This window comes from Micropterus salmoides, unplaced genomic scaffold, assembly GCF_014851395.1.
Source record: "Micropterus salmoides isolate LMB-PRFRI ecotype aquatic unplaced genomic scaffold, ASM1485139v1 Ms_hic_scaffold_12, whole genome shotgun sequence".
NCBI lineage: Eukaryota > Metazoa > Chordata > Actinopteri > Centrarchiformes > Centrarchidae > Micropterus > Micropterus salmoides.
Window position 1 is genome coordinate 15,688,148 of NW_024040263.1, and position 70,803 is coordinate 15,758,950.

Here is a 70,803-nt window from a genome sequence, read left to right on the forward strand (position 1 = left end):
CAGAGCAGTAGCAGATAATGCTGTTCTGTGGTGCCCCCAGGTACAAGCACTGGGGGAAGCCCTGTACCATCATTTTTGAGAACTAAAGGTAGGTTTATGATATTTAACAGAAAAGTAAAAGGAGGTGGAGACCAGTTTTCGTTTCTCGTGTGTAACAAAAAGTTAACAATGATTGTTTTTAATTAAGTTTCGCAAGTACTGTTACTTAACCTACGTAAGTAAAGTCACATAAGTAAGTTATTTTAACCAGTGGTGTAGTCTACGTGATACGCAGGTATAGGCCGTATAACCACTAGGAACGGTCAAAGATTTCCGTATACCCACTTAAAATAGCGAGATGATACGTAACAACATTTTGTGACAGAATATTCACACGTTCATTCATAAATTCACCCTGTTTGTGTTACGAAGCTCTGAACTGGCGTTTGCTGCTTCCGTGGCCTGTGACCGGGATCTGACCTCACCTAATAACAACACAGCTGCGTGGCGGTCACTCGGCGCACGTTTGAAATTAACTAATGTGAATCACTAAAGGAGATGTGAAACGCGAGCAAACTCAAACTACACTCTTTTAGTGTTTTCGTAAGCCTGCAGCTAAAGCGGCTGCCGCTCCGGGTGACACTGCAGCTGCAGCAGTTGACACGAACGTTAAAGTTACTGAAACACAGAAAACGAGCCAGATGAGGCTGATGCTATCGTAACGTTACCTGGTGAGTGAAAATAGAATATAGGCCTGTGTTATCATTAACGGAACTGTAACAGCATTGTTGGTCTATTGAATTGAATCTACAACTAGTTAACTAACCTTAATGTGGTGGCTCAATGAATGCGGGATACTGTGTGTGTGTGTACATACAGTAGTAGCAGTTCCTGGATGCTTGCTCATGCTTTTAAGCTGATAACATAACCTAAGTTTGACAATGGTTTTGGAAGATAAGTGTGCTTGAGATGATGTGGACCACTTTTTGTGTCCGCGCTGTTAATAATATTCTGTAATGAATGAGTTTTGGTGATAGAATTGCACATAAGCCTATGTTCATTGTTATTACTGCTACTGAAAAGCCCCAGCTTTCCATTATCGTTAATAATAGTTGCAACTTGCACTCTGAAATGTGCATTGAAAATTGCCAGATGATAAAACCAGGTTCATAATATCTAAGGCTAAATGTAGCTCTTAACTGGCTGAGTTAGATTGTGATTAACACTAAACATTAGACATTTCGACCATAAATTGGTGCAGAAAATGTCTCCAGAATGCAGGAAATTAAATGTTTAATGCTCAAAATCTTCTAGGGGAGGACCCCCAGACCCCCCAATTGTGTATTCATCAATGAATATTTCTTTACATAGTATTAAAATATCTTCTAGTCTGGATCTTGTGACCCCAATATTGTGGATTGTCACGTCTCCTATGCTAAGTGTTTTGTCACAACTCTAATCTGAACCCTAAAATGTCCCCACCACTTTTCAACACAAAGTGACGCCCTTTCCCACCTGTAACTGTCATTGGCTGTTAAAGTCTTTGCGTTGTAACCTAAGCAGTCCTTCAGAATGCGCTCTATTACATGTACATGCATCATTTATGTATTAGTGAGTGTAGTGGTGAGTATGAGGCTGGGAGGGAAAAATCACAGTATACTCACTAGAAAAAAATAGACTACACCACCGGACACACAAATTAAATGGGCCTTTGCAAGTAGACTGGTACTCTGAAGGCTGTGAATGTCAGCATGCAACTCAGCACATGAACTTGCGCTTGTGCTAACTCCTTGTTTCATGCACATATACTTTTTTACTAATACCACAATGATTCTTTATTGATTAGTGTCACATTTCAGTCTTTATTTCCTTTATTTATTCAGAAGTGTTTTAGTGGATTATACTATTGTTTTAATATTGATTATGTGTAGATATGAAGAAGGTGGAACCAACATACACAGGAGGACAAGTGAGACAGAATAAATCAATCAATGAAATACGGAGTAAGTATTTGCTCCCTGGGACCAACACATGTATTTGTATTTGCACTTTTTTGAAATTATCACTAAACTTGAGTTGATTAGAACTTACTGGAGTCAATGTCTCACTGAAGATTAACATTACATCAATTCATCTAAGTTTGAGTTACAAGTTACATCCAAGAAGACAAAGTTTGAAAGTGAGGGCCCATTAGGCCTCTGGACCAGTCGGAGGGTTTTTCTTTGCACACAACGTTTCACAATGTTAACTATTTGCTGTTTTACAATGTTAACCACTAGTTTTATTTTGAAAGTCTATAGGATGTTGCATATTTATTTATTAGTCGCACACATGGTGTTAAAAAGCGACATCAAGTGTCCATATGTGATGTGTTGGGAGAAATTTAAAGGGCCCAAAATGGAGCCTTGTGGCACACCACAAGGCAGTCAAATAGTTGGAGGCACACAGGTAATAACAGATACAAGTAAAACACTGCACCATAGTGCACAACTGCAAAACTGCACATTGGCTCGGACTCTTTTTGGCGGCATTTTTAATCATTCTAACATTAGATTTAGGGATTAGGGTTAACCAGATTCCGACAAGCAGCTATTTTTATTTTATTCGCAATGACTAGTAGGCATAAGTGGGCCACAAAACATTTTGGAATCCAAGCAGTAGATGGCTGCAGTTAGTTGATTGTGGGGTCATAGAGTTATAACAAAGTTGATTTAAGATGGTTACTAAGACTGGTATTAGTCCCATGGTGTGATTATTGCCAAAGAATGTTAGCTGATGTTGTTTGCTAGATGTTGTTGTTGTTGCTAGTTCGCAATAGTCCAGGAATGCAAAGAAGTTGCAGGAAGGGACATTCAGTTGCAAACTGTGTGGTTTCCAGCATGAACCAAGGCAATGGCCAGCATTTGGTAAAATGTGCACAAAATGTAATGGTAAGAATCACTATGCCAAGCAGTGTTTTTCAAAAGGCAAAACATGTAAAGGACAAACTGTGCATGTTGTTGAGGACACTGATTTAAGTGACATTTTTTGTAGGAATTGCCACAGAAAATGTGCAGCCCACCGTAAAGAACGATGCTGACTTTATGCTTTAAAGTGAATGCAGTACAAGAGAATAAATGGATTGTGTCTCTGCAAATAAATGGAGCATTAGTTACACTGAAACTTGACACTGGGGCAAAAGCAAACTTGATAAGTATAAGTGACATTAAAGCCATGAAAGAAAAGCCCATAATGCAGAAAAAGACAATATCATTGAGGAACTACAATGTACAGGATGTAGACTGTTTAGGTGTGTGCAGACTAAAAGTAACGTACAAGGACAAATTGCACAATCTACTGTTTTTTGTAGTTGCTGAAGCACATGACCTGACTCCTGGTACCATGTAATGTCCTTTTCAATGAAGACATTTCAATGAACAGCTAGCTTGTGCAAGTCATTTATTTTCCACCTCATATTCCGGTGATAACATGAAGTAAGAGTTCCTCTCTCTAAGTTAAGTAAATTATCACACCGCCGCCTTGTGGCTAGATGGATATATTACATGTGATTGAAAATCATTACATTAGTCTGTGTGTATTGCCCACTTGCCAGCTAACGAGCTAACTGGTGTACTTTCTTATTTTAGTTAAGGAAGTCACAGTATTTGTTATTGTGATAGAATTGGTATATTTACAGTACATTTATGGAGCATGAATGCTTCAGCATTGGAGCCTCGCACATCTTTCTCTGTTTTGTTCTGCACAAGATGCAGCATGAATTTGCCAAGGCAGCCAAGATGTTGGCTATGCTAAAGCCTTTTTTCAATTTTACACCCTATGGAAATTTCAGTGGAGTACAGTGCGGCACGGCAGTCGTCCTGGCCTTTCTTTGTGGAGTTTCATGTTCTCCCCATCTCTGCGTGGGTTTCCTCTGGGTGCTCCGGTTTCCCCCACCATCAAGAACATGTTAGGTCAGTGCCATTGACCAGACACTGACATAGATCTGGAGTTGGTCCCCGGGCGCTGCACAGAAGCTGCCCACTGCTCACTTGAGGGATGGGTTGAACGCAGAGAATGAATTTCGCAATGTGTATGTGACAATAAAGTACAAAAATGAAAATTAACAAGGATGGGGCTTCTTGCATACAGGCAGTTGTGAGTTGCATAGACACTAGTGGTCAAGAACTGAATTTTTTTTTTTTTTTTAAATAAACTCACTCAAGCAGTTTGATTGGTACTGAAATTCTTTTTCTGTACCACACATGCCCTTTTCTTGACTGGCATTCCCACGGAGCGCTACAGTTTGCCTTGTAGGTGGTGAGCCTCCAACTGTGAAGAGTTGTGGTTATGTCCATATTTGAAACAGTGAGAGCATAGTTTACCTCATTGAGTTTGCAACACGGTCTGCGTGTATACACGGCCTGATATACTAAAACAGCAGCTCATTATGCTGTCTGCTCCTGGGACTGCCCTACACTGCACAAAAGGTAGGGCTCAGCAGAAGCAGTTGAAATGTGTATTGAGATCACTACAGCCTGTAGTGATTTTACAGTTCACTGATTAAAAATTAAAAAATTAAATTAAATTTTTGAATCAACACAAACCAAAACTATACATCCACTATTTGTTTTAACTACAGTAATATGGCTGTAATTAATAATAATAAGCATAATTGATATTTTTTAAGCTTTGGTTTTGGTTTAATTATATCCCACCTATATTTAATTCAAGCTTATTTCCTCTCTTGTGATTTAAGTTCAATATGAGTTGTCCAACAATACTACTACCATTACTACTAAAACTACTACTACTACAATAATAAAAATATATTAATATGAGCATTTTGTGGGTATCTTATATACATATATGTAATATAAATCATGTATTATTTAGACATTCATGAAAAAAACGCTCTTTCAAAAAACATGGGAATGTGCTTTTATTAAATAAAGAATACATTATAATAAGACATTAATGTATAAATAACTCAATATAACACTGAAAATTATATCTCAACTTTGAAAAAAGTGGTTATTAAATAAATGTACATTGTGAAGTTCTACTGATTCAACAGGATGAGTGATATGTAGATGGTAGGCTGTCAGTTTGGGTATAGGAGTTAAGACAGCAGCGCTGTACCTCATGATTTAGATTTAATGTACACGTCACACATTCAGAAATAGTTGATGAGTTGATGTTAAGTTGCAATGATGCGTGAACTAATCAACTGTAAGCAAACAGGCAATATGGACACAAGCATGCAGATTAACACTTTCAAATTTCTGCTTGAAACCTTTGACTGCACTAAAATCACAGACAACTATTATCAGTTTGTTGCAGACATCACATTTCATATAAAAATCACACAAACAGGTATGATTGTATAAAATGATGATTCAACTTTGATTGATAGATATTGAAAGATTTAATTACTTGTACTTGTACATATTCATGCTGTCCTGCAGACAGTATAAATGTTGAGTTCCTAAAGAAAACTTGGTAAACATGTTTACAACCTAATAAATTAATTGATTTGGAATAATTACACCAACACTTTGAGTGCATACCATTGGGTATTTTCTTGTAAACCTGATCTGGAGAGATGTGTTAGTTTTCACTGACGGCAGTGGTGGACCCAAAAATCTGTAAACTCTCAGGAAATAAGCCTGGACTGTGTAAAAATCTCAGCAGTCGATATGAGGACACAAAGGTCGTCAGAGTGTCTGTTTCTTGTTCTGTTGAGTCACTCCTTATTCATGGCAGAGTGCTGCCCCCAAGTGGTGAGCATGACAAATTTAATTTCAAAATGGAATTAACACAAACACTTGGTCACCACCAGAGATAACAAATACTTTGCATGGCACAAGACATTAAACAGAAAAATAAATAATTTTCAGTTTTCTGTTCACCTATCACCAGGTACACTGATGTGGTCGGATTTCTTTTTGATCAGTGGGTCCGGTGAGGACAAAAAGGCCTAACAAATAAAAAAAACTTAAGCAAAGTGCTAGTGGTTTCCCAACAGCTGATTTACACTATATATGGATTACTCCAGTTGAGTAAACTTGTAAAGAAATGTGATTGTTTTATGTCATTATTGGCAATGCCACTTCATTTCTATAAAGTAATACGGATTAAATTACATGCTGCAGGTGTTTAGATTGACATTCTAATTGGGCGCGTGTTGACCATTTAGCTGTCAAAATAGTTCACAAAGTCAATCTGAATCCCGAATAAAAACTTTTTTTTTTATAAAACTACTGTCCTCTGTACCCACTGTGATTTAACTCAGCATGCTGAGCTGTATCATCTCAAAGTGTTTATTACGGTGAATCATGGAATCACAGAATCTGCAGTATGCAGTCATGCACCTCGTGGACTCATTAATTACACACACATGCACACACGCACGCACGCACGCACACACACACACAGCTGCATTTCATATGTGACTGATGTTGCAGCTGTCTCCCATCTTAGTATGCAGGTCTGTGTGCACAGACTATTTTGAAATGGAAAATCAAACATAAACAGGGCGAGGGAATATTGGAGACATTTCATTCCAATTTGTTTTCTCCGTGATGGTGGGTATGAAAGAAGACAGCGCAGCTTGTAATGTTTGTTAAGCCCTCCTGGCAGTAAAGCCACAGGGATTCTTTCTCCAAATGAACCATTGCTGCTGTGAATTTAAAAAAAGCAATTTGTACAGAGTCATCTGCAGAGTTGCCTCATGCATCGCTACTACACAGGAATTATGATTTTAATATCTAGAGCAAATAATTTCATTTGTCTGAATCAAGTTGCTACACAACACTAAAACCTAAGAATTAGCCTCTTTCACACATAGTAACTATCCGGACAATGATAAGTGACAAGGCATTGGCAGTAGATAAAATGTTTTATGATGGCACTAAGTCTCTGGGTGTCCTGTCATGTAAATATTCATAAGAAAGACTTGAATGTGACTAGAGGGGTTTGATATGTGTATGGGGTAAGGAAGTGTAGAAGACGATGGTGGAGTTTGGAATCAGAAAAAAAATTATTAAATGACATCAATTTAAATGTTTACAAGTATGCAGCGATGCTGTGGTGGATTATAATATTCAGTAGCTTCATCTATCAGCTTCATTGCACGTTTTTTTTCTCCCTCTGCCTGAACAATTCCCGATTGACTGACTGACTGACTACAGGTTGCTTTCTTGGGTGTCATTGGATGATATGGGGTGCAGACCTCCATTCTCGTTCAGTCTCTTGGCACGATAGGTTTCATAGTGAATGTTATGAGTGACCTCCTTCAAATCCTGGAGGTGAGACCTGAGAAAGAGACACATTTCTAGTTATGTATATATCTATTTAAAACAGGGAGGTATCAACGCTATTGTGCTTTTTAAATGCATTTTTAGTGATCCTTGTGTTTAGATTTAATACAGTGCAAAAGCATGACTGGACCTTGAAAGCATTTGGATCCAATTAGCCACAGAGTAAAATAAAAATATTATACCCTTACATGCAAAGAATTACACATCCTTATTTTCAAAAGGCTTATTATGTACTTATCGTTATTTTCACATTATGTTTACTTTTTAATTTATTGGTCAACTATTGAATCACTAGTTGATCATGAGAAAATTCATCGGCAACTATTTTGGTAAACGGTTAATCATTTGAGCCATTTCTTTAAGTAAAAAAAGTTGTGGTTAAATCGTCTCAAATGTGAATATTTGCTGGTTTGCGTAGCCTTATTTGATAGTAAATTTAATATCTTCCATTTTAAGATTTAATCACTGTGGGACATTTTTTGTTATTGTTAAAGTACTATTATAAGCAAAAGTTTCTCAATATGGCAAATCCCATTATTTCTAATTGTCCTTATATGCAGTTTATTGCATTGAATTGAGGTTTTAATTATCTATTTAAAAGACTACTTTACCTGATCAGGAAATCTCTCAGCTGAGCAAACTCACAATGGTTGGGATTTTCAACTGCAAAGAAAAAAAACAAAAAGCTCACGTCCTTTACCTGAGATCATTTATATTATTTCTTTGGCAAAGGGACTATAAATTTTACTTATTAAGAAAGGCCACATCACTCACCTTCTACAATTCCCCACGCTGTCTTCCTACCCAGAACTCGTTTGCCATTCACTTGATATTCTTTGTCGCTGCCCACCACAGCAAAGGGCATCGCCTCCTATGGACAGAGAGATTTCGCCACGGTTCAGTGTACTGAAGACAGCAGCACATGGTTTATGAGATGAAACAAATACATGGCCCAGTGTCCTGACATTCTGTTTGGGGGAAGCGGTGCGTGAGTGTGAGACAGATTGAATCAAGCTGGGTGGAAGGGAGGGGAGGGAAAAACTCATGCTCTTGAAGAGGAGGAAAATAATGTGATGTGTGTGAACGAAAGAACAGAACCACTCACTCTGATCTTGTCATTGTCGCTCTTGTCCTCCATGTCCTCATCAAACTCCTTCTGTGGGTAAAACTCGATCCCGCTCATCTCCAGCTCCTTTCTTACCTACAGCACAAAACAAAGCCAGGAAACAACGCACATCTTCATCTGAGAACCGTCTTCAAACCACTCATGTGGGACCTATAGCCTGTCCAGTATTTAACTTTGAAAGATATGCAAATATATCAGGTAGTGTACAGTGGGTTTTTAGAGCTGCAACAACACTATGAGAGCAGGGAGACTGAACCAAAAGGTTGCGGGATATAAAACCAAAACAATGAGATAAAAGAACTGAGTGAAACTGTCGGTTGATGATTCTCTGTGGGTTTGTCATTTGATCCATTGTTAATCTAAAGATATTTATTAGAGCAGCTTTAAACACCAAAATATGTACTGACCAGGACAAGTTGATAAATTAACTCAATCAATGCTCTGTGGAGGACAAACGATGTAATGGAGACACTGTTTCTAAAATACAAACCTATCTTTGGCATTTCTTGATAACTATAGGCTCTGGCATTAAGCTTATATTAGCTGATATATAGGGCAATTTATCAGTCTAGCTTTATGTGGGATCATTGGTGAAACTCACCCGCTGTTTGAACTCCTGTCTCTCCTCAATGGTCATCGTGTCTGCCTTCGCGATGACAGGAATAATGTTGACTGAGTGACTTAAGTGCTTCATGAACTCGAGGTCTAGCTGCCGGAGACTGAGACAGACAGACCGAGCAAAAAAGAAAGAGAATGAAAAAGAGACAAGTAGATCGATTTAGGAGCTGGATTTGATTCTTCCACAAGGCTCGTGTGTGACAGTGGAAAGATGGTGAGGATAACAAATAGCAGAAGGAGGTACAGGGTTTTTATTTATCATAATTTCATACGTCTCATTAGCTTTGCCTGGTCCTGTAGCAATTACAAGAGACTTACAGCGTGAATGCTATTGAAAAGTGGGCTTATCATTGGACAAAGGTTGCATCCCCGCTCTTGTTTGCCTACACACAAAACATCCTGTCAGTCTCAATTATGCCTGCTACGAAGGATGGGATACACTGGTTGTACTACACAAAAGACTGTATCCGTCTATCCATTAAAGAGCAATTTCACAGTTGTCAGCAGGAGCTAATTATGAGGTTCAGAAGAGAGAGAGAGAGAGAGAGAGAGAGAGAGAGAGAGAGGTGTGTTGTCTGCAATATAAAGTAGCACACACAGGGCTTTGTTAATCTCAGATGAAATGTTTTTGGATAAAGGGACATGAACACTGTGTGCTGTATTTGTGCACAGACAGATGTCCCTTTTTAGATCAGATACTTAAAGATGGTTTGAGTGGAGACTTTACTAATCTCTGGTTCTGATAAAGTTTAACTCACGAGTGTCCAGTCGGGGTGATGAAATAGAGACAACAGTGCACCCTGGTGTCAGGGATTCGCTTCTTTCTGGTGATGTTGACCTCCTCCTTTAGGAACTTCTCATACTGCTCATTGATGTACTTGGAAATGGGCTCCCAGCTGTGGATACAGAAGAGGTCAGCTTGAGAGAAAAAGACTACTTCAGCGAGAAAACATAAGAAGACTAGTTGAGTAGGACCATTTTCAGTATCGTTTTAGGGAACTAAATGCATTGCTGCAAGTGAAAAAATAGTTCTTGGTTAGATGAGGCAGTGATTATGACATTTATGAAGCTTTAATGATCCAGGAGTTGGAAAACCCACCAGTTGTCATTATTGATTTGGTCTCCAAAGCCTGGGGTGTCAACGACTGTCAACTTCATCTTCACGCCACCTTCCTCAAGGACTGTAAATAAACACACACAAAGAAAATAACTAAATAAATCATTGCTGTCGCTTTGTATGAACAGCATTCAAGCTGGAAACAAAGCAAACACAGAATAAAATGATCTGACTGAGATATTTTTGCTGGATAATGTCAGGTCCCTGTCAACCACAGGGCTGGCGATGTGTTCATGTAAACCGAAGATACCGAACACTGAGCTCTGTCCAAGGGTTTGACATTTTACCACCGTTTCCCTGGTGCTGTTAAATCAAGGATGAATACAAGTTCCTTTTCCACACCCATAATAAGCACAGTACAGAGCTGTCTGCCACAGTAACTGATCTGATGCTAACACTGGGGGAGGGGCGCCGAAGTCAGATATTTTCAGATACAAGACACAGTGGCTTTAATCAGGAGTAATTTGCAGGTCATTCTTGGGTACAGTCCACACTGGAACATAAAAGCAATCTTGCTTTTCCACATTTTATATCAATAACAACAAAATTCCAACGTGAAAGAACATATGGTTACAGTTGTATGGAGGATCTCATACATCAGTGGGCAAAGTAATTAAAGAGCAGTACTCATGCTAGAAAACGAGAGCAAACCAAGAGAGTGAAAAAGCAAAGAAAAGGTTTAAAACAAATAAACACATATACAGCTACCATTGTTACAGGGTTAATATTGTCAGTTGTTCATCCCACGCCATGACCCTCCCTCAGAACCCTTAAGTGTCTCAACACTGGTCCCCATGTCTTGTCAAACACTCTTACTTCTTGCATTCTTGAATTTAAGTTTCTCCAGATAGAGGATCTCACCCAGCTCCCTCAACCACATCTCGAATGAAGGCACAGCATCAGACTAAAAACTAAGGGTTTTAGCCATTAGGGTATTAGGGCCATTACAGTATTTGCTCTGTGTTCTAGCTGATTTAGGACTCTCAAACCAAAATCATGTCTGCATGTCTGAGTCCTGTTTATTCCAGCTGAATGCTTGTGTCTTGTGGAATAATATCTCAATTACGCAAAAGTTTTATGAGGTAGACTCAGTGGTGAATGAAACAATTCTGGTTCCTCGCGTCACAACAGTGTTAGCAAACTACAAATTGAGTAATGTTTACCTCTACATGTCAGATGTCAGCAGGGGTCATTCATCGTTACCACAGAAACACATCTCTCAGTTGTGAGACTGTCCGGCTTTATGGCAGCAAACATTTTAGTCTTCAAAAGGGTCTCAAATCATGTCTCATCTTTTGTAAAACTACCGCTGATATTAGTGAAATGGAGTTAAGTTAACTGCAAAATTTGTGTGTCTCGCTTGAGATGTCTATAATAAACAGATTGACAAAAGTAGACCGGCTGGATGGATAAAGTCTGCATTCGGAGAAGGCTGAAAAATTCATTGGGTAATGACCAGCAAGATGATAGAGGTAGTGAGGTCAGTCTGTCAAATCAAAACGAAAAGAAGTTCTGATGCACCCACAGCATGTGTGTGAACAAATATTGTCTGGGCTGAAGATCAACAAGTCCGTCCACAGACCCTGTGTGGAAGGTAAAACACTGTCTCTCTCACAGTTATGGACAGTTCTCCCAGGACTGATGAATTTGTGTGAAGTAAAAGCTGTCAGCAAACCAGTGGGAATCTGAGGGCCCAAGAACAATCTGTACCGGCCGAATGACTAAAAACCATTTGTCATGATGTTGTCAGAGTTTTATTCATAGAGGAGATGTAGAAATACATATTCATTACTGAACTCCAAAGTAGATAATTGTGTTCACTGAAATGCTACACATGACCAGCATAGTGGCTGTTAATGATTTCACATTTCAAAAACACTTGATAAACACTTGGCAAGCCTGCAGCCTTCTTAACAAACTTTACATTCACCTGTGGTTATTATTCATAGCTTGTATCATGTTCACTTTTTTGTCAAGTCTGTCTTAACACAACAATCAGAGTCCCCATATGTACACTGAAACAGGTTTTGCTTCCTGTTCATGCTGGACATTAAGATGTCCCAATGTAAGTGATAGGGGACAAAAGTCATTCCGTCATTTGTGCAAATATATATGTATATAAAGTACTGTGCAAAACATTTAAATAATAGGAAAAAATAGACATGTTAATAGATTAAAGTGAGTGAACAGAAAAAAATATAAACCAAATCAATATTTGGTGCGACCACCATTTGCCTTCAACAGCATAAATTCTTCTAGGTACGCTTGCACAAAGTCAGGGAATTTGTAGGCATATCGTCAGGTGTATGGTTAAACAATTATACCAAACAGGTGCTAATGATCACCCTCCAATTTTCAGGTTGAAACACAATCATTAACTGAAACAGAAACAGCTGCGTAGGAGGAATATAACGGGGCGAGAAACAGCCAGACTCAGATGATTTACTAAGAATTATTAGACGACAACAGGAGCAAACGCAATAGAGGTGGCAGTATTTAAATGAGGGTTTTGCATTTTTTAATGGTTTCTGCCTCTAAGAGTCCGGAGGGAAAGCCACTGCGTAAAAACCTTGGTTTGTTTCGTTCAGTGTGTGTTAAAATCGTGTGGCCCATCCTGCCTGAGATTGCACTAAGTACTTGGGACAGCAAACCTGAAAAACTGCTTTGGGAAACCCCAGCAGAAACAGCTACAGTATGCAGCAATGACCCAGACGTGAGGAAATGCCAGCAGATCGTGCCTCATCCAGCCAGAGGGAACAATCACTGACCGTCCACACTCGGTCGCTCCGGGATCTCCTGTCCCTGGCCCTGTACACCCCATTCCTCTCCAATACCTATAATGGTTTGTGTCGCTATTACGACCAGCGCGCTGTGAACAGTTGGTGATCGTTCCCTCTGGCGGGATGAATTTCATGGGTGATCCATGCACTACTGCAGCTGGGGGCTCTCCGCAGCTCCACGCAACTTTCTAAACTCTTCCATCTCACGGAGAAAAGAAGTCAGGTCGGTTGGCATGAATGTTAATACAACAGTACTGCCAAAGCTAAAGGAAAATAACAAAAAAACAAACAAATAAAAAAAATCAATTCAATTCATATACTTATATAAACAACATAATGAACTCATTTAAATAACTACCGTATATTAGACCTATTGTAGAAGAACATTGAGTAGGCTAACAATTAAAGTTAAAAGCTAATTTTGCATATTAATGTGTTGTTCAAGTTACGCTACTGGAAATAGCGCTCATCCCGTCTCCTCTCCCTGTACCCCCGCCTTGCTAAACTACTGTAAAATCAAATAGCCGACTACATTGTTTACTGGCCTGGTGTGGGTACACATTGGAGACAGATAAGCGCAGGTCTCGATTAGATGCCGGGTCTGGTTTTTATAGAAGTTCTTTGGATGTATAAAACCTCTTAAACCCCCCGGGTCTCCAGCTTTGGCTAGTTCTAAGCTGCTTCGAACACACATATAAATATAAATGTTTAAACTTTTTCAGTATGGACATGATACACATCGTTAGATCGGTTAGATTCTCCACCATTCAACTGTTCAGTTCATTTTGCAAAAACAACGAGCCCCAAAGTCTAATTCACTCAGATTTACTGTCATGGTAAACAAGAGAGATGTATATTCCTTTTGTCTGTAAGGGTCAAAAGAATCAAAACAGATTTTCATACAAACTTGACTTCTGCCACACTTTTCTCTGCATCCTGCACCGTTTGGTTGAGTATGCTCGTTTTCGTTACTTTGACACCTACAAAATAAAAGCGCCTAAGCTGTCAGTCAGAGCTAGATCAAAGGAATGATTTGTAATTGATATGTTATTTGATATAATATTCATATAAATATAAAATTCATACTGGTTTGATAGTGGCCTGTTACATCCTTGCTGAACAAGAGTTTAGTGCAAAAGGAATTAAAGGCCTGTCCCATATGAAGGAATGTCCCAAATATAGGCAGGGTCAATTCATTAATATTAGCAAATTAAAGCCTGGGCTATTAATATAAGTTTTACGGTTTTCCCGGATTCTGCTCTGGACCTGCATAGCTCAGCAACTCATACTCTGGACTCTCACACTCTGGACTCTCAGGTATGTTTTCCCCCCTGTTCTACACAGCAACCACCAACCCGGTTCTGCAGCATTTAATCTCCCACTCTGCCTTGCTCAAAATCCAATCCCTTAACAATAAATATTCCTCTTTTATCTAACTCCTCCCTGTCTTAGTCCTGCACTCTACTGGCCAAACCTTAACAAAATTAAAAACAAAATTTTGGTAATAATAACTTGCTCTTTTGGGTAGCCTCTGAAAATAAAGTAACAGAGCGCTCTCTCTCTTTCTCTCTCACACACGCACACAGACTTACGCACTCATGCCTGCAGTTATCTCTCCCCCATCCAATTCTCCTTCACTCGTGTCATTGCCAAAACACCTTGGGCATTCATCCTTCTTCTGCTGTTCTGCTTCTATCGATCAAATAGACTATATAGCCGTAGCTCATGAAATGACAGCATGCTCATCAACAGACCTCTAAACAATCGGTGGAACAGCAGTGGCATCAGCTCAGAGCTGGCAGAAAACAATGGGACTCTGGTACATCCATCTACAATCCAGAGAAGTCTGATCAGAGGTAGGCCTTAATGGAAGACTTGCGGCCAAAAAGTCATACCTCCGACATGGAAACAAGGCAACTATGCATGTAAACAGGAACTGGGGTGCAGTAAAACAGGTGCTCTGAACTGAGTCAAAATTTTAAATATTTACAAATATTTGGCCGGTTCCTTGCTAGTTTGTGGCTGCATTTCTGCAAATAGAGTTGGGGATTTGGTCAGAATGAATGGTCTCAATACTCAAAGAAGTAGAGGCAGATACTTATTCATTCTGTAATACCATCAGGGAGGCATCTGATTGGCTCCAAATATATTCTGCCGCATGACAACGACCCCAAACATTCAGTGACAGTTATTAAGCGAACAAGAAGTTCTGCAGCCTGTTGCACCAGCGATACAGAAGTTCTACCATAAGTTATGGTGCAAAGTCCACACTAAACAATACATTGAAACTAGTTAGTTTGAGACTTAAGCTGTGTCGATGTTTGGTTGCACCACCCAGAAGTAATGTTCATCTTAGCTACTCTGGCCAAACTCCATACTAATCAAAATATTGTCGCAGAAAATGATGTTTACACATCCATCCCTCTCTTTCTCTCTCTCTCACATGCACACAGACTTACGCACTCATGCCTGCAGTTATCTCTCCCCCATCTGATTCTCCTTCAGAAGAGGAGAGACAGAGAGTTTATTACGGTTTTGTTGTGTGTTTGTCTCTCTCTCTCTCTCAACGTTTTGCAATACTGAAGAGGCTAAAAATAGCAACAAAACACCAACAAAAAGGGTAAACAAGGACAAAGAATTATGATTAGCTGATAACTATGAAACCTTAATCTACAGCTAGTCCAACAGTGACATCAAGTGTTAAAACCGTTAACTACAACATAGGCGTAATTTATGGTACCCGTAAGGAACGGTACCGTATAACTGGCAGATGAAATTGTAACATTACATAAGCGTAAGACATGTCTCAGAAAATGAATGTTTTGTCCCCCCCCCCACTTTTCACCGGCAATTTTGGAGTTGGCTAGCCGAGAAGGTTAACTGTGAGTGACTAGTCAATCAATCAATCACACACTCTGCATCAGACATAATTAAACGGTAGAAATGCAGACAAAAATCATGTAGCCTAGGCCTATAGAAAACATCCGACACAATGCAAAGGTGGTGCTGAAAAGTTAAGGGAGAAAAAATAAGAGTTTGCTGGAGGCAGGTGCAGCAAAGTGCCTCAATATTGCAAACCTTTTTGTGCTGCTGTTACTTACAGCCTACCTGAAGACAGCAGTGAGGTGCGCCTGCAGCAGGGAGGGTAGTAACTTGTTACAAGTACCGCAAATGAGCTAAATAAATAAAATAAAATAAGTAATTGCCTTTTCACATTCCTTTATTATTTATATTTTTACTCTTTACTCCAGTATTTTCTTTGGGCCAGTATTCTACTTTAAATTTCGCTACATTTTCAATTCATACCTTCATAACTTAACCAGTCTGTGATCTGCATTTTGCTTCATTAACCGAAATGAGCTGTCATCCAGGCTGTGTGCGCTCGGTTACGCAGAAGAGCCCGGTATAATTTGCTCCTCCTGATCCCAGTTAACCCACATTTCAGAACAATGCGCCATGTCAACCACTCGACTATTTTATGGAGGATTTTACACCTATTAAGGACTAGGTGTAAGATTTAAGTTGTAACTTTTGTCTACGTTGGACGTATTTCAGCTGGTGCAACCCTTAAAACGTTAGTAGCACGTAAACTCCGACTTAAGTTGGAAATTACGTTCAAACTAGGCTAAGTATGAACTTACTTTGTACACATAGTTGGTGCAACCCAGTGCTGGAAGTGATGGTGTGGCCCCCAGAGCCCTGATCTCAACATTATCGAGTCTGTCTGGGATTACATGAAGAGAGAGAAGCAACTGAGGCTGCCTGAATCCACAGAAGAACTGTGGGTTGTTCTCCAAGATGCTTGGACCAACCTACTTTCTGAGTTCCTTCAAAAACTTTGTGCAAGTGTACCTAGAATTGATGCTGTTTTGAAGGCAAATGGTGCTCACACCAAATATTGATTTAATTTAGATTTTTCTTCTGGTCACTCTCTTTGTATTTTGTTAAATGATAAATATAATCTATTAACATGTCTATCGATGCATCATCAGGAAAGCGACATCTCGTCCTCTTAATGTGGCCATCTCTTTAGTGGCCCAAGTATTCCTGTCACCTGCTCCTTTCAGCTTGTTGTGGCCTGCAGTAAACTTTACCTGGAAATCCAACATGACTGAATTTACACTAGCACATATAACACAAAGCAGAAGTCCAGATTATCAACAAAATCTAGATATCTGATTCTTGACCAATCTGTCGTCTGTCAGTGATCTGTCCACCAAAACAGGCAGGTTTCCACACAGATTGTTTATATGATATGTGGTATAATTATTCCAGAGAAATGTGTATAGTTGGAAAAATTATTCACATTAATTTTGAGCAAACTATCAGCTATGATGAAATGGACAGCACATAAATATGATCACAGCCTCTCACACAAAGTACCTGCAGAACTTGGCCCGTGCATTTTTAGCTCAACTAAAATAGATCGCAAGCTCACTTGGCATCTACCAGGCTGCACTGATATACTGTAAGTAGGCTATATGAGACTTTTAAGAACATGGTCAATGATCGTTAATTTTCCTTGTCAAATTAAATGCTGCTATAAATGTTTGGCTCTAAAGAAAGAACGGAAGCTCTCTCCCTCTACTCACCATGAGACACTGCTTTGATCTCTACAGTTTTAGGGATCTTCTCATCACGGCCCCACCCTGCGCTCTTCCTGCTCACCTGGGACTTGAATAGAGTGTTCACCAGAGTGGACTTTCCGAGACCGCTGTGACCTGAGACGAGAGGGAAAGAGGGGGAAATGTAATGAACAAGGCCCAAGAGGACATAAAATGATGAATGAAAAAGAGAGGCAGAAAGTGTTCAGCTATGAGGGAAGAATTTAGATTAGCTTTAATTTTTACCAAGAACAAAAATCAGAGATAAAAAAAACTAATTCAGAATCTCTGAAGATATTTTCCAGGTGCTGTTGTCTGTATAACAATCCACTTTAGAGGTTTACACTTACACAGGCTTCTGTGACTTACCGACAGCCATGATATTAAAGTCAAAGCCTGTCTTCATGGTCTTCTTCCTCATCTGCTCAATGATAGTGTCAATACCAATGTATCCTAGCAAAGTGGATCCACCGCTGGAGCTGAGGGAGCCGCCGTGACCATGACCTCCATTGTGTGCTGCAGTGTGACCCCCACCATGGCCTGCAACGTGGCCCACACCATGACCCACACTATGACTGCCAATGTACCCCGGGCCATGATTACCGATGGGGACTGGTATGGCACTTGGAGGAAGAGCAGAAACGCCGCCTCCTCCTCCGATGCCCGGACCCTGGGGCGGGAAGGGGCTGGAGGGGGAAGGAGCCCCCACATTTGGGGGCTTGGCAGGGACGGCCGGTTTGGGTCTCACTTCTGGAGGAACGACGTCTGACATGTCTACAGAGGAAAAATACAAATTTTTATTAACAGAGAATACTGCCACATCATTAAGAAGTAGGCCAGTAGAGCTGGCTGAGGTTTCTCCTTGCTTTTAGCAGGCTAGTCTTAAAGGGTTGGTTCACCCAAATGACTAAAATATATCTAGCCATGCAGGGAGTTTTGGTTTTAAGATATTTGTCTCCAGAATAACAGTGACATTGTGAAAAGAGACTGGTTGAATAGAAATGTTACTGGTGCATATATTAATCTTATTATGCAAATTGGGTATCGCCCAGATCTCAGAGATTAACATTAAATACATTTTTTATCATAAATGCCATTATAAAATCCAATATTTCCACTATCAGTGTCACATTTTGCCTGTCAGCCATGTCTAGTTTGCACTCTGAGATTTGGTCAGTTTATCTGTTATTTTGGTCTGTTGTATTTTGGGGTGCTGTCTTGCCTGTTTTGTCTAGTTTACTGTGTTTTGGTTTCATGTCTTAGTGTTACTTGTGTGTAGGTTGTTGTTTTACCCATGTCTGTTTTCCTTGTTTGTGTTAGTTTATTTGATCTGTTTGCTTGTTTCTGTTCCCCCAGTAATTCCTCTGCTTGCTCCAGTTCCAGTTAATGTATGGTGTTGTGTTTTGCATCTTTAAGTGTCTCTCTGTTTTCCATGCTGTTTCTCTGCCTGCCTCATTAGCCCTGATCCCGGTCACCTGTGTTGCTCCCGCCCTGCTCGTTAGTCCCTGTGTGTAAATGTTTGGTGTTTCTGTTCATTCCCTGTCCGGTCATTGTAGTGTGTTACACTCAGTCATGTTCGTCTGGTAGAGTCTTCCTGTGTGGTTCTTCCAGTCAACTGCCTGTTTACCTGTTGACATTTGGATTAAAAAACCCTGAACTAAGTCTCTGCTCCAGTGTCTTGCGTTTGGGCTCACCTCCTCTGCGCTCACTCACGAAACCCTGACAATCAGTTACATTCATTTAGGTGTGGCGGGCCACCAACTCAATTTTAAGGCCACAGCAATCGCTAGTATACAGTGGGTACGGAAAGTATTCAGACCCCTTTAAATTTTTCACTCTTTGTTTCATTCAAAAATCAAAAAAGTTCATTTTATTTCTCAGTAATGTACACTCAGCACCCCATCTTGACAGAAAAAAACAGAAATGTAGAAATTTTTGCAAATTTATTAAAAAAGAAAAACTGAAATATCACATGGTCATAAGTATTCAGACCCTTTGCCGTGACACTCATATTTAACTCAGGTGCTGTCTATTTCTTCTGATCATCCTTGAGATGGTTCTACACCTTCATTTGAGTCCAGCTGTGTTTGATTATACTGATTGGACTTGATTAGGAAAGCCACACACCTGTCTATATAAGACCTTACAGCTCACAGTGCATGTCAGAGCAAATGAGAATCATGAGGTCAAAGGAACTGCCTGAAGAGCTCAGAGACAGAATTGTGGCAAGGCACAGATCTGGCCAAGGTTACAAAAAAATTTCTGCTGCACTTAAGGTTCCTAAGAGCACAGTGGCCTCCATAATCCTCAAATGGAAGACGTTTGGGACGACCAGAACCCTTCCTAGAGCTGGCCGTCCGGCCAAACTGAGCTATCGGGGGAGAAGAGCCTTGGTGAGAGAGGTAAAGAAGAACCCAAAGGTCACTGTGGCTCAGCTCCAGAGATGCAGTCGGGAGATGGGAGAAAGTTGTAGTAAGTCAACCATCACTGCAGCAATCCACCAGTCGGGGCTTTATGGCAGAGTGGCCCGACGGAAGCCTCTCCTCAGTGCAAGACACATGAAAGCCCGCATGGAGTTTGCTAAAAAAACACCTGAAGGACTCCAAGATGGTGATAAATAAGATCCTCTGGTCTGATGAGACCAAGATAGAACTTTTTGGCCTTAATTCTAAGCGGTATGTGTGGAGAAAACCAGGCACTGCTCATCACCTGTCCAATACAGTCTCAACAGTGAAGCATGGTGGTGGCAGCATCATGCTGTGGGAGTGTTTTTCAGCTGCAGGGACAGGACGACTGGTTGCAATCGAGGGAAAGATGAATGCGTACAAGTACAGGGATATCCTGGACGAAAACCTTTTCTAGAGTGCTCTGGACCTCAAACTGGGCCGAAGGTTTACCTTCCAACAAGACAATGACCCTAAGCAGACCGCTAAAATAACGAAGGAGTGGCTTCACAACAACTCCGTGGCTGTTCTTGAATGGCCCAGCCAGAGCCCTGACTTAAACCCAATTGAGCATCTCTGGAGAGACCTGAAAATGGCTGTCCACCAACGTTTACCATCCAACCTGACAGAACTAGAGAGGATCTGCAAGGAGGAATGGCAGAGGATACCCAAATCCAGATGTGAAAAACTTGTTGCATCTTTCCCAAAACGACTCATGGCTGTATTAGATCAAAAGGGTGCTTCTACTAAATACTGAGCAAAGTGTCTGAATACTTATGACCATGTGATATTTCAGTTTTTCTTTTTTAATAAATTTGCAAAAATTTCTACATTTCTGTTTTTTTCTGTCAAGATGGGGTGCTGAGTGTACATTACTGAGAAATAAAATGAACTTTTTGATTTTTGAATGAAACAAAGAGTGAAAAATTTAAAGGGGTCTGAATACTTTCCGTACCCACTGTATATTAGTGTTTTACACTTTATCTTTTTAAGCTTAAGTTAAATGATACATAGGCCAGGTGATTTATCGGCAGATATATACTGTGTCAGTGGCTGATGACAAGAACTGCAGTACAGAAATGCAAAAGATTAAGTTATTTAATAAACAGTGTCATCTTTACATCGTTTGTCCACCAGAGAGCAAGACTAAATTTGTTTTTCAGAGGCAAAATGTTAAGGACATATCGGCCTGTTGGTCACATCCCTAACCCTGTTATAAAAAAACAATGCCAAACTTCTCAGGTTTCGGCTTCTCAAATAGGAATGTTTCTTAGTCTACTATGATAGTAAACTGAATATCTTCTATCTGGGTTTTTGTCAGACAAAACAAGACATTTTAGGACATTACAATGGACTCTGGCAATTGTCATGGCATATGGGATGGGGTATTCACTAGTAGTGGGAATCACCAGAGGCCCCACGATATATTATCACGACACTTATGTCACGATACGATATTATTGCAATTTTAAACATATTGCGATATTTTGCAATTTATTACCTTTTTTCCAACTTCAAATTGTGTCTCCAAAGGAAAACTATTTTTCTAGCGGACTAAAAAAGCAATTGATTTTATTATTATAGTACAAAAAGGTGAACTTCTCATGTAAAATTTATATAATAAAAGATCAATCCTTGGCGTCTGTGATATTGATTCAATATTGCCACGTAAAATATCGCGATATTCACCTCTGTTGTATCAGGGTGGCAGCAGAAATGGATACTAAATCTCAAAATGTGGGTAAAAAAAAACTGTCTGCATACGTCAATAAGGAAATGTTTCTGTGAAGGGATCCCTTTAAATGAAGCAAATGGTGCAGGCAGATGGTAACAAGGTTGAGCCAAGATGTTGATAACCTCAGCCCTCCGGGCTGTACACATGGAGCAGCCTGCTGCCGTGCTGTGAATCAGCGAGGCCACAGTCGCAGATCCAGATCACACAGGTCACTGAGGCAGTGGCTGTCACTTTGAATCGCAACACTCAGAAGTCATGGAGCCTGACCGCCCTCTTGCTCCTCGTCGCCTTCACATATAATATCCCCTGTTTTATTTCAGTATTAAGTCTAAGCTCACGTTAAATACTGCTGGGAAATCACACTAGTAGACTGAAACATACGATAGATGATGATGCTCGGCTGACATGAAAGCTCCGACCTGTTTCCTTAGTTGCTTAAAAAAAACCTTATTTTTGTTTTTTTTTTAAATAACGTGTTAATGACCACGCTTTATGTCTCCATATTTAAGCCATACTTTCTCAGTTTTAATACATCACACGAGGTTAGCTCCATCACAGCCTGTCGACCCCATTGTCTCTCTCCAGTCATGCTGGATAATGACGGTAACAGCTAGCGGCTGTTAGCTGCTAGCAACGGCACTGCTAACGGTCGGCTCGCGTAGCGCTCATGCAGCGTCATACTTAGCGATTCACATTCAACTGACCTGCAAATCTGCTAGAGAAGAAGACGGGCTGATCTGTTAGTCGCTCTGGGTCCAAGAACAAACGATGTATATCCACACGCAGAGATAATAAGACGAGGACCGGTCATGTGATTAATCTGGGTACCTCTCCTCTCCGTTCCCCCGGCCGTGAGCCCCCCTTTTCCGTTACCAAGGCGACAAGAGGAGAGGGAGTGGGGAGATGCAGCGCGCATGCGCATTATTTACCCACTTTGGTACAGTGTCTGCCAGTCTGCCAGTGATGCAGACTATTCTTAGGGAACATTTTGGATTTGCATTATAATGAGACTAAATAAATCCAGTTTGATCTCTAATCAAACCTTTCATCTTCAGTGGGCCATCATTTTAATTTAATTGTTTGTTTTATTGGTCGATTTTTAAGAGCATCAAGTGCAACTCAACATAACCACTCAGTTGTTTTTAGCATTACTCAGGTTTCAATTGATTCAGTCATCAATTACAGATAGTTGGTAATGCCTCACATACGTGTGCACTGTAAATGTGTGGAACAGTTTGTATTATGTGTGAGTTTGTGAAGTCCATATGTAGTTATTGTTTGTTACTGCAGCATTGCACAACACTGATACCCGAAACAAATTTCCCTCTGGGGATAAAAGTTTATCTTATTTTATCTTATCTAAAATGTAAACGTTTTCAAAATGTAAAAATTCTCCCATATGGTGACATAGGGTGGTGGAAGATGTACTGAGATCTTTTACGAAAGCAGTGGTGGAAGAAGAATTCAGATCCTTTACTTTAAAAAGTAAAAGTACTTTAATGTAAATGTAAGTAAAAGTGCATAAGTTTTATCGCCGACTGTACTTAAACTATCAAAAGTTATAGTACTCATTGTAGAGGAAGAATGGCCCCTGTCATTATTATATTATATAACTGTATTACCATTAGCCTACATAAGCTATTTAGAGCTAATTTACACACCTATGAAACTTATTATGGAGATCAAGACACCTTATTCATACTTAGTAGTGTTTTTTAAATCTCTATCTTGTAATATTACCACAGGATGTGCATGGGTAGCTATAACCAGCAGTAATTACACACTATTTGTTGTTATATTGTTTAGTATAATTATTCTTTAAAGTAGAACCTTAGCTGTGTCATAGTACTCACACTTTATCACTGAGTTGCCCTCCCTCCGTCCTTCTTTTGCTTTCCTTTCCAACCAGCTGTCATCTCTCTCTTCAGCATGTCTGTCACTCTACTGATAAGGAGCAACGTCTTAAATATCATTGCTGTCCTGCCCGACTCCCCCCTAGTGTGAGTTCCCGCCCCCTTAGCTAGAAAATTATTTAACTCCCTACATAGATTAAAAACAAGAGATGAAAGAGTCCCTGTCATGTGTGCTTTGAGGAATTTGTTCAGCTAAAGTCTTCTAAGTATTTTGGATATCTCTGTACTCACCCACGTACACTGAACCCGGGTAATACATGGTGACGTAATAAGGGTCCTCTGGTTCCTCCATAAATGCTCTGTCTGCTGGAGAGTAATTCAGTTGGTGTAGTAGAAGGGAAGCTGTTGTTGTTGTTGTCACGTCTGGTCTCTGGTACACTCTGTGCTGTGGCTGGGACGGCAGGTCAAAGACCCCCTTTGAACTGATGCCAAAACTGTTTGTGCTGAATGGGCAGTGTGCCACAGATGGTGGCCAGCTTACAACGCATTTCTCTGAGGGATATTCTGGTGGCTTTGTGGGCACCCCATGACGGTCAGAGGGTGCAAAAATATCTTTCTGATTTAGTCCTATGTCACTGAGGTTCACCTCTTTGTGGCTTTTATTTGGCCCAGGACACTGTTTGTGATCAAACTGATGTTTGTATGATATAATATCAGGTTTTGAAAACGTAGCTGGCCCTGTGGTGTACTCAACAGAAGCCTCCTTTGTGTGCGGTGCCACCAGACATGTCTTGAGTTGATTTATCCTTTCTGCACACTGAGGAGCCTCCATTTCCCGATCGATGTCTCTTGACTGGCAGCTGTGATCCTTTGAAACACAGTTGGGCTGACTTACTGCCCTCTTCACATCCATCTGGGGGGGTTGACACTGAGCATTCGACCAGAATCTGTAGTTCTGAGGAGACTTGGTGTTTTGAGATGCACTGGTTTGTTGACAGAGTTTAGATGAATTTCCTGTAATCGTTCGTATATTGTTTTCTTCCTGAGGTCTACTAAGATAAGAGCCTGATGGAAAGGTTGTGTCCACATTGTTGAAGCCAAATTGTCGTCTCCTGGTCTCAATATTGGGCGAGACAGTTGACTGCTCTGTGGAAACCAACATTTTGGAAGTCACTGGCAAAGCTGCACTTCTCTCAGAATAAATTATTTCATATGATCGGTCATTGGAGGCAAATCCTGCAGTATGATTGTACTTCATACTCTGAGGGTGGTCTATGCATTTCCTGTGAAGGCTCAACTGAGTAGCCAGTCCATCAAATACAGACTGAGCTTCTCTTTGAACAACATTACCAAACTTAATCCCCTCAGACTCTGAGAGAGATGTTTGTGTGCATGTCGATCCACTTGGCAGAAATTCCTGCCGTTGTTTCATGTTTGGCTTTGGTCTAGGGATTGCAGTTATGTCTATATTCCTAGGCGGAGGCTTTGGTTTTTCTTTTGCAGTATTTTCTTTTTTACTTAAACCAACTTTGCTTTGAGATGTGGCCACTTGCCTCTGGGACTCAGAGTAAGTCTGATGTTGAGACTCTCTGCACGTCATGGGACAAGCTCTTCTCAACGCAGGATGAGTAAATTCCAGTAAAGCTGCTTGGTCAAGAATGTCACGCTTTGCCCCATTTGAAGGCCCCTGTTTGCTGGACTCAACCTCAACTTTAGTGTTCGATATGGTAATCGATCTAGCACGCCTTTCTGTAGCAACAGGAGAACACTGCTTGTCTCCTCGACTGTCCAAACTCATCCCTCTGGACAGAGAGGTTGGAGATGGACTCAGTCTGGGTGTCGGGACAGTCAAAGTTGGAGATACACTTGGCTTCGGCTTCGGCTGATGCAGTAATGGAGAAGGATCACTCAAATGTGAGGCGGGGAGATGAAGGGAATCACTTGGCTTTGGTTTCAGAGTGGAGAGAGTGGGAGAGGAATTTGGCTTTGGAGCAGGAACAATGGAGATGCTGGACTTTGCTGGGAGAGTTGGAGAGCTATATGTTTTGGGTCTGGTTCTTGGGAGGGTTGAAGCTCTTTCTCTATGGTTCCTCTGTGAAATTGGAACAAAAGATCTGGAGCCAAAAGAGGGAAGAAAAAACTTTTAAATGAATTTACTACATTACATCACATAAAACTGAGCTACAACACAAGCTACAGCTTCATTTACCTGTCAGCGTTTGTCTGTTTTGTGTTTTCATAGATGAGTCCCTTTTTGTCAAATGATGGAATCTGAATGGGTTTCTTCTTGATGAGAGGGGAAGAGAGGGAGAGAGGAGGTGACAAGCAGACAGATGGACGTTCTTTTGTTTGTCTAGAGGATGCAGATACTTGAGGGATCAAAGATGCCAGGCGGTCAGAAACACTCATTCTGTTTTACACAAGTTGTGAGGAAAGAGGTGAAGAGAAAGACTGATTCAATTGATAGGAGTGGAGAAATTAAGGAAAATCAGGTTGATGACATATAGCTGACATTTAAAATATTGAGCTTAAGTACAGAAATATCTGCAAAATGCCCCCTAAGAGTCATATTCAATATTATTAGACTGTTAATATTAATGCATTATTAGTAGTAGTTGGTAGCTTTTTACTGAGGTGCAGCCAATTTGATCTACTTTATGTACTGTTGGGTAGTTTGATCCACAACAATGCATCATATTCTTTAAATTCCATAAACATAGTTGTAAAAAGCACTTATGTAAATGGACCAAGTTACTGCACTGCACAACACTGCAACCTGAAACCATATGACTGCTCTCCACTAACACTAAATTCCACTACATAACACATCTTTACAATGAATATGCACAATTTTAAAGTCACAATAGAGGAAAACAGACACAAACCTGCTGTCTGAAGCTCTGTCTCCAATGTTGACAATATTAAATAAGTCAGAGAGTGCGAGATGGGGAACACAGCAGTAGGAAGTAGTGGGCTCAGAAGTGCCATTCTCTCCATTCCTCAACACTGAAGCTGCACTGTTTCACTCCCACTCTGGTCTCTCATTTTGTTTGGTTCATGGGAGACTGTCTGTGAAGGCTGAATGTGGTCTTAGTAGCTTGTCTGATTACAGTAGACATCAGTGGTGGAAGAAGTACTCAGGTCCTTTACTTAAGTAAAAGTACATACCGTAAGTTTTATCAGCAAAATGTAAAGTAAACAATGTTCTATCATTGCTTTTTGTGAAATATTGAACATATATACACACACTATCTTTATGTTGGCTTATCATATGTTTTTAATATAAAATCTTAGAAATTAGAAAAGTTAACTTAGTAACTACTAAGTACTTTTATTAGGTAAAATTATAAAGTGGCATGAGGGGAAAAAACTCCGGTAAAGTGCAAGTACCTGAAACTTATAGTACAGTACCCTTGAGTAAATGTACTTCGTTACTTCCTACCACACTACACAAATCTTAAATACTATTTTACTCAAATATGATCAACATGCAGAGAGTAAATACAAAAAATTTAGGATTAAACTGTTTTATTTTGTATGACGACAGGAAGCATATGGTCATCAAAAGAGGGTTGTTACACACCCACAGTTTCCTCACCATGCTGTCAAGTAAAAACAATGAAAACAAAAAATATATACACTTTGAGCATTACCAAATACTATTATTTTATAATATCTTGGTCCGTCCAGGATAATCTTGGCACCGTGAATAAATCAGCTGCATTTATTCAGAACATACTATTTGAATAAAGTCACTACTACACCATTTTGGCACAATGGCACTAACAATCCACATGCTTCTCAGCAGCTGCCTTGGCCACATCACCACAGAGAGAGAGGATTAAAAACTCTCCTCGCTGGCAGCACATACATTGCACATATGTCATTCACATCACTAATTAAATGCACAATATAAGTGAACTTGATGATACGTGTGAAGTGATTGTCGAATTACAAAACGTATGTAAAAGTTGGCACAAGTATAAGATGGCATGAAATTTACATCACACATTTCTACGGGGCAACATGTCCTCCAACCGCTTGCACGTAATCTTCTCCTCCTTGTGCATTTGACTTCATTTCAAGTCAAAAACCCTTTTCCCTGATCTTTACAGCAAAAGTATGTTAGAGATCAGAGAAAAGTTGGAATGACAGGACAGGGCTTGCTTCATCAAATTCTCTCTCCTCCATCTCTCTCTACCATTTTCTTTCTCCATCTTTAAGGTGTTGGCTCCCACTGGTGTCCTGGCAGCGCCCCTGTCCAGATGGCATGCCGCCCGCCTCGCCCTGCTCCTCCTCATCCTCTTGATCATATCAGGGCATTGCTATCATCATCTCTGCAGTTCACACTGGCCACTAGCGGGTGATGCCGGACTGTTTTGTTGCTCCACTTGTGGGCTTCTTGCAGCCCGGGCTCTAGGAAGTACAGGCATGCTCCGAAGCCTGCCAGCACCAAAACCGACACCAGCAGGTACAGGGGCACGAACCAGTCCAGGAACAGCCACGACATCACTGCTGTGAGAGTGAAGGGATGGTAAGGGTGGAGGAGACATGGGAGGAAAAGACATGACAGAGCAAGGGAACGAAGCGAGAGGAGAGATTTTGGGGAAGGGTGGACAAGCAGAGTTACCCTGTTATTTGAAAGTAATCCTCGCATACATTCTCTGTAGCCTACTCTCCAAAGGATGAGATATCACGCATGACTAACTGCAGCATCTCGGTATCATTCCTTAGAAAGCCTTCATGCTCTGACAGATGTAGGATGGGGCATAGGAATCAAGGCATTACACAGCCAGCTTCCAGCAGACAGCACGCTGTCTGTCATTGCTACTATCAGACAGATTTTTCATTTGCAAACACACACAGGTGGTGCATTCTAAAAATAGTGCTGTGGTAGTAAATAAAGCCATTGTGCTTACCTGCTAACGCTGCTGAATCAGTCGGTCTTTATGCGTTTGATTGTATGCGACGTGCTGCAACTAAGAGTCAAATCTTTCATTAGACTATCTCCAGCACGGCAGCTCCGACTGTTGCATGCGAGATGGCAAAAAACACAGGTGCTCTCCGAGAGGCACAAGAGACAGAAGCTGCATGCGGCTTCATTCTCCAGCTCCTGGCTCTGACGTTCAGAGGAGGGGTGGGGGTTGCCATGACAACACCCCTGCTGGTGGCAGGGAGGATGGAGGGAGTGGGAGGAAAACTTATATAACTATAATCTTTTTTGGGGGGGGGGGATTTGAGGGGTGGGGGAGGACAAGCCCTTCAGATGCCTCTCGATGCTCACCGCCTTTCTGCTTGCTGCGTAAAATCAGTTCCCCTCCATTTAACACCAAGGCCATCCCACAGTTTATGTGACATTGAGAGAGAGGGCACCATTTGTGGTGTGAGCTGCACCCCTCATATCTGCTCTGACTGACTGCAGCTGCAGTGTTTTATGGAGTCACTCCCTTGAGTAAAACGGTGGAAAAAAGATAGTTGGAACCAGCAAGACAAAATAAAAACTAAGACAAAAGCTAAATACAGAGAAGATGGCCTACATAATGAAAAGTTGTCAGAGGATGTCATCTCTTGTAATGACTGCCATTTTTAGCACATTCTGCACAAACATCAGATTCATGAAAAGCAGCCGAGTTAAACAGATCAGCTCCTAATGAAAAGCTCTGATGTTTGAAAACAGAAATGATGACATGACACGTCCTACCTGAACAGGCTACATGAAGAAATAACATTTTATTTTAACAGGATTGTAGGATTTTATTCAGTTTGGAGCTTTTACATATATTTTTCTGTCTTGAAAGGTGAAGCTGATTTGACTCAGATCTGCTTACAACATTGTAAAATAACATACATCACACTTTGTTGAGACGTGCACTTGATGACTGAAGAAACAAAAGTAGTAAAAAACATGAACTTATGAAGTGAAAACCACAATCATCAGCTTGAGGTCATGAACAGATGGCCAGACATTCTCCTTCAGCATATTTTGGTAGACAGCAGAATTCATGGTTCCATTTACCACAGTAAGTCTTCCAGGTATTGAAGTAGCAAAAACAGCCCTAGACCATCACGCTACCACCACCATATTTTACTGTTGGTATGATCTTCCTTTTCTGAAATGCTGTTACTTTTACGCCAGATATAATGGGACACACACCACCCAAAAAGTTCAACTTTTGTCTCATCAGTCAGAGTATTTTCCCAAAAGTCTAGGGGATCATCAAGATGTTTTCTGGCAAATCTGAGACGAGCCTTTATGTTGTTTTTGCTCAGCAGTGGTTTTCGTCTTGGAACTCTGCCATGCAGGCCATTTTTGCCCAGTCTCTTTCTTATGGTGGAGTCATGAACACTGACCTTAACTGTGGCAAGTGAAGCCTGCAGTTCTTTATATGTTGTTGTGGGTTTTTTGTGACCTCTTGGATGAGTTGTCACTGCACTCTTGGGGTAATTTTGGTCGGCCAGCCACTCCTGGGAGTATTCACCACTATTCCATTTTTTTCGCTATTTGTAGATAATGAATCTCACTGTGGTTCGCTGGAGTCCAAAAGCTTTAGAAATGGATTTAAAACTTTTTCCAGACTGATAAATCTCAATTACTCTTTTTCTCATTTGTTCCTGAATTTCTTTGGATCGCAGCATGATGTCTAGCGTTTGAGGATCTTTTGGTCTACTTCACTTTGTCAGGCAGGTCCTATTTAAGTGATTTCTTGATTAAGAACAGGGGTGGCAGTAATCAGGCCTGGGTGTGGCTAGAGAAATTTGAACTCAGCTTTCCAAAGATGTGATAAACCACAGTTGATTTATGTTTTAACAGGGGTCACTTTTTCACACAGGGCCATGTAGGTTTGGATTTTTTCCCCTTAATAATAAATTCATTTAATTTCATTTAAAAACTGCATTTTGTGTTTCCTTGTGTTGTTTTTGTCTAATATTTTAATTGGTTTGATGATCCAAAACTTTTCAGTAAAAGCAGAAAAAAAGAAAAAGAAATCAGGAACACCACTGTATAGTCTACACCTGTACCATGCATGTTGCCGTTTAGCCTTCTTTGCGATGACTCCCAGTCTGTTTTCTGCCGCCACAGTCACTTTTAACTCCCGTGTTACATTCAGTAACAGTTCCAGCCTATTATTGGTCCATGCAAAAAAAAAAAATCAGGTGTGGTTCTTCGTCTGTATTTCTTTATTCTTTCGCCAAATCTTCTGTAACTACGGAATAGACCATCTGCTACATGTTTACACCGGCACGCGCATGTCTAGTGTATATGAACAGCCACTAGATATAGACAGAGATCAACTCTGATACGCAGCTAAAAGCTGGTGTTAATGTAGATTGTATTTGTTTTAAAACTTTAAAAGTAGTGTGGATAGGGCGTCAGCCATTTACCTACATTTGAAAGACAAGGGACACTCTCTCAGTGACAACAAGGTACATATTTTAGACCGGGAGGACAGATGGTTTGAAAAATGTGTGAAAGAGGCCATTTACATTAAAATAGAGAGACCACTGAGGGCTAAGAGACCACTTATCTCCCACTTACAATGCTGTCCTTTCTTCCATTCCCAGGAGAGTGAACAAACACCCGTTCGACGACAGTCGTTCAAACTTGGCCTCACGTGACTCCAACAACCACAACGACTGCAGTATGAAGCGGTATCCATCACCTTGATAACGACCCCACAGAGCTTAAAATGCAGGGATTCCCTACCAGTCTGTCAGAAATTAAGAAGCCCCTCGGATGAGATATGCATGACAAACTGAAGTCTAACTGCCCTTGATTTTAACCTTCCTTGGACATTTAGATATGATTATTACTCAAGCCATCTGAACCTGTTCCATCTGAAGGCTCCTAATACACTAATCCAGAGGTTTTCAAAGTGGGAGGTAAGTGTCTTGCTCAGGGATCCCTGTACTATGCCTTTGATGTTCCCTTAAAGATATATTCTATCTATCTTGCTGTATATATTGTATTTTTGTGTTGATATTTTCGATTACTTCAAGCACAGTACCAGAGGTGGGCAACAATGTAAAGTTATGTTGAGCATGTGACAAAAACTTGAAGAAACTTTCTAACATTGTTCAACATATCAGGGTTGAAAAAAGTCCACTAACAGTAATTTGTGAATGACTGCTCTCAGGGAGATGAGACTTTAAGTGAGACATTTCTGTGTGTGTGTGTGTTGGTTATAACTTGTGTGTGTGTGTCCACAATGCTGGCAGCTGTGCGAGCACTTTGGCCCGCAGGAAGTCAGAAACAAACGGAGCGACGACTTCAGGATTATTGAGATGGACGTGATGGTCGCCTGATACCATCACCACCGTGTGCTGAGAGAGAGATAATAATGTTTACATTTGAGTAAAGTCATGGAAAAGTTGAAAATGCTACTCTCTCATTCAATGTGTTTTCAAAAACAACAAACTAAGCGTTTGGCAAAAGTTCACTTAGGAAGATCTTTTCTCTCATGTTTTGCCTTCCTTACTGTGTTGGTAAAATTTTGCTTTTTGTGTTGATTACTTTATATATATTGTATGTAAAGATATATTTTTATACAGTCTGATTTATATATCAATATTACATCCCTTTCTACTATCACTACCCTGTCTATTTATTGCTCATTGTTATCTCCTGCCTTCCTGGGCTGATGTTTAATGAAGATACTTGATGTAGATGAAATGTTATCACCTAACCCTAACCTAATCACCAAAGTCTTTCTTGCTGCTGACCTCTATAAATACTGTTAAACACTTCCAACTGATCTCTTATTATTGAAGTTGTAATCAGAAGCATTTAGCTGATGCACATACTTTATTCTATCCTTCAGTATACAATTTGCAGCACGTTGAGTGTGACTAGTCTCCTTTCTTCGAACAGCTTGTAGAGCATCGACCCTACGCAGGAGTATAAATCAAGCTATCACAAACTACAGTGACTCATGATAGCCTCACTGACATTGTAGTGTAGCCACAGATATATTTGTTCATTATGTGGTTGTTTTGTTGTTGTCCATATTGGTATGAAATTGTTTTAGAATTGCCTATATAGCCCACATGTTAATATCTGTTTGCTTGTATAATCTGTATATTGTTTTGTGAAACTGACGGACTACAGACTTTCTCACAGCAGACTTGTCATAGCAAGAAAAGCACAGGTGAAACAAATTTTGTTAACTATGGCTCAGTTCAATTAAGCCCTGTCTACATGTACATGGGTATTTTCAAAACCGTGACTTTTTCTATGCGGTTTGGCCATTTGTCCACACGTAAAAGCGGTATCAGGTCACTGACACTGAACACTTTTAAAAGCTCCTGCCAGGGTGAGGATTTTAAGAAACTCTGTTTGCAGTGTTGCCGTGTAGACAGTAATGCCGTATTCCAGACCGGTCAGAACTGGGAAATTTCCAACTTGAAATATTCGACTTCCACCCTCATTCGTGCATTTAAGTTGCATGTTGGTGCATGACGCTAAATGTAAACAATAAACATGGCTGACCGTGACAAACTTATGTTTCTTTGGCAAGTTAAACCCTCAGCAGTGCACTTGGTGTAAACTAAAAGGATGGCCATTTTATTAAAAACGTGATAAATATACGTTAGGCTACTCGCTAACTGTGTATCCTTCTAGCTGCATCCTCAAAAGTCAGAAAAAGTTGTTGGCTATATTTCCAAATGTTTTTTAAATTTGTCATTTTTAACATTTTCCTGAATAACCTTTGGGTAGAGAATATGACTTTCAGAGATTGTTTACTGCAACCAGCCACCTTATAACTTTGACAAAATATTCCTACATCAATTTACATGCATTTTATCAGTCTCTGATTGGCCAAAGTGACTTTATGGTAAGAGTCATATCGCCACCTGGTGGTTTGGCATGCTCTCGACAACGCTTGAAAGCATGTTTTTGCATTTTTATGCAGACAAAGGTTTTTTTTTAAATGGAGGAAAATCAGTGTACATGTGGACTAGGCTTAAGTGTCCCAGTAATGCTACATTCCAGACAACTCAGAACTCGAAAATTTCCAACCTCCAACTAGAAAAAGTACAAAGGAAAGCCACTCAAAGTCGGAGTTCCTACTTGTAAACTCGGGGCAACCATCCATCTACCGCAACTTCATGAAGAAGCAGTTGTCTGACAGAACACAACAATGGCAGCACCCATGGACGCGCATATTGTAAATGGTAAACCATCAACTAAAGGGCAAAGTAAAGAATATTTGCCTGTATTAAAACCATATCATATAGTAAAACACGCATGTAAATTGATGTCAACATATAGACTGATATCGATACTTTTATTGTCATTGTATATAAATATACAATGAAATGCTGTTTGGAGGTAACTGTTGAATATGGCAGCTTTAAAATAGCATATATGTATAAGCAATAAAAATATAAAAGAATAAAATCAAGCAATAAAACAGACATTAAAATGCATAGGCTATAACAGCATTGTAAAAATGAGGTAATGGCAATAAATAGTGCATGCATTTCATATTTAAAACCAACTGGTCACGGCCAAGCTTCCTTGATGAAGTGCATTTCAGTGTGCATTCTTCACAGATTGGCACAGATAGTATGCGCACATGAAAGCCATCTAAACTTTCAGCAGAAGGCAATTTTTGGGAAAAAGCTGTTCTTTAGACGGTTTGTCCCTGTCCTAATGATCTTCAGCCTGCCAGAAGGAAGTTTGGCAAACAGATGATGACCAGGATGTGAGGGGTCTCTGTTGATGTCCCTGGCACGTTTGAGGAGATGGCTAGAGTGGATATGGTTCAGAGGGGAGCTGTGCAGTCTTCAGTACCCTCTGGAAATCCTTCCATTCTTCTGCTGACCAGCTTGAGTACCACACTGTGCAGCAGTATGTCAGGATATAATGACATACCATCTTTACATTGGTAGAAGTTTTTCAGGAGATCTCGGAAGAGTTTTATGTGTCACAGTGTGGAAGAAAAGGCGCTGCTGGGCCTTCTTTACCAAGCGGGCTCTGTTCACTTTCCAGGTCAGGTCCTCAGATAAGTGCACTAACAGTAACATATTTGAAACTGGGCCCTCGCTCAACCTTTTCCCCATTTATGTGTATTCACGTGTGCTGGACTCTCTTACTTTTCCTTTGTCTTCTTGGTGTTGAGAATCAGGTCATTGACTTTGCACCATGCAACTAGACTCTCCACCTCCTCTCAGTTCACTGATTCCTCGTTGTTGGTGATTAGTCACACTATGACTGTGTCATCTGCAAATTTGAATACATTTTAAATTTGAATTAGAACTAGGGATGGGAGTACAGTCATGTGTGAAGAGTGAGTAAAGGAGTGGACTCATCCCTGTGGGGTACCAGTATAGATGATGATAGTGGAGGAGGTGAAATTGCCTATTCTAACTTGCTGGGGTGTACTATGTCTGATCCACAGACATAGGGAAGAGTTTAGCCCTAGTGAGTGCAGCTTATTGACTAATTTGCTTGGATTGATGGAATTAAAACTGAACTAAAGTCAACAAAGAGAGCATCAAAGAGCATCACTGCATAGGTGTTGGAATTTTCTAAGTGAGGAAGGCCAGTATGGAGTACAAGTTAAATAGCATTGTCTGTTGATCTATCAGCTTTGTAGGCGAACTGACGGTCCAGACTGGGAGGGATGCAGGCCTTGATGTTAGATAATATAAGCCTTTCAAAGTATTTCATGATTACTGGGGTAAGTGCAATGGGCTGGTTATCAGTTATACTGGTGACTGCTGAACTCTTAGGGACAGGGACAATGGGAGCAATTTTTAGACAGGCAGGAACCGTGGCTTGTCGTAGGGACTGATAAATATCTGTAAAGACCGCGGCTAGCTGGCTGGCACTTGCCTGCAGTAAGCGGTCTGGGACATTGTCTGGACCAGCTGCTTTTCCGATGTTGTTGTTCTGCAGGACCTGCCAGACCTGATATTGGTGGAGTGTGAGTTGCTCCTCCCCTCCGTGTGAGATGAAGATCATGGGTAGTTCTTTACTGGGACTATCCTCAAAGTGGGCAAAAAATGAGTTGGGTTGATCCGGGAGGGAAGATAGTGATTTGGTTTGTAGTCAGTGATTTTACTGATGCCTTGCCTCATAGTACAATGATTGTTCTCCTTAAAAGTCATCCTCAATGCGCTGTTTGTGTTTTTGTTTAGCATCTTTGATACGTCTTCTCAGGTCTGCCCTAGATTTCCTGTAGTCCTCTGTCACCTGATTGGAGTGCAGCATCTCTGTCTTTAAGTAGCACTGACACGCTACAGTAGAACCAGGGCTTCTGGTTTGGGGACACCTTAATGTTCTTTTTGACAATGACGGTGTCAATACAGAAGTTGATATATGCCAACACTGCTAAAGGGTAGTGCTCAATGCCTGAATGGTAAAAAAGCTTCCACTATGTGTCCGAGAAGCAGTCCTGTAATGCCAGTGTGATTGTGCGTCAGTCCAGATTTGCACAGTCTTCATGGGATGCTTGGGTCCACTGATATGGGGTTTGTTCGAAGGAGTCAAGAAGAGGGCTAGATGATGAGATTGTTCAAGGTGGGGTGATTAATGCATTTTATAGGCTCCCAGTATGTTTGTGTATACATGGTCAAATGTTTTGCCCTTCCTTGTTTTCGCTGTCTTGAGGTTGGAGTGACACAATAAAAACACGGTCCGGTAGTCTGCTGATGCCTCCAATGTTATTACGTGGCTGGTTACAGTAAACAATCTCTGAAAGTCTTTTCTGCACAAAAGTGATTCAAGGAAACATTATTGCTGAGAGTTCAAATGTCACTTGACAAAGAAACATCAGTTTGTTGGTCAGCCATGTTTTTTCTTTATGCGTCGCATAAACCCTGGAGGTCAAAAGTTGGAAATTTCACCTGGGAAATCCTGACCTAAAACTTTGACTGGAACGCAGCACAAGCCCTGCCAGTGAGCCAGCATGCACGATACCAGGGTCCTGGAAATAGCTCACTTACATGGCGTGCAGTCATATACAGTGTTATTATTGACACTTGTGCTTTTCCTGCTTTGACAAGCCAAAATGTCTGCTGTGAAATACATTAAAATCCCCCCCCCTGCTAAATGCTGACATTGCAAATTTAAAAAAATGCAGAATCTGATTTGGTGTGTGAACTCTTTAGTTCTACAATCTGCTTATTCTGACACTGAGTGTGTTATGATGGTGCTACTTTTAGATCTGTGCAGCTGTTTAACAACACATACACACACACCTGGCCAAAAAAACAGTAACATTGCTTGTTTTAGCTAGTTGGTACGGAGTGATTCAGGTTTGTCACACATGAGAAACACCATGAAAGCAGTTTAGTAACGTCACATGGATACTTTCACTTCTGAATGCTTAACCCCCAGCCTCCGGTTACCCTACAATGGATAAATCATTAAAAAAACTCACGTTTCTGTCACAATAGCCTTGGAGAAGTGCAAAGGTGCGTTTCTGTCTGTTTGATCCTGGCAAAGAGAAGCCTTTGTTTGCTCTAGAAAAACAGAGATTTTACAAGTTTCGTACGATGCACTTTGATTGTATTAAAGCACATTAAACTATTGGTGATTTATAAGTTTATAATGTAAACACAAGTTTCAGTGAAGGGTTTAACATCTTACAGAACTACAAGAACAGCTGCTTGAATCCTCGACTGCATCTCCAGACTCTGCTCCAAACTGATGTGCGCCATGTTTTTCTGGAAACAAAATTACACCTCTGGTGTAAAAAGTTAACAGAGATGCAGGAGAGAATGTGGGGGAAGGTTTGTTAGGTTAAAAGTGACTTACAAGATGAACACGCAGGTCTCTGGAGAACACAAAACCTGCTGAAGGGAAACACATTCAGCTGCCAGCAGATGAGAGGAAGCAAGGTGAGATTATTCCTCTCTGAGAGGAGAAGAAGAGATAAAGACGTACCTCCTTCAACTTGAACTAGGCCGCGCTCTAAAAGGATGCACACAGACTGTTTGGACAGAGTCGGGTTTGCAGTCAACATCCTGAAAGAAATGAAGCATTGACTGACTATAGACACAACCACTAAAAATCAAATAGCTGTATTTTATTTTCTTGTTTTCTATTTCTGCGTGATCAGAGGCATCATCTTTTTTCCCCCAACATATTCTTCTTTGTCGTCAAAACCTGACACTTGCATTACCCACAATGCAACTTGACCATTGACTATTCCTTCAGAGATCTGGTGTGTTATTCCAGCTTTATACAACCTTTTGTTTTTTACATATACAGTTTAACTTCCCAACACCTGTAAACAGGCAAACTTTGATGTGTATAATGTGTGGAGTTCCACTTTAAACATTGGCATAGTACCTCTCAATTGCCTTCTCATATGTGTAAACTCTTTTCTTCTCTTCTGTCTTTTTTTCAAACTGAAGCATCTCATCCATCCCCTGCCTCATCAGTTTGGACATTTCTGTCTGCAGGAAAAGACAAAGTCAAAACTACTGACAGGAGTGGAACATGAATAATATCATAATACTGCAGCAATACTTTTTCATTAATTTCCATGGACGTGGTTACTATTGGATCATCTTTCCTTAAAAGCTCATCAGTGCAGTGATAATATAAACTACTGAAGTACCACATCTATAAGGAAAAATCCAGAAGTGTCCAGCAGGACGACGGCGTCCACCATCTCAGGATACAGTGCGCTGAACTGTGGGAAAAACAATATAGACTATATATGATACAATGCAATAAAATACAGCAAAATATTCTCTGTATATTGTCTGAAAACAGTGAGAGGTTGCATGTAATCAATCTTAGTTACCGTTGCAGCGATGTTACCTCCTGTAAGGGAGTGAACATACAGTCAAAGCTTCCAATAAGATATCTCAAATAACCAAAGCTTGTTCCAATAAAGGAAAATAAATATTTACATTTACACCTTTACAGAGGTTTTATATTAGAAGGTGTGAAACAGCACAGTGTAAGTGTGGGACTCACCCATACTGTGGCCTATGATGGAGAATTTTGTCCACTGGAGATCTGTGGGAGTTATTTCACAGAAAACACCACATGAGCTTAAATCTAGTTTTCACTTCTTCCTGTACTTAACTGTCAAAGACATGCACCAGAGCCCTGAAGAGATCCGTCTGCGCGCTACAATGAGATCTGAGTGAAACTAAAACTTAAATTCACACACCGTCAACGATTCTGCGTACATCCGCCACGTATGCAGGAAATGAATAGAAAACTCCGACAGGACGGTGGGAGGACAAACCGTGACCTGCAATGTCCACCGCCACATATCTGCACTCTGAAAGGAAGGACAGAGGGATGAAACGACCAGGATCAACCTGGAGTTGTGTCAGCCGCAACAGGGGTCAGTCTTTTGTCTCACCTGTGATGTTGTTTCTTTTATTCAGCTATGTAAGCAGCATTGTCGGTTGGTGAGTCCACCACTTAGTTTCAGACTGAAATATCTCAGCAACTATTGAATCCTACAGACTTTGGTGATCCTCCTCTGTGCAATACTAACAACATTTCCATCAGCCTCAGCTGTATGTTGTGTTTAGTGCTAATAAGCAAATTTTAGCATGCTAACACACTCAACTAATATGCTCTAATTAGTTACAAACTGCTCAGGGATTACGGATGAAAATGTGCTATTTAGCTAACTCCTGTTCATTTACACTGAAGTCTATTTGCAATGTTGATTAATGTGCAAATAAAAATAAACATCAAAATACTGTTTCCTCCACTCTGTGGTAGTTTACCTTTGGGTAGAAGGGGAATGAGGGTGTTGAATGTACCACAGTTGTCAGCCCAGCCGTGCAGGCACAGCACAGGCCGACCGTAATCAGGACCCCAGACTTTACCCCTGATCTCTCCCCACGGCACTGGTATAGAGAGCTCTGAAACTGGACACACAACAGAGAACAACACAACCTCAGAAAGCATCTTAAAAATTAGGATCTGACAGATATTTACTAATATTTAAATTGACAGCTAGAGGATTTGACTAAATCCATCACTCCTGGAAAAACATTTAAACTCCATTTTGACTGCCTTATTATTGAGAAATACTACCTGCTTGTTTCAGTGTAGATGCCATTTTATCTGATGCTCCTGAGTTTATGTCTCGCCTACAAAGCTGAATATCCAGCAATATCAAAGTGGCTGCAATCTAATCTAAACAAACCTTGAAACAAACCCTGAAATGTCCACAAACAAATTAAACATGAAGGAGACCTCTGACCTTTGGAACCTAGAAGCAACACAAGGATTTTTATGCAACCACGGTCAGTCATCATCCACTGCAGATGGGTCTTTCTTTTCAACAAGCCAGATGGCAATGCTCTACTTTTATATGCTTTTGTTCCCTCAGTAACGCCTGCCAGGCAGTTCCTACAAGGACAATAAACCTGGGAAATTCGGTTCCTGGTGAGAACAACCCTGCCATTCATTCCTCTTCTTGTAACGAGATCGTCTCCTGAGTAAACTGCGCTGCCCCAACAAGCTCAACCAATCAGAGGTGTTTTGTATGAACCCAACAGTCTCTTCCTTTCACCACAACACTGAAGCTTTGTATAAACATCTGTTAACGTACCTACTTCTAATCTGTAAACACTGGATAAGTGGAAGAAAATGGATGGATACTACATAACATCCGCTACTTTTGCAAACTATTGGGAAACCATCAACAAACAGCAGAATCTTACCACATATGAGATAATCTGGACAGACGTAAGGAGGGATCAGCTGTTTCAAAGGTCTCAAAAAGATCAATAAGAAAACGATCACAACTGGATGTCCAAAGCTGTAATTTATAGCACCTTTAGCCAATGAAGAGGGCCTCACACAAAGAACTTGGAAATAGAGTCTGGCTTGGGAGTGTTTCTACTGAAGGGTTTAGTGGTTCCTTTCACTTAAATCCACTTCTGTGCAACAGAACAGTTTTTAACACTGTTTGGAAGTGTGTCAGATTAATATAAAGTTAATCTAAAGATAAGAGTTCAAAGTCGACATTGTGGAAAATATGCTTATTTGCTTTGTTCCCGAGAGTTAGATGGGAAGATCGATACCACTCATGTCTGTACAGTAAAAATGAAGCCACAGCCAGCAGTTAGCTTATCTTAGCATAAAGACTTTTAAAAAAGCATGGCACTGTCCAAAACTGTGCATGGCCAAGAAATAGTACCAGCGTAGAACCACGCCTGTTATATTTACATTTGGGTTTTTGCATAGATTTAGATATAACATGTTAATTTGTGAGCTTAGGTACTGGTAGGTGGATTTAGTTACTTTGGGACAGAGCCTGGCAAGTTTCCTAGTTTACAATCTTTGTGATATGCTAAGCTAAGGGTGATATTAATAATCTCCTCTAACTTTAGCCAAGTTAAACTTTTTAGGCAACTCACCACCTTCTACATCTTGACCAGGTTTCTGCACCCCAAACCCACTCTCTCTCTAGGTTTGTATATATATATATGTTATATATAAGTTATTTATTTGCTCAATGTCCCGCCTACAGCACTATCTGATTGGTTACACGTGGCATATAGCCAATATAACAACACTTCGCTCCAGAGAGCAGCGGAGCTGTGTGTTGAAGAGACAGCAGCCGATATTATTGAAGGTGCAATAAACAGCAAAATCTGAAGATCTGTTTCTATGATGACAAGCAGCACAGTGTCCCTGTTCCACCAGTGTGAATATGCCCAAAGTCACAGCTACGGGGTTTCACTCAGTGACACTCTTGAAAGTGACGGCTTTTAAATCAGTTGCTCTCCCCTGACGCACTCACTGCACTTAAACACAGCATGCATCCGTCTTCTCTGTCTCTCTCTTTTCACTGATAGAGATGTAATATTATATATTATATTTACTACTTTAAAAAGTTACAATGGCAGTAAAACTTTTTCTCAGACTGTGATGGTTAACCTTGTTTGCAATCAATCCACAGTTCACCTGCCTGCCGAACCATGCGGAGGGAGGCGGGGGGTTATTTTCACGACAAAAGAAACATTTCAAAACATCCCTCCTCTGTTTTCTCACAAATCACACCCTGTTATAGCGTCATAAACAGATATCATGGAGGAGAGGATCCAAATGAGGATTTGTAAGTACAGGGCGGGCGGCTCAATCTGACAGAGAGAGGGAGGGGAGAGGGAAAGAGGTATGTGAGTAGCCATTCCCAGTGAGCTAACTATTAATAATGTTATTAATTTTAAATTAAATTTACAAAAGAAAGTTTTCAATTCAAGTTTTTATTACATGAAAAGTTCCACAAAAAACAATTGTTGTAGTTATTACACGATTACACCACCATTACATTTTTCCTGTCATGCACCCCCTATAGGCAGCTCACGCACCCCTAGGGGTGAGAGAGACAGATCCGTGTTATACGCTTGTCTTCTCTATGAAATGTCTGTGTCATTCATTATTATAAACTATGATGAACTGGTCGTGGGTCACATCTCTCCCTCTTCACCTCTTTCAGTTCTCATGCATTAGTTCCCTGTTGTTGCTGTGGCAGCTTTGACCCAGCTTTGGGTTGGTGTTAAGGTTTTCTGCTGTTTGCTCTGCAAATTGTTGTTAATAACTATTAGATATAAGTTAAACTGGCCATTCAAATTAATACAAAAAAACATTTTGAACCATTTAGTAAGACGTCATTATATAGACAAACCTTCTGGGGAAACCTGGGTTGGTTGGCACAATTTTTACTTTACCAGCAGCAAATGAAAGGTTAAGGAAGTCCTGCTGTGAATTTTTGCAAAAATGTAACAACAAAAATGTTTTCTGTTTTTAATTAAAGGAACTGTTTGGATTATTTCTGTATTTCTGAGGTGTCCATGATGCTGAAAGTGTGAATAATGCATTGAAGTTGAAGTCTAAATATATACCATTATTAATGCAAACCAAGCAACATCAACGTTACATACCAGGGGGAGATATTCGCTGAATTTGACAAAAAGACATGTGCTGGATTTGAATTGCTTATCCCACCTTAAAGTCTGATCCCTCACCATCTAATGTCCAGCACCACCAACTTTTTTTCAAAAGGAATGACGTCACATTAAGGAAGCAATGGTGACACTTCATGGGACCTTTAATACTTTTGTTAAAGTAAACACACAGTTTGCTCTTGTAAACAACGGTATGACATATGACATCAATGTGAGTGTGTAGCTTTTAACTTTTGCTCTTGGCTGGCTGACTGTGAGAGCACTTTGGTTCGCAGGAAGTTGAACACATACGGAGCGACAACTTCAGGCTTATCCAGGTGAACATGATGATGGCCTGGTACTGTCACCACTGTGTGCTAAAACAAACAGAAACAGGGAGGGATATTAACTGGTGATATGCAGAATCAGTAACCACTAAGATGATTAAAGAATCACAACAAACCACTTCAAACATTTTGATTGTATTTTCATTCTGTCCCAGTTGCAAACTCACATTTCCATCCTGTCAGTCTTGGAGAAGCGTTGAGGTAAATTCCTTTTTAGCTGGTTCAAAAAATATTTTATCAAAGCCCTTTTTCTGTTCTGGAAGGAGATTTGAACATAATTAGTTCGATGTGACAAAAGACCATATACTGTAGGAGTAACGCAAAAGGATAAAGGGTATGTTATTGTTAGATAACTATGACATAGACAGAGATTTGTGACTTGCATGCAAGAATATCTGGGAGATGGGGATAAGATTTTCACTTTGTTTGTTACCAGTTTTGCTGCTCATGACATTTATGTCAGCTGAAATGTCCCTGTCTGTTGTCACACTGTTGTACTACAAATTTGTTGTACTGAAAAATCCCCTTCAGTGGTGAACAAGAACAGCGGCTTGAATCTTTAACTGCATCCCCAGACTCTGCTCCAAAATGATCCGTGCTATGATTTTCTGGAAACGAAAAATGAAACACACCTCTTGTGTAAAAAAATATATAAGTTAACAGAGAAGCGGGGGAGAATGTGGGTGAAGGTTTGGAGGTTAAAAGTGACTTACATAATTAAGTCACAGGTCTCAGGAGAACACAAAACCTGCTGAAGGGAAACACATTCAGCTGCCAGCAGATGAGAGGAAGCAAGGTGAGATTATTCCTCCCTGAGAGAAGAAGAAGAGATAAAGACGTACCTCCTTCAACTTGAACTAGGCCGCGCTCTAAAAGGATGCACACAGACTGTTTGGACAGAGTCGGGTTTGCAGCCAACATCCTGAATGAAATGAAGCATTTTAGCCAACGGCTGACTATGGAGACAGTGTTACTAGAAATGTAATAGTCCTTTATATCAGTGGTTCTTAAGCTGGGGGTCTGGACCCCCATGGCACCAGGTCCCAGGGGGGTTGCGAGAATGCTGCTATAGACACAAAAATAGAAAAAATAACTAGACGGACCACCAGTAGGTGGCGGTAATGCCAGCTGCTAAAAAACGCCAAAGAAGAATAAGAATTTCAAAAGGCAATGCTAAGTTAGCTAGCTAAGGTTGATCCCATTAAGTGAGTAGGATGGAGGTGTGTGTCTTGTTGGGGGGGGGCACAAAATATTTTCAGCCTCAAAAAGGGGTCGGACTGCCAGAAAGGTTAAGAACCCCTGCTTTGTAAATTTCCAAGACCTGGGATGACTTAATAAATACCTCTCAACTGCCTTCTTCTCTTCTGTCTTCTTATAATACTGCAGCATCACATCCATCCCCTGCCTCATCACTTTGGGTATGTCTGCCTGCAGGAAAAGGGAAGGTCAAAAACTACTGACAGGAGTGGAAAGCACAGCAGGGATCTTGTTTATGATATGAGATACAGAATATGACTAAAATCACAGAATGCAATAATACTACAGGAATCATTTTCACCACTAGAATGAATATTATTGAATGGAGATCAAAGGACTTCCTTGACAGCCCCTGCTAAAATTTCATAATGAACACAATATCTAAATCTACAATAAGAAGACTTTATATGTACTAACATTTAACCAGGGCTGCAGCAGTCATTGTATACACTGACGCATATTTTTGTCAGTTGGGAGGTTTAGATACCTGGAGGGAGATTACATTCTGCAATAAAAAAACACAAAAAGGTGGGCATTAAATGGCCTGATTCTAAGATTTTATATTCAGTGTACTTAATTTGACTACTTAAATCCAGCAAAACATAGAAATAAAGGATTTAGAATTTCCTTCCTTGAAACAACATTTAGAGCCACATTGTGGGACATAAGCCTGACAGAAAATGTTGTGACCCTTTTTTTAGACTTTCTCTTTTGGTGTCTGGTCAGACGTTTCTGAAAACACAAACTGTTACAGCTCTACAGTGACTGTAATTTGTGTCAAAACACTTTGTACTGAGTCTGTAGACAGGAATCCGTATGTGTCCAGAAGCATAAGAGCATCCACCATCTCAGAATACAGTGCACTGAACTGTGGGAAACACAATTTAGATCATATTATCATACCACACATATGAAAATATGGTCTTTGTATACGGTGTGCAAAAGAGTAAATAGATAAGAGCCTGACACTTACCAATCCAGCAGTGTCAGCACCTTTAAATAAAAACTCCATGTGATTTGCACTTTTGTGATTACTTTACGCAGCAAAATGTACAACACAGATTAAGATATATTAAGCTCCAATGGTGCACTCACCCATACTGTGGCCTATGATGGAGAATTTCTTCAGCTGCAGAGCTGTGGGAGTTCATTTCACAGATCATCAACCTGGCAGCTTCAGTATCTACTTTGCTTGGATCATGGGCATAAATAGGAAGTCCTGGAGAGGTCTGACCTTGTGTTAAAACCTACACTGATGTCTGAGTTTGGCGAAAGAAATATTCTGCAACTTTGTAAACTCACACACCGTTTGACCGTACGTAGTGTTGTAGTCAAGACCACCCAAACCGAGACCAAGTCAAGACCAAGACCAGAGTTTATCGAGACCGAGACAAGACCAAGACTTTTAGGAGCTGAGACCAAATCAAGACCAAGACCGAGGGAGGGCGAGACCAAGTCAAGACCAAGACCAGTTCCCCACATTGCATGACACACAATAAAATGTGGAATGAAACAAATCGATCTGAAAGATCCACATCAACATTCCCATTAAAACACCCAAATACAAACACTAAGAGCTGAAATGAACGTAAGCATCTTTATTCAACATTCCTTTTCCATGCTTACCGTCGCGGGGAGGGGTGAATCAAAGTTAGGATGTTAATAAATAAATCAGACAATGCACAAGCAATTTATTGATATTCCCAAATGTTGACTGGTTTTGAAATAAAATCCCAAGTCCTCAATGTCCGAGACAGAGACAAGACCGAGTACAAATGCAAGACGAGACCAAGACCATCAAAAAAGTGGTCTTAAGACCGGTCTCAAGTACTACAACACTGACCGTACAGATCCATGTTTTCTTTAATATTTCGTAATGTCCAAGGATGTTTCCTAAGTAGACTGCTGGGATAACTATTTTATCTTATATACATTTACTCTTGTGGACTAGTGTGTTTACTAGATTAAGTACTGTGGTGTACATCATATGAGAACTTAATATTGATCTTACAATGGGATCATTTATTTCTGACTAATTGGACAGCTTGTCCATAGTTTTGTGAATTGTCTGTATCCGCCTTGCTCAGAAGAAGTGCTCAGATCCTGTAACTATCAATGCCTCAGTGTAAAAAGACTACTACAAGTAAAAATACATAACTATTATTAGCAAAATAAATTAAAGAATCAAACGTACAAATCATCAGTACGTAGTGTACGTAGACACCAAGAGTGTCAGTGTTTTAATTTACAATATTTATTTTTGACTTAATTGCATTAACATGTAAGCATTTTATTTACTATTATAACTAGTCAGCTGGATATGTTGGAGCTGATTTTAAGTATTTTATATGAGGATCATATTGTGTTTCTTTCTTAAAATAAGTGAAACAATCTGCTCGTATAGTTAGATTATTTCAACCTGCTTCTGGCAGAAATCAACTTGTTTTAAAAACCTTTATTGTGATTTTTTAGAAATGATTCTTAAAAGAAGACAGAATAAGGTTACTTGTTTTAAAACACGTTGAAACTATCTTACTGCAATACAATGGCAGACGTTTGTTAAAAATAAAACTCTCTGACACAATTATAGACACAAACTGCTTGTTAAGATGAAGATTTTTGAAGAATTTGCATTACATGTATGCCAAGTAAAGTACAAAGTTGTGGAGTAAGAAAATACCCCAAACCCCCAAAATGAAATGTTTTGTTAACTGAATATCTCATTACCAACTAGCCAGTAATGGATTACCTTTGGGTAGAAGGGGGATGAGGGTGTTCAATGTACCACTGTTGTCGGCCCAACATTGGTTGACATTTCAGTTTAAGTCTCAAAACAAAAATCATCTGCAAAACTCAACAGCCTGCAAACTGGCTACACTTAAACAACAGCTGCATAAAGAGAACTAAGTCTGAAGCTCATACACACAAAGATTTGACAGATGACAGAAAACAGAAATGAACAACAGCTAAATATTTTATTCAGGTGTAGGCTATAAGCCTAGCTGGCACTTTCCCCAACAGATGGCTACAAGCTCAAAAGCTCTGGATGCTGGAGCCAAAATACGCATACTGACTAGTAAACAAGTGCATATCAATGATTTTAACAGCTGTGGATTTCCACCAAGTCTGACGTTGTTACCTTTTTTAGACATTGTGGGTGCTGTTGCAAAGTGTCAAAAATTTCGTAAAGTTTGCAGCAGTGCTAGCATGTCAACACAGACAAAGAAACATAACACTTTAACACTCTAACTTTAGCACTCTAAAAGGATGCACACAGACTGTTTGGACCATCCACGGTAGACTACTTTCCCACACACACGGGAAAATTACCATTTCCTTTCTGCACCTCCTGCACAAAGAATCCTTTATCATTGTCACTCTGAAGTTAAGGGAGTGTATCTCTGACATTAAATAGCTTTGTGATGTTTTGTTTTTTAAACTTTGTGGCATTTCCACATTAATATCCTATCTCAAATATCCCGGACACAACCTGTTCCAACTTCTCCCCTCTGGTAGGCGCTACAGAGCACTGTACGCCAAAACCAACAGACTCAGGAAAGGTTTCTTCACACAAGCCATCACTCTGATGAACAGCTGACTCCGACTCAATTAAGATCTATAGTGAGGGACATAATATGGGCCTATTTTCAGCTTGAGAGCTGCATAACTGCCAATTTGACACATTTTTAAATGGATAGATTTGGCTGTTTATTGTTTAATTCTTATTTTTTTTAGAATGCATGAAAAAAGTAATTTAAAAATGCAGTTCTTTTGTAGAAAACCTTGTGTGCCTGCTATTATCCAAGGCTGCTGTTGCACCACTCATCTACAGTAGCACAGACAGTAACAACAACAATGTAATGTTAGCGATGAGTTGTAGTACAGAAACAGTAAAAGTCTACAGGCATGAATTTGTCATTCAGTGACAAAACAATATCTGTCTGAAAGTAAACTATTGTATACGATAAGAGATGTGGAAACTAAGGCTCACCCAGGAATCAGCTATGAATCAGAACAGATCAGATGGTATAATGTGTAATAAAATAAAATAAAAATCACACGTTTTTAGGATGATATAGAGCACCTAACTTTAAGCCTATCTACAAAAGATAAAAGTGACATTGCTACAAAACAGCTGTAGAAATATATTTCATACATCTACAATCATTCTGCAATATTTACATATCTGCTGTACTCCAACTATTAATTTGACATATTTGATGTATGTGCCAACAGCTGTCAAAACATCTGCATGCTCATAAAGGTTTATTTGAATGGAAATGCAAATGATTGTTGTTAGCATTTTGACATTTTAGAGAAAAGGGAAGATTGTGCAACAGACACAAGATTTTATGGGCAAATATTATTTATTTGGAAAATAAACAGGAAAAGCAACCATAGACTATAGCTTGAAGTAGCTCTTGACCATCTGAAAAAAATATATTGGTGAAGCTGGAAGGTAGAGTTAGGTCAGTACTCACAATCATTGCCCCAGGTAACCACCAGGGCAATTTTATATCTGGCTTCTTTAAATTGACTTTCCGTTTGAGTAATAATTACCTTTAATAGTAATGTATAAAATGCCTAAATAACTGCATTTATGTAATGCTTTAATCCATAGCACTTTTCTAAAGTTATACTATTCAGTATTTTTTATACAGTGTACATGGCCATACCAGACAAAGATAAGTTAATGACAACATTAACAAAAGTCTCCTACAAGACTTAATCTCCCTCTGTTGAATCATTTTTTTAAAATTAATTTTTATTTTTTAGACAGTTCATAATTTCTAACATTAAGAAAGGTCTCCAGCTAATCTTATTACGGTTTAAACTGAATGACTTGGCCTAATACTCATAATATTACATGTTGATATAAAGAAAATGCTGTAGTGCTGATCAAGATAACTGTTTATATACTTTTCCCCACTACAGCCCCCTAACAGAATCAATTAACCAAGCAATGTAAAGGGTAAATAGCTATACAGGTGCTGGTCATAATTAGAATATCATCAAAAAGTTGATTTATTTCAGCAATTCCAATCAAAAAGTGAAACTTGGATATTATATTCATTCATTCATTACACATAGACTGATATATTTCAAATGTTTATTTCATTTAATTGTGATGATTAAAACTGACAACTAATGAAAATCCCAAATTCAGTATCTCCAAAAATTAGAGGGACCAATACAAAAAAAGGATTTTTAGAAATGTTAGCCAACTGAAAAGTATGAACATGAAAGTATGAGCATGTACAGCACTCAATACCTTAGTTGGGGCTCCTTTTGCCTGCTCTGATAACCCTAACCCTAACCCTGCTCAGGTGTTATGAGAGCCCAGGTTTCTCCGATAGTTTCCTTCAGCTCGTCTGCATTGTTTGGTCTGGCGTATCGCATCTTCCTCTTCACAATACCCCATAGATTTTCTGTAGGGTTAAGGTCAGGCGAGTTTGCTGGCCAATTAAGAACAGGGATACCATGGTCCTTAAACCAGGTACTGGTAGCTTTGGCACTGTGTGCAGATGCCAAGTCCTGTTGGAAAATGAAATCTGCATCTCCATAAAGTTGGTCAGCAGCAGGAAGCATGAAGTGCTCTAAAACTTCCTGGTAGACGGCTGCGTTGACCTTGGACCTCAGAAAACACAGTGGAGCAACACCAGCAGATGACATGGCACCCCAAACCATCACTGACTGTGGAAACTTTACACTGGACTTCAAGCAACGTAGATTCTGTTCCTCTCCTCTCTTCCTCCAGACTCTGGGACCTTGATTTCCAAAGGAAATGCAAAATTTACTTTCATCAGAGAACATAACTTTGGACCACTCAGCAGCAGTCCAGTCCTTTGTCTTTAGCCCAGGTGAGACGCTTCTGACGCTGTGCCTTGTTCAAAAGTGGCTTGACACAAGGAATGCGACAGCTGAAACCCATGTCTTGCATACGTCTGTGCGTGGTGGTTCTTGAAGCACTGACTCCAGCTGCAGTCCACTCTCTGTGAATCTCCCCCACATTTTTGAATGGGTTTTGTTTCACAATCCTCTCCAGGGTGCGGTTATCCCTGTTGCTTGTACACTTTTTTCTACCACATCTTTTCCTTCCCTTTGCCTCTCTATTAATGTGCTTTGACACAGAGCTCTGTGAACAGCCAGCCTCTTTAGTAATGACCTTTTGTGTCTTGCCCTCCTTGTGCAAGGTGTCAATGGTTGTCTTTTGGACTGCTGTCAAGTCAGCAGTCTTCCCCATGATTGTGTAGCCTACAGAATTAGACTGAGAGACCATTTAAAGGCCTTTGCAGGTGTGTTGAGTTAATTAGCTGATTAGAGTGTGGCACCAGGTGTCTTCAATATTGAACCTTTTCACAGTATTTTTTTTAATTTTCTGAGATACTGATTTTGGGGTTTTCATTAGTTGTCAGTTATAATCATCAAAATTAAAAGGAATGAACACTTGAAATTTATCAGTCTGTGTGGAATGAATTTATGCATTATACAAGTTTCACATTTTGAATAGAATTACTGAAATAAATAAACTTTTTGATGATATTCTAATTATATGACCAGCACCTGTATTTATATAGTGTGTGCATCCAAAGCTCTTTAGGTCACACACCACATTAAACTTTGAATCAGAGTCACATAATAAAACTATTTATATCTTAACTAGGGTTTCGAACTGTTTCCATTAATGTTTCATGACTTCCTGCCCTTTTTTATTAGTCACTGCCACTCAGCCAGCCAAACTAAAGGCCATTCTTGTTCAGCTTGAATGCTGCATTACTGAAAACATGCAGTAAACAACAGTGTCACAGCAGCTGCTGAGTCTAGAGTCCTCCTCTGCTCACCATCCACAGATCACCAACTTTTGAGATTAAATATGAGGACTCACACTTCAGAGAATTTGTGCAACTGCTAAAATATTAACAATGGGCAGCAGACATCTAACAGACCTGATGTGCCACAGTGCATTTCAAACTTTCATCAAAGACAGCAGGTACAAGGTGAAATAACTACTGCCTGTGAATACACCTGTAGGGCAGCAGAAATGCACCAAGCCAAGGAGAGCTAAGCAGCCTGAAAAACACCAGACAATCCCAGACAACCACTAAGTGTCTTACAGGAATTAGACTGCACTAAAAAATATAAAACAAAATATATACATATACACTCAGTGGACACTTTTTTTAATTATTTTTTTTAGATACACCTGTATAATCTAATCCAGTCCAATTGAACATCTCAGCCACGCCATCTATCTTTACAGAGCTCATAATCACTTTTTGTAGACATTGTTGGAAATGTGTAAATTCCATGAAATGTTTATTATCGAGGTCACTCTATGATCCACAAAAACATGCCACTTTAATATGACAATAAAACATTAATATCTTTTAAAATATGTTAAATAATTAATAATAGTAGGGCAAACAGGAGGTAATGAGTTGAATTCGATTGAAATAAAAAAAAATGATTCCAGTTGGAACAATAGCATCCGCAAACTCTTGGTTATTTATTCCCCTACATTAGTCATGTTCAGTCAACTTAGTTCCACTCCAAATGTTTAATCCACACGCCCCCCCTGCAGTGGCTCTATGCTCCCCAAAAGGGAGGCCCATCCCCCACTTTGAGAACCACTGGTGTAAACACTACAGTATGAACATAAGCACAACTTAGAGAACTTAGTGTAATATGACTTCAGCAACATGTACAACGACAGCATAGGTTGTTTGTCAATGCCTCCAACAAAGACATATATGACTGTTTACCTAAACGACACATATAACCGCTGGAAAGTACCACTCCAGCCAGAGGTGTACTGGACTTTTACCAGGTTATGTAAGTTACATGACATTAAACACTTTGTTACATTGGGAAACATTTGCAGTTTGGTTAAGGCAACAAAACTACTTGGATAGGTTAAGGTAAGTAAGTACGTTACCTGACTTGTGTCATGCGAGACAATAATGCTATTTAACTTAAAACTATAAATAACTCAACATTGACTTAGTTTCACATGTGACCCAAATACCCAAATGTTCTGGGTTTGACCTATTTATCTACTCCATCCACCTCGTTACTTGGACTTTCTCGCTCTTTATGGTACGTCATATTGGTCGTAATAAGCTGCTTGAAAAAACAACATATGCGGTCGTTTTTCTGGTGAGGACCGGCTGGACTTAAGGCACGTTTGTGTGTTTGCTATAACTTAGAGGTCTGTTCATTTTTTAGTCTGGCTAATTGCGACAACACTTTGGTCTGCAGGAAGTCAGACACAAGTGGAGCGACGACTTCAGGATTGTTCAGATGGACGTGATGATTTCCTGGTACAGTCACCACCGTGTGCTGAAAGAAAGAGTCAGACAGACGATTAAGACGAGTATAAGAGATTAACTTCTTATATTTAACCTACAATGGCCACTTAAAGAGGAAGCAGAAACTAATTGTAAACACAACATTGACATGTAGCCTCTGTATTTTTCAACCTGGACTATTTTCTCACGTTTGTGTGTCTATGTGACTAATTGGAACAACATTTTTTGAAAGTGGTCGTGTATTGACTGAACCCCCTGCACTCAGCAGCATTGAAACGGGGCTGTAACGTATTGCAGATAATATCGCCCTGTCAAATTACGTCCTCTAAAGGTGCTTTCTTTTGCCACCAAAAGGATCAGACAGGGTGTTAACAGGGTGCGAAAACAGTGTGAAAAGGATCCAAACAGAGATAGATCTTTTTTTAAAGATCCTTTTTATTTAACCAGAAAGAGTGGTGATATCGCTTTCGTAAAAGCCAAGCTACTCCCTTGATAAGAATAGTAATCCAAAGTTACCCTTTAAGTTGATATGATGAAATTGTTTGCAAACAGTTGCTTATTTATACATCCAGCAGTTCCAGAGCAACATTTTCCTCTTCACCTGTTGAATGTAAGTCCAATATTCACTCTTGTTTAGCTCTGTTTTTGGTCTCCCCAAAGTCCTGAGGAAAATATCTGCCGTTTTGGCTGCTAAATGCTCCACGGTGTTCAACCAGCTAGTCACTAACTGTGTATCTGTCTGCTGTTTTAGAGCCTTTATTTGCTGAAAACTTGTCTGCCTGAAAATGACACTGAGAGTGAACCAAAACAGTTAAGTGGCTAAACAAGGAAACAAACAGCTAAAACTCACTATAAAGCTGGTGAAGTCAAGGGGAGCTGCAGATTCAGGTGTTGTTGTCTCCAGGTGCATCACTCCATTGTTTTCACATTATTATTTGCTACATTGTTATTATAGAAATATTGATTATAGCAGTTTTTAAAATCCTTAGCATTCTACCATCCCATGCTTGTCTTTTCCTGCACCGCGTCAAAGACTGACATCCACTGAATTTTTCTATCAGCAGCCGACTTGAAAAGAGACAGCATCAGCAGCATTTGACCAAGTTCCAGTATGTAGGTCAGCGTCGAGGTTCACAGCTATAAAGAAAATTGTGCCCCCTCTGAGACATTGAGCTCGTACTACGCTGCTAATTTTGCATTTGTGCGTCTGTCAGTCTTATCCACACACAGGCGGTTAAAAATAAACACGAAGCTGCAAGCGTACTTATGTAACAGAAATAGACTGTACACTCACATTTCTGTCCCGATAGCCCTGGAGAAGCGCTGATGTAAATTTCTTCTGATCTGGTTCAGCAAATATTTTTTCAAAGCCGCTTTCTGCTCTGGAAAGACAAAGACAAACATGTGTATTCAGTGAGGTACATTATAATAGTAGAGTTTAGAACATTTGAGTTGGGGGAAAATCTTACAGAATAACTAGAACAGACGCTTGTATCCTTGACTGCATCTCCAGACTCTGCTCCAAACTGATGCGCACAATGTTTTTCTGAAAATGAAGAACATAACATACCGTATACCTGCATTTTATGGGCTGCATATGACGACCCATTTTGGAGAAATCAAAAGGCAAAATGATGATTTGGTGCAGTTCAGCTGTAACCTACCAGATTAATTCGAAAGTCTCGAGAGAACACCACTCCTGTGAGAGAAAAATACATAATATTTTCAGTGTAAGAGTAAAAACAGTGTAATTATTCGGAAGAGGCAGACAAAGACGTACCTCCTTCAACTTGAACTAGACCGCGCTCTAAAAGCATGCGTACAGACTGCACAGACAGACTCGGGTTTGCAGCCAACAGCCTGGAAGAAATGAAACATTTTAGCCAGCAGCTGGTTAAAAGAGACAAAGTAACTAGATATCAATGACCAAGAAGTGGAATGATAAAGCACCTCTCAACTGCCTTTGCATAAGTGTAAACTCTTGTTTTCTCTTCTGTCTTCTTCTCAAACTGAAGCATCTCGTCCATCCCCTGCCTCATCACTTTAGGCATTTCATTCTGCCAGAAAACGGACACAAATGATGAAGGAAGCAATTCAAAACTACTGGCAGGAGCGGACTGTACAGCACAGCTCTCTGTGAAATGTGGAGTGGTGCAATAATATAATACATTTAGTAGGACAAACTGTCACTCATTTAGACATTGGTGTTGAAAAGCATTTCTTAAATGTGACGCCTTTCAATATGTCAAACACCCTAATATATATTTTATACATTTTATACTATAGCTGAGCAACATGTCCGCCCTTCTCCTTTGTACCTACTGCTCTGCATGTTTAGTAGAGTAATGCCAGGGTTTCTGCAGAGTTCACAAAGTTTAATGTCACTTTTAGGAGCAACTTCCACAAAAAACGCAATTTAACACCTGTTTCATAGTTATACTGAGCAAAGCTTGAAATGCAAATGATTACTTCTAAAGCAAAGGACTGGGGGAAAATCTTGTGGGAGGACTTGTGAAATGGTTCCGCAGGCTGGTGTAAACAAATGTAATTATTTTTATCACCACAAAGGAAAGCATTACAACTTCAAAGCATATAGTATTTTTCTTAACCCTTATCTAAACAGCAAACTGCAGCCCTGAAGTAACTGTAGTCTATGGGGGGGAATACTGTTAAAGTACCGGGTCTGTAGGTAAGAATCCATAAGAGTCCAACAGTACGACAGCGTCCACCATCTCAGGATACAGTGCACTGAACTGTGGGAAACACAATGTGGACTAAATACCACAAGGTACAGCTAAACAGTTGATACAGAGGCAGTATATGTATCGTACTTACCAGTCCAGCAATGTTACCACCTGAAATAAAATTAAAAAAAGAAAGTGTACACATAAATATATACATGCAAATAAACAAGCATTTGAATCTCTCTCGCTTTGCTGTAAAGCTGAACTCACCCATGCTGTGGCCTATGATGGAGAATTTATTCCACTGCATAGCTGTGGGAGTTAATTTCACAGATCATCAACCAGGTCCCGTATCTCATCACAGAACACTCAGACTGTTTTAAGTTAGAAGGCAACAAAACTGCTGTGCTTTAACTGCAGTACAGATGCACTAGGGCTGGGTGATATTTAGATATGAACATATACTGTAATGGCAAATGTGTTCAAAAACACATATCTTTGATTTGACAAAAACTGGAGCTTTCATCAACAGTCTTCATCAGACACCTTCTTCTCTTTGAGTTAATAATAATAATACTAATAGTATAATATATATCCAACATATATAATGTATAATAAGTCGGCTAAAAATCTGTCACACACAGTGGTGCACAACAAATAAAACAAGTCAATGTACAATTAAAGGAAAAATAAATTACGCATCACATAGTGGTTTGAATTCAATAAAAAAAACATGAACAAGTCAATATAGCAAACCCAGGACACGCAGGGACCGAACCTGTCGCATGAACAAACACTGATGTTTGAGTTGAATTAGTGGATTAACTCCTGCGACTTCATGAACCCACACACCGTCAATGACTCTGCGTACATCCATCACATACGAAGGAAAGGAGTAGAAAACTCCAGGACGGCGATGTGATGACTGACCGTGACCTGCCAGGTCCATCGCCACATATCTGCACTCTGAGGGGAAGACAGAGAGAAGCACTGAGTCTCAGTGATTGTCACATTAAGGAAATAATGACGTACTATTTAACTAAAAAACTCAACACTATCAAGCAAATTTAAATGTGTTTGCTTCAGCTGAAAAAAAAGATTTTTTACAATTATTTTTGGGGCATTTCTGCCTTTAATTGATTGAGCATTTAGCTTTGAGGCAGGCAGGAAATGTGCAGTTTACATGCTACATACAAGAAGTACAAAAAGCAGAAAGTCGAAGGTATCCCAAAGGTAATCTCCCAATAAGTTTAACTTGCTCTAGCTCTAATTTTAACACTGAGTTGCAGCAGGAGCAGCTGAACATGTTGATTTATACCACGTGTGCACATACATTAAAGGATAATTTCGGTATTTTTAAACTGGTGCCCTATCTTCACATATTTTAGTGTTGAAATGACCTTTAGGCCCAAAAAGTATTGGAACCCATGCAGTAGATGGCTTCAACTGGCTGCAATGTATTCCTGTGGGGCAATTACACCTGTGAAAATTGTATCCACAAAAAGGGCTGTCAGTGACTTCATTGTGTCATTTTGACGGGCGCAATTGCCCCAAAGGAATACATGTAAGGCAACGCAAGTTTATTTGTATAGCACATTTCAACAACAAGGTAATTCAAAGTGCTTTACATAAAAGCAACAGGGAAATATAAAAAAGTTTAAAAGCAACATAGGGAAATTGAAAAATTACACAATAATAATTACAGCGCAGTGTACACAATCAGGGTTAAAAGAGTTAAATGGAAAATAAAAACAGGCTGAGGAGTTGAGCAAATAATTGAGTTACAATTATTTTGAAAAGAGAATAAACAGAGAAGTACACTTAATCTACTCTGTCTAGCTAGTCTGTACTCAGGTCCGCAGCAATCTTTGGGTCCACTGAAACTCCAAAAACCCTCGGACACTACAGAGAAACCAGGACATGTCTGTCCGCAGGCCGGTTTGATCCAGTTATACTCTGGACCCACCTGCGCGTTTACAGGTGGACAGAGGTTCCTGCAGATCACTCAGGCATGAGATTTAAGACCACTTCCTTCACTCTGTTCAGTCTTACTCAATTACCTTCTCATTTCTCACCGTGTAAATATTTAATTAAAAGCAATGGTAAAAAGCTAAAAAACAAAGAAAAAGAAAACAATACAGTAAATGTTACAGTGCAGTGTAAGTTATCAATCTACTAGTTAAAGGCAGTGGTAAAAAGAAAAGTCTTCAGTCTTAATTTAAAAGAACTGACAGTTTCAGCAGACCTGCAGTTATCTGGGAATTTGTTCCAGATATACGGAGCATAATAACTGAACGCTGCTTCTCCTTGTTTAGATTTGACTCTGGGGACAGAAAGAAAACCTGCCCCAGACGACCTGAGAGGTCTGGATGGTTCGTAAAGAAGCAGAAGATCAGAAATGTATTTTGACCCTAAACCATTTAGTGCTTTATAAACTAACAGCAGGATTTTGAAATCAATTCTTTGACATACAGGAAGCCAATGTAAAGACCTCAGAACTGGAGTGATGTGATCCACCTTTTTGGTCTTAGTGAGGACTCGAGCAGCAGCGTTCTGAATCAGCTGCAGCTGTCTGATGGATTTCTTAGGGAGCACTGTAAGGACACTGTTACAGTAGTCAAGTCGACTGAAGATAAATGCATGGATAAGCTTTTCCAGGTCTTGCTGAGACATAAGTCCTTTAATCTGTGATATATTCTTCAGGTGATAGTAGGCTGACTTTGTAATTGTCTTAATATGGCTACTCAAATTCAGGTCTGAGTCCATGACTACACCAAGATTTCTGGCTTGATTTGTGGTTCTTAACATTACAGATTGAAGTCGAGCACTGACTTTCAATCGTTCCTCCCTGGCTCCAAAAACAATAACTTCAGTTTTATCCTTGTTTAATTGAAGAAAATTCTGGCACATCCAATAGTTGACCTGCTCAATACAGTTACTCAGCACCTGAATGGGATCATAGTCCCCTGGTGATATGGTTATGTAAATCTGTGTGTCATCTGCATAATTATGGTAACATATTTTGTTGTTTTTCATAATCTGAGCCAGTGGAAGCATGTAAATGTTAAACAAAAGAAGTCCCAAAATGGAGCCTTGGGGAACTCCACATGTCATTTTTGTCAGTTCAGATGTGTGATTACCTATAGACACAAAGTAGTCCCTGTCATTTAAGTAGGATTCAAACCATTTTAGTACTGTGCCAGAAAGTCCAACCCAGTTTCCAAGTCTGTCTAGTAATATGTTGTGGTCGACTGTGTCGAATGCAGCACTGAGATCCAATACTAAGACTGAAATTCTGCCACTGTCAGTGTTTAAATGGATGTCATTGAAGACCTTAACAAGAGCCGTCTCAGTGCTGTGGTGTGGTCGAAAACCTGACTGGAAGACATCAAAACTGTTATTTAGTGCCAAGAAAGCACTAAGCTGTTGAAAAACAGCCTTTTCAATGATTTTACTTAAAAATGGGAGATTTGATATGGGCCTATAATTGCTCATTAGTGACCTTTCTAGATTGCTCTTTTTTAAGAGTGGCTTAATGACTGCAGTTTTCAGGGCCTGTGGGAAAAAACCTGAGAGGAGAGACATGTTGACAATTTGTAGTCGATCTGAAGCCATGCATTTAGAAACATTTTTGAAAAAACCCGTCAATATCAAGGCAGCATGAGGAGGATTTCAGATGTTATATTATGTCCTCCAGGTTTTTATGGTTAATAGAATCAAATTTTTTCGTGCTATATAAATTGTTTTTGAGTGGACATAGGGACAAGACATATCCTGTTACTGGCATGGAGGCACTGATTGCTTGTCTAATTGTTTGAATTTTGTCTGTGAAGAAGGAGGCAAATTCATTGCACGCCCTGGTGGATAGAAGGTCAGAGGCTACAGGCACAGGAGGGTTGGTTAGCCTGTCGACAGTAGCAAACAGGGCACATGCATTATTAGTGTTTTTGGTGATGATGTCAGAGAAGAAGGACCGCCTTGCATTTCTCAGTTCTAAATTATAAATGTGAAGTCTCTCTTTATAGACGTCATAATGAACCTGGAGATTTGTTTTCCGCCACCTGCGTTCAGCTTTTCGACACTCTCTTTTTTGAGTTCTAACCAGCGTGGTACTTCTCCATGGAGATCTTGTCTTACCAGAGACCACCTTCACCTTGGCTGGTGCAATGGCATCAATAACATTTGTAATTTTAGAAGTGTAATTATCTACAAGCTCATTGACTGAGACCCGTGAGAGGGCGGGTGTTGAGGAGAAAGCCTCAATAAATTTTTCACTATCACTGTTTTCAGTGATATGCTGTTTTGTGATTACCTCTGTTTGTACATTTGTGTGCACACAGATAGCACTCTCAAAGAAAACACAGGAATGATCAGAGAGCAACATCAGTCACCACAACCTTGGAAATGTCCAGACCCTTGGAGATGACCAAGTCCAAAGTGCGCCCCTTACTCTTAGTCCATAATTATCAAGAACACAACACAGTTCTTTAGTCCCTCTGTCCTGGGGGTTGTCAACATGGATGTTAAAATCACCAACAATAACTACACAGTCAAAGTCAATACAGATTATAGACAGCAGTTCACCAAAGTCATCAAAAAAGTTTGCATAGTATTTAGGGGGCCTGTAGATATTTAGAAAAATAGCTCGAGAAGAGGAATTCAGCTGAAGAGCCACATATTCAAAAGAAGCAAAATTCCCATAAGACATCTTTTTGCATTGGAGGGAGTCATTAAACAAAATGGCAACTCCACCTCCTCTCTTATGCACTCTTCACTCATAAAACTGAAGTTGGGAGGGGTAGACTCGATAAGGACAGCTGCACTGTTATCTTTGTCCAACCAAGTTTCAGTTAAAAACATGAAATTGAGATTGTGAGTAATTATAAAATCATTGATTAAAAATGTTTTTCCTGCCAAAGACCTAACGTTTAACAAAGCTAATTTTAGTGTGTTAAAAACATTATCTGGCCCACTTTTTTCGACAGGCTGCGGCTGACGAGGAATTAATACTAAATTTGCAGGATATGTTGAGTGCTTCCTGTTTCTTAACACATTCACCATGCTTTTTCTGTTACCTGTCAAGAAAGGGATGGAGAAGACTTCCAGCACACCGGGCTTGTCCTGGGAAGAGTCATGAGTGCTATTTTCCTTGTAGCCTGGATCCAGCACATATCAGACAGAGCTTACTGGGCTTTTTCGCCATTGTGGAGCGGGATTTGTGCGCTGTATTTGTGACACATGTGTCAAACCTGGAGGACTTAGAACCAGTGGTGGAGGTGGATGGTGAGGGGAGTAAATTTTGTCCCAGCTCTAACCAGGTCTTCCATGTGATCAGTGAAGTCCAACAGGGGGAGAGGGGAGAAAGGGTGTCTGGAGATAAGGGTGTCCTAGATGGGGATTGGGTGGGTAGAGATGGTGAATCTGTTGGTTTTCAGTGAGGAAGGTGGAGGGTCAACCTCTTGGCTCAGTTATTTCCCGTGATCAGAGCTCTCTTCCGGCGGGGGCTGAGGTGGCTCTTCTTCAAGGTTTCTGGCATGTTGTGTTATGTCTTCTTCTTGTTTAGATTCCTCTTGTCTCTTGTCCTTGGCAGAGGGAACAGATGAGTGACGCAGAAATTAAAACAGGTTGGAGCTTAACAATTTTACTCCTGACTTGTTAAGGCAAAGTCCATCTGCCTTAAAAAAGATGTCTGCAGTCCCACAGAAAGTAAAAGTTTTCGATGATATGCACTGAATGGACAGGACATGCCGTTGAAAGCCACGTGTTCAATGCCATCAATCTGCTGAATCTCTCAGCTCCTCTCTGGATTGGCGATATAGGGCCACTGATAAACACCCCAGCATTCAAAGAGCTGACTGTGTTCAACAGATTATTAAAGTCCTCTTTCAACACTTCAGACTGTTGCTTCACAACATCATTAGCCCCGATGTGCAGTATGATGTTTTTCACAGTAGGATGTTCAGCCACGATATGCAGGATTCTTTCTGCCAAATCAGACACCGAATCCTTCGGAAAGCAGAGTATTTTGGTGTTCTTATTGCACATGCTTCTTACATTGTTTACAGCAGAGTCACCCACAATCAGGGTTTGAGGCCCAATCGTTAGCTTTCCCTGCAGCCTTTTACTTTCTGATTTACGCTCAGTCCTTACCCTTCTGTGTGAGGACGGAGGTTATCCAGGTCATCAGTCGGAGATCCAGGGTCCTGCAATAGTGGTGAAAATCTGTTCTGCTGTTGCACACTCGGTTGTTGGGGAGGTTTGTTGCCAACTCTCCCTTTCGCAACTGTCCACGGCTGTGTCCTACCAAGAACAGGGGTTGAAGAGGCGCTCTGCCTGGATGATAATGCAGGCCAGCCAGTCGCATCACAAATCTCAGGGCGCTGGGTTCTGCCTGTTACTCGTCCTCCCATTTCCCCAGGAAATTATTTACTCTTAGGCTTTGCACCAAGAGTGTTCCAGGGAAGACTCCCACTTTTAGATTTATTACCCAGAACACAGGCCTCCTGCTTCTTGGTAGTCTTGTTGGTGCTAATTAGCCATGTGTTAGCATGGTCTTGTCCACTGTTTTGGGTCCACGGTAAAGTGGTGTCATTCCTGCATAGTCCATTCACTTCCACATTCACTTCTAACCTGTGGATCTTGGTTTCCAGCACTGCAATTTTCTGTAGAAGTTTTTTCGGTACTGTGCGGGACTCCCGTTAGGTAGGTTGTAAGATCAATTCCAACTTACTACAAATGGAGGACACTTTTGCACAAGGTTCATAGGTTCGCATTCATAAACCTATGGACACTTATTTTCATTTCCCTGAGAAAATTCAGGGGAATCCAATCACACATTTACTGACATCTTTTTCAGAGGTGGGTCAAGCAGGCCAGAGACTCTTTTGAATGTTGTTCAGAACTCTTCAAAGTAAAAGCTCTTAATAAACTCGACATAAAGCTTTGCTGAAAAAGACGTTCTCGTGCTTTTATTTTAGAGGCACAATCACTTAAGAGTAAGTGATGGTGAAAGTAACTGTAGCTGTCATGACTGGAGTCAATTATTTTTTTTTCCCCCTGCTATCATAGTAATCTGGCCGCCTATTGCCGACCACTGGTTTAAAGATAGATTTTTGCTTTTTGAAGTAGGCTTGTGGAAAACCTTAGAGATTTAATTTAAACTATAGAGGAGGAGTTAAAATGGGTGCCCAAGAGCCATGTTCATTTTTACATGAGTTTACTACAACAACAATTACCTTTGGGTAGAAGGGGAATGAAGGTGTTGAATGTACCACAGTTGTCAGCCCAGCCGTGCAGGCACAGCACAGGATGACCGTGATCAGGACCCCAGACTTTACCTCTGATCTCTCCCCATGGGACCGGTATGGAGAGCTCTGAAACTGGACACACAACAATGCTGAGGTTTAGTAATACTAATGAAAGCCTGTATTAGTTTTTGTCTAACCAGTGGTATGGTAACAGAAAGAAGAGACTCTGTGCCACATGTAACTTACTTCTGGGAAAGCTTCGTGAACAATATTAGCAGGGAAAAGGTGTGTTTGCATGAAGGAATTTCTTCTGCTGAAACAACTGAGCTGATTAAACAGTTAGCTGTCAACTATTTTAATAACCGAGTTTTACAAGGTAGATTTATTCCATCATTTTACAACACGGGGTTGTATAATGTGATTAGGTTGTAATCACTAATCAAAGAAAAATTTCTAGCTTGTTAAACTAGAGGATTTACTTCTCTGTATTATATCATTATAAATTAAATGTGTTGGGGCTTTTAGAGGAACAAAATAAGCAATCTGACAACTTCACCTTGATCTCTCAGAAATTGTGACATAAGCACTAAAATATGAATTTTGGATTCCTGTATTAGTGCTGCAGCTAACAATTATTTTTACGTTTATTTATGCTATTAATTGATTAATTGTTTAGTTCCTACAATGTAAAAATAGTGAAAAATACCCATCACAGGTTCTGGGAGCTGAGAATGACATCCTCAAATTGTTTTGTCCCAAACCCAAAGATATTCAATTTACATTGACATATGGCAGAAAAGCAGACCTTCCCAATGTGAGAACCTGGAACCAACAGATGTTCAGCATTTCTTGTTTCAGAGATGACTTCAACCATTAATCGAAAATGAAAATTGTTGATTTACTTTCTGCAGAACGCAAACGCAACGCAAGCTCGAAAATGTAAACAAACATTAACCTACTATGTACAGATATTTGTTGTACAGTCTGTAGCTCATACACACAAGCACTTATAAAACTACGAGCAATATCTTCTAATGACATGTAAACACGATTATTTCACTACTTTCCCCGTGTTTTGAGCACAACAGTAATGACATCTGAACAAACATACCGATAGATAAACTAATTAACCAAGGAAGAGTCAAACAAAGAGCAACTGGACGGCGACCTCTTGAGGCTTCTTCACCATCCTTCAGTTTCTTCGAGTATCTTCAAGTAGGCAACATTTGCCCTTGACTTTAACCTTCTTTGGATAACTATGACTGACTGTCTGCCTGACTGACTGTGAGCCGCAGATATAACTTAGTTAAGTTACCTGCTTGTTTCATTGTACCGGTGTGCAGGTGTCTGACGCCTTTCAGAGCTCGCATCATGTTGGGGAACACCTATGCTGAACAAACGCTGTAATTAAAACCTAGAAAAGTAACGTTAAGTAAACATTTTGGCAGCACAAATAAACTTGTCGCCAACTTCTAACCTGAACACTTTTACAGCCCTTTTTCACGCTCACTGCCGTTTTCCGGGTTGAAAAACCAGGTGACGCAAGCTCAAGATGCTATTGGATAAACGGGTATCTGGATTTGCAGTCTAGACCAATGAAAATTAAGAAGAGGCGGGGCTTACCTTCTACGTGACAGCTGTTAACCAGCAGAGGGCCTGATGGTTTTTACTGTAACGAGCTTCGCAGTCCTCGTCCAACTTTCATGCACCGTCAAATTATATCAAACTGTACATAAGAACAAGAGGAGGAAACATAATGTCAGGGCATGAAATAATACAATACTTACAAGAGAATATAAAAAGACACATAAGTGGTATTTTAATACAGTAAAAGAAATGTATAATGACCAGTGGTGTAGTCTATTTTTTTCTAGTGAGTATACTGTGATTTTTCCCTCCCAGCCTCATACTCACCCGTCCCAGCATGACGTCCCATGAGCACCACTACACTCACTAATACATACAGGATGCATGTACATGTAATAGAGCGCATTCTGAAGGACTGCTTAGGTTACAACGCAAAGACTTTAACAGCCAATGACAGTTACAGGTGGGAAAGGGCGTCACTTTGTGTTGAAAAGTGGTGGGGACATTTTAGGGTTCAGATTAGAGTTGTGACAAAACACTTAGCATAGGAGACGTGACAATCCACAATATTGGGGTCACAAGATCCAGACTAGAAGATATTTTAATAGTATGTAAAGAAATATTCATTGATGAATACACAATTGGGGGGCCTGGGGGTCCTCCCCTAGAAGATTTTGAGCATTAAACATTTAATTTCCTGCATTCTGGAGACATTTTCTGCACCAATTTATGGTCGAAATGTCTAATGTTTAGTGTTAATCACCATCTAACTCAGCCAGTTAAGAGCTACATTTAGCCTTAGATATATGAATCTGGTTTTATCATCTGGCAATTTTCAATGCACATTTCAGAGTGCAAGCTGCAACTATTATTAACGATAATGGAAAGCTGAGGCTTTTCAGTAGCAGTAATAACAATGAACATAGGCTTATGTGCAATTCTATCACCAAAACTCATTCATTACAGAATATTATTAACAGCGCGGACACAAAAAGTGGTCCACATCATCTCAAGCACACTTATCTTCCAAAACCATTGTCAACCTTAGGTTATGTATGTTATCAGCTTAGCTACAGCGGCAGCTGCTTTAGCTGCAGGCTTACGAAAACACTAAAAGAGTGTAGTTTGAGTTTGCTCGCGTTTCACATCTCCTTTAGTGATTCACATTAGTTAATTTCAAACGTGCGCCGAGTGACCGCCACGCAGCTGTGTTGTTATTAGGTGAGGTCAGATCCCGGTCACAGGCCAAGCAGCAAACACCAGTTCAGATCTTCGCAACACAAACAGGGTGAATTTATGAATGAACGTGTGAATATTCTGTCACAAAATGTTGTTACGTATCATCTCGCTATTTTAAGTGGGTATACGGAAATCTTTGACCGTTCCTAGTGGTTATAAGGCCTATACCTGCGTATCACGTAGACTACACCACTGATAATGACTATAAAATATTTGTGAATAGTCCCAAATTTAATTTGATAAAAGTTGACAAACGTTTTCTGGGAGTTTGATTCAGATCTGTGTAGCATGAAAAAATATCATGCATCTTCTCCATGTTTAGTTTTGACTGTGGGGACAGGAGACAGGAGGCCGACCTGTCCCAGACCACATCAGAAATGTATTTTCTCATTAAACCATTCAGTGCTTTTTAAACCAACAGTAGTGTTTAAAAATCAATTCTCATCCTAGTCATTTCAGTCAGTTATTTTCTTAAAATAAAATAATTTTGTTCTTCATAGATTCTTATTTGTAACCGAAGAGATACAGCTGAATAACATCAAAGTCAGTGCAGATTGGGTTTATTTGGGCTGTTACTGACCATTTTCTTTTTAAATAGTTTACCAACAGTAGAATTAAAAGTACATCAATATCCATATGAATCACTTTCAATGTAAATTAGTGTAACTTACAAAAAGCAGATTAATAGCCATTAATCTGTTTGGTCAGTTGATTTTATTTATGGCATAGGCCTACTGCATTAAAATTAATATATTTTAATTTGAATTATGTTTGATCAGACTTCTCCTCAGGACTGTGTGTGGGCGGGTAGCTGTGCTTGATTAACACCTGGTTCTGTTTTCTTTCATTGTTATTAGTAGCCCACATGAAGCCTGGTGATATCATGTGAAGCAGCGTAGCTCTGCCCAACCTGAGCAGAGCTCTGATTAAACAGAGTCAATAAAGACACCTGTGAGGGTGTGTGGGGCCTCACGGAAATATGAATACACAGCAACTGAAGGACGTTTTTCCAAAAACTAATTTGCAACAATACCAGGCAAATTAAATCAAATGATCCACTGTGGCGTTTTGAGCAACCTAACATGTCTGTCATGTCCAGAGGGTTTGAGTGATGAAGGCTCCTGTGTGAAGAGAAAATTTGATTTTTACATGAAGCATTTAAGCTGGTGTGGTTTTGCTAAACCTTCCTTGCTTGACTTCCTGTGTGTGTCTGTGTACTTTTGTGAGATTTACATCGGAGACATTTTACACGGTTATAAAATATTAAAGAATAACATTCACAGTTATTGCTTTACAACATATATTAAAACATCTGATACCATAAAAATAGTTTATATGCACTATTTCTTGTTATTTATACGATAACTATGTTTTATGACAACAACTGTTTTACTTGATTGTATTACCATGAATCAGCATTATGTTACTATATTACTGCATGATATATACCATGTCCTTTGTCATGTTAACCATTTGAACTCATCAGGCAAATAGTGCAGACTGTCATTATTGTTTGATATGTTTTTAATTGTCTTGTTGTTTTAAAAAAACAGGAGTTATAGCCTAGATACCTTTCCCCCTACTGAATCTTCTATCCTGCTCCTGGCCTAAATATAGCATGTGCACACAAACACCCTTGTGTGTCTAACACATAAAACAATGGTTGTATCACAGTTTACAATATATTCCACAGTAATCATAAAGTACCGTTGGTTATGACATGATAAGAGCAATCAAACAAAGGTCTATTTATTATTTTGAGTCATAGCTCCAAAATACACCCTCACATCAAAACCTAAAAGAAATAAGTAGACTTCATCATTTCTTCATGAAGAATAACTCGAGTTGTCCTGGAGCCTTGTGTCCACATGCTGAAGTGTCCTCTAGAAAGACACTGAACACTGCAGTCACTTCAGACAAAAGCGTCATTCAAATGACTGTAACATGACCAAGAGCGGATGTTTCATGTCACTGTTAGTGGGAACAATAAAAACCCGCTGGGAGACGTTTTTTATATATAAAGTTGGTGACGGGCTGAAGAAAGTTGGAAGCGGACCGAACAACTGTGGGGCACATGAGGGGTGAGGTCATCATCTTTCAAAACTTAAAAACTCCTTGGACTCGTATTTGTGTACTTAATACACTGACTAGACGCTGACTGACAACAGTGGTTGTGTTTTAATTATTGCTAGAGACATTTCAACAGTTGCTGGATAATGGTAGGGATATGTCCCTATACGCCCTTGATCATGAAAGCAGATCAGTGGGAACTAAGTACATGCTACTGGTATACTTAAAACTCATACTTTGTACTGTTTAACTCCACGTTACCACTAGGCAATGTTCAGGAACTGGTATGCTTGGAGAAAGAATAACAACTATGTAATGTACAGCACATAATGATTAACGATTTATTTTATTTATATTATGCCTTTTTTACTCTCAGTTGACAGTTTATTAGTTAGATGTGGCTGAAATGGACATAGCTTTATTACAAAATATTAGAAACAACCCCTTTAAATGTCTTAATTTATTGTTACTATAAGCTGCTGCTAACAGAATTTCGTTGTATCTATCTATCTTTAACATAACACAGTTCAACATCACTACAAACTACAGCCTCCACACAAAGGGCTCTGAAATGAAAAAAAATGAATTGAAAGAAATCTGTATGTTTTCTCCCAAGTCACTGCTTTGCCTAAACACAAACTTGATGACCCAGACACCGGCTGCATTTGATGTGAAAACACACACACACATAATGTTTGTCTGTTTGCACATCTTTTCTGGTAAATATGATCTTCTTTATTTAAATCGGATTAAGCAGGGCATGTAAAGCCTTGGTGAGATGATACAGAAATAAAAAGATAACACACAAGTTACACATAATCCTATCAGGGACGATGTTTGCGGGGAATCAGAAGTTTCCAGATTAAGCTTTGTGTTGTGAACATTTGAAGGGACGTGCGGTGAGAGAAGTAGCCGAGTGGGAGGGCTGGAATAATCTGGTGACAGAACTGAAGGAGGCAGTATAAAAGGTCAGCGCAGTCAGGCCAAGAAGATCTTTGCTTAATCACACAGGATTTTTGACTACTCTGCAGGTAGGTACTGTCTGTTTTAATTGTCTCATACTTGAATCTTAGAAGACTATCCATTTATTGATCAAATGCATTATAATCAAAGTACATTGACAGATGATTAAAGATATAAAAATAAACATAACTGCAGAATGCATACTAAAGGCTTGATTAAAGCAGAATTTGGTAATTATTTGGTATTCAGGAATCTAAAAAAAAAAAGAAAGACATTCTTTACTCTGCTTTGGTTATTTATCATGCATCGAGGATGCAGAGAAATGTCCTGGTGGGGAATGTTTTTAAACATAAAGTTATAAGAAATAAAAAAATTTTAAAAGTTTTTAAAGAGGCCAAGGTGATCAAGTTAAAAGTACTGCAAGAAAAATACTATTAGGAGAAATTCAAATCCAGATAACTGTCCTTGAAGGGAAATGCAAAGAAAAAAAACTATATGGAGAAATAAAATATCTTTTGTTTACATGCTCTTTAGCACCATGTGACATCTTTTATCGCGCCTGATTTCACTTCAGGTAAATTATGCACAGCTTCACTGAGGTGGTATTACAGTGGGCTACAGTGAGAGCAGCTGAGGTCATGTATCAGTCTCTTAGGCAGTATCGAGTTGCCCTTGAATGAAATGGTTCTTGGCTGCCGGCCATCAATTCAAACAGGAGAAATGCAAAGCAGGAAACAAGAGGACAGCGCTGCGTAATGTGATCCGGTCAGGAAACTTTCTCTGATTGTACCTTTTTTTCCTGTGAGAGAATCTGTATTTATTCCTCAAATCAGTGTTCTGTAATGTTTTCTGTCTCTCCGTCTCCGTCTCTCTCTCTCTCTCTCTCTCCTCAGATCATGGCTGACTTTGACCTTATTCTGAAGCACTGGGGTCCAGTGGAGGCGGACTACAATGGCATTGGCGGCCTGGTTCTGACCCGGTCCGTGGCTCTGTCAAGATAAGATATTAGTTTTTCCGGTATACCGGAAATATATATGTATATATATATATATAGGGCAGGGCTGCAAGCCAGGATTTTATTTAGTTATTCACCTAACAGTTCAAATATGTTTTTATTAGTTATAGTTTAATTTCCCTATGATCTAAATGCTGCTTCAAAGAGTTCTCCACACTGCCATAAATTAAAACACAGTCTCCTTTTTTTTATTTATCATTCATTGTAAAATATATGTCCTTTCAAGTTGCTAAAACATCAGCAAAACAAATACAGAGGGCATGACCTCTGTGTCCTGACGCGTTTTCTTTTCTTCGCAGTTTATTCCTGGAGTACCCTGAAACCCAGAAGCTGTTCCCCAAGTTTGCCGGCATTGCCAAGGGTGACCTGGCTGGTAACGCAGGTATTTCTGCCCACGGTGCCACCGTGCTGAAGAAACTCGCCGAGCTGCTGAGGGCCAAAGGCAACCACGGTACCATCCTCACGCCTCTGGCCAACAGCCATGCCACAAAGCACAAGATCCCCATTAACAACTTCAAGGTGAGGTTGATGAGCATGAGGGAATGTTTTAACAAACCCATTACTGTTTGATCCTTCCTCCCACATTAGCAGCTGTGAAGTATTTTTAACTACAAGCTGCACCTGTTGCACTCCATTTTATGTATCATCCAACCTGATTTTTAAGCAGTTTGTATGAAATTGTCTGTATTTTCTCTTCAGCTGATTACAGAGATCCTTGTTAAAGTCCTGGAGGAGAAGGCAGGACTCGATGCAGCCGGGCAGCAAGCCTTCAGGAACGTGATGGCTGTTGTCATTGCCGATCTTGACAGCAAATACAAAGAGCTGGGCTACGCTGGCTGAAGATGAAAGTGGCACGAGTCTTGCCAGGGTCAGATGACAGACTAGAAAACTTTCCACATGCAAGTGCTTCTTTGAAAACTAAACAGTTAACCATCTTTAAACCTACATTAAGTAGTTTGCATTGAAAGGAAATCCACTATAGAGGTAAAGAACATAATAAGCTTCACAAATGATTGTTTTATTACAGCATAACTGTACTTGATTACGTTAGGTTGTATATGTTTTTCTGTCCACTCCTGTAACTACTCGGAAATAATCATGTTCTTTGTTCAAGTTAAAAGTGATTGATCTTTTTCAGGAGTCTTGACTAATGCCATTCTGTAAACCTTTGTCACATATTACCAATAAAATTAAGTTACACACAATGTTTTTATGCCTTTCCTGATTATGTGAAGGCAAAGCACTACAGGCAAAAAACTGTTTTTCATATGTTGGTTAATTTTCCTTAACATAGACTAATATCTGTTTTAGAGTGGTGGAAAATAAACTGTGTATTTTGGGCGTTTAAGTTTCATGGTGATATCTATTAGTTAAAGAGGTGGTATTTTGCTTTTTGGCTTTTTACTTCTCCTTTATTGAGTTATATATCTTTTTTGTGTTTGTAATAGGTTTGCAAAGTGAAAAAGCCCAAAGTCCAGCCCAAATGGAGTTTCCATCTCCCACAGAAAACGCTTCTCTGAACTGCCTTAAAACAGCTCGTTTGTAGTCCAGCCTTTTCTTCCACTTTGCTGTGACGTCACAGCGAAATATGTGTCATAATGCTTGCCAAGTGGCTAGTCTGACACGCCCTCAAAAACACAGCTGCA

General features: G+C 39.9%; 4 protein-coding genes and 1 long non-coding RNA gene across 26 annotated transcripts; 1 reads left to right on the forward strand and 4 right to left on the reverse strand.

Moving 5' to 3' along the window:
* Nucleotides 1-4,872: 4,872 nt before the first annotated feature.
* sept3 (septin 3) lies at nt 4,873-26,091 on the reverse strand. Of its 4 annotated transcripts, none has more exons than XM_038713622.1 (10): nt 23,846-24,004; nt 17,892-18,296; nt 17,511-17,639; nt 10,121-10,202; nt 9,780-9,917; nt 9,005-9,122; nt 8,383-8,478; nt 8,052-8,148; nt 7,889-7,940; nt 4,873-7,272 (listed from the first exon to the last, which is right to left on the reverse strand). In XM_038713622.1, the coding sequence occupies exons 1-10, from the start codon at nt 23,904-23,906 to the stop codon at nt 7,143-7,145; spliced, it is 1,308 nt and encodes a 435-aa protein (XP_038569550.1). In that variant the 5' UTR covers nt 23,907-24,004; the 3' UTR covers nt 4,873-7,142. The 4 variants fall into 4 exon arrangements, with proteins under 4 accessions (XP_038569550.1, XP_038569552.1, XP_038569553.1 ...); XM_038713624.1 differs by lacking the exon at nt 23,846-24,004 and adding an exon at nt 23,555-23,651 and having other exon boundaries at nt 7,143-7,272; XM_038713625.1 differs by lacking the exon at nt 23,846-24,004 and adding an exon at nt 22,406-22,557 and having other exon boundaries at nt 7,143-7,272.
* Nucleotides 26,092-27,065: 974 nt separating this feature from the next.
* On the reverse strand, nt 27,066-39,948 carry LOC119899168 (serine hydrolase-like protein). Of its 9 annotated transcripts, none has more exons than XM_038713632.1 (12): nt 39,748-39,940; nt 39,266-39,409; nt 38,692-38,805; nt 38,493-38,534; nt 38,317-38,336; nt 38,128-38,202; nt 37,857-37,963; nt 37,449-37,528; nt 37,320-37,357; nt 37,152-37,228; nt 36,943-37,024; nt 27,066-28,066 (listed from the first exon to the last, which is right to left on the reverse strand). In XM_038713632.1, exons 1-12 carry the CDS (start codon nt 39,800-39,802, stop codon nt 28,064-28,066), a joined length of 837 nt encoding a protein of 278 aa, XP_038569560.1. In that variant the 5' UTR covers nt 39,803-39,940; the 3' UTR covers nt 27,066-28,063. The 9 variants fall into 9 exon arrangements, with proteins under 9 accessions (XP_038569560.1, XP_038569559.1, XP_038569554.1 ...); XM_038713631.1 differs by having other exon boundaries at nt 27,066-28,069; XM_038713626.1 differs by lacking the exon at nt 27,066-28,066 and adding an exon at nt 29,266-31,876 and having other exon boundaries at nt 39,748-39,931.
* Nucleotides 39,949-42,671: 2,723 nt separating this feature from the next.
* On the reverse strand, nt 42,672-45,488 carry LOC119899172. Of its 4 annotated transcripts, none has more exons than XR_005443737.1 (5): nt 44,461-45,488; nt 44,129-44,214; nt 43,500-43,708; nt 42,954-43,394; nt 42,672-42,816 (listed from the first exon to the last, which is right to left on the reverse strand). It is a non-coding gene; the product is annotated as an uncharacterized LOC119899172 (long non-coding RNA). The 4 variants fall into 4 exon arrangements; XR_005443738.1 differs by having other exon boundaries at nt 43,500-43,537; nt 43,629-44,214; XR_005443736.1 differs by having other exon boundaries at nt 42,954-43,042; nt 43,220-43,394; nt 43,500-44,214.
* A 5,719-nt stretch (nt 45,489-51,207) lies between these two features.
* On the reverse strand, nt 51,208-63,796 carry LOC119899170 (serine hydrolase-like protein). 6 transcript variants are annotated; one of them, XM_038713636.1, is made up of 13 exons: nt 63,761-63,788; nt 63,599-63,673; nt 62,272-62,415; nt 55,793-56,002; nt 55,307-55,348; nt 55,188-55,207; nt 55,031-55,105; nt 54,303-54,409; nt 54,133-54,212; nt 54,017-54,051; nt 53,822-53,898; nt 53,647-53,734; nt 51,208-52,383 (listed from the first exon to the last, which is right to left on the reverse strand). In XM_038713636.1, the coding sequence occupies exons 2-13, from the start codon at nt 63,654-63,656 to the stop codon at nt 52,240-52,242; spliced, it is 1,080 nt and encodes a 359-aa protein (XP_038569564.1). In that variant the 5' UTR covers nt 63,657-63,673; nt 63,761-63,788; the 3' UTR covers nt 51,208-52,239. The 6 variants fall into 6 exon arrangements, with proteins under 6 accessions (XP_038569564.1, XP_038569563.1, XP_038569566.1 ...); XM_038713635.1 differs by having other exon boundaries at nt 63,599-63,795; XM_038713638.1 differs by having other exon boundaries at nt 55,889-56,002; nt 63,599-63,793.
* A 3,373-nt stretch (nt 63,797-67,169) lies between these two features.
* On the forward strand, nt 67,170-70,362 carry mb (myoglobin). Of its 3 annotated transcripts, none has more exons than XM_038713643.1 (4): nt 67,170-67,190; nt 69,036-69,121; nt 69,457-69,676; nt 69,857-70,362. In XM_038713643.1, the coding sequence occupies exons 2-4, from the start codon at nt 69,039-69,041 to the stop codon at nt 69,995-69,997; spliced, it is 444 nt and encodes a 147-aa protein (XP_038569571.1). In that variant the 5' UTR covers nt 67,170-67,190; nt 69,036-69,038; the 3' UTR covers nt 69,998-70,362. The 3 variants fall into 3 exon arrangements, with proteins under 3 accessions (XP_038569571.1, XP_038569569.1, XP_038569570.1); XM_038713641.1 differs by lacking the exon at nt 67,170-67,190 and adding an exon at nt 68,094-68,210; XM_038713642.1 differs by lacking the exon at nt 67,170-67,190 and adding an exon at nt 68,884-68,907.
* Nucleotides 70,363-70,803: the final 441 nt, after the last annotated feature.

Excerpts from the sequence above, each read along its gene's own strand:
- sept3 (XM_038713623.1), bottom strand. The coding sequence starts at position 25,963 with ATGAGTGTTTCTGACCGCCTGGCATCTTTGATCCCTCAAGTATCTGCA. Across the intron at positions 25,669-25,763 it reads AAACAGACAAACGCTGACAG|ATCTTTTGTTCCAATTTCAC; the intron begins GTAAATGAAGCT and ends TTTTGGCTCCAG.
- LOC119899168 (XM_038713626.1), bottom strand. The coding sequence starts at position 39,802 with ATGATGACTGACCGTGGTTGCATAAAAATCCTTGTGTTGCTTCTAGGT. Across the intron at positions 37,529-37,856 it reads TATGAGAAGGCAATTGAGAG|GATGTTGACTGCAAACCCGA; the intron begins GTACTATGCCAA and ends CATTTCTTTCAG. Across the intron at positions 31,877-36,942 it reads AAGGCTATTGTGACAGAAAC|CACACGGTGGTGATGGTATC; the intron begins GTGAGTTTTTTT and ends TCTCTCTCTCAG.
- LOC119899170 (XM_038713635.1), bottom strand. The coding sequence starts at position 63,656 with ATGATGCGAGCTCTGAAAGGCGTCAGACACCTGCACACCGGTACAATG. Across the intron at positions 54,410-55,030 it reads GATTCTTACCTACAGACCCG|AATGAAATGCCTAAAGTGAT; the intron begins GTACTTTAACAG and ends GTTTTCTGGCAG. Across the intron at positions 54,213-54,302 it reads TATGCAAAGGCAGTTGAGAG|GCTGTTGGCTGCAAACCCGA; the intron begins GTGCTTTATCAT and ends CATTTCTTCCAG.
- mb (XM_038713643.1), top strand. The coding sequence starts at position 69,039 with ATGGCTGACTTTGACCTTATTCTGAAGCACTGGGGTCCAGTGGAGGCG. Across the intron at positions 69,122-69,456 it reads GGCGGCCTGGTTCTGACCCG|TTTATTCCTGGAGTACCCTG; the intron begins GTCCGTGGCTCT and ends TTTTCTTCGCAG. Across the intron at positions 69,677-69,856 it reads TCCCCATTAACAACTTCAAG|CTGATTACAGAGATCCTTGT; the intron begins GTGAGGTTGATG and ends TTTTCTCTTCAG.